Here is a 72,089-nt window from a genome sequence, read left to right as displayed (position 1 = left end):
GTGTGTGTGTGTAAATATGGTTATTAACTGGAGAAAAAAATAGAAAATGTGGAATTGGCAGATCACATTAATCAGAATATCACATCAGAATTTTTTTTGTCATGGTTAATTGGTTGCCTATTATGTAACCTTGAATCCTTGTGGACAAAATATAATATAGATTATAAAACATGGTTACTGAAAGGAACATATAGAGAGAGGGTTTATAACTATACATCATTGTTCATATCTATTTAGTACTTATCTGTAATTAAATACTTATTCAGATAGGGTAGTGCATGTTTATTCATCTAATGGGCATTAGTTTTATATAATTAGATAGATATAAAAAGATCATTTTTTTAATTTCCAAGAAAAGCTAAAATTTACCAGAACGATATAAAATTGACAAGAGTGAACTAATCTTTCAAATAATATTTTATACTAGTTCATCAAATCTAATAAATAATTCAGAGCCTACCTCATTCCTTTCTTTATTTTGTTCTTTTTTCTTTTTGCAATATAAATTAATGTATATCTCTATGTATTACAGTTTAACATTAGTGAGATTTGATTTAATAGTTACAAAATTGCTTGGTGATCTATTTTGCATAGAGACATAGGGTTACCAATAGTCATAGGTTTTAGATACATATATAAACTCAACCTTGTCCTACTTGTCAAGCTCATTGTGTTCAGTTTAATGGCTTCTAGACAGCATAGTATTACAGACCAATTAGTTCAGTTTTGTATCAAATTTAATATATTAGATAATATTTCTAATATACTCATTCAAACAATAAGAAAAACTAGGTGATTATATATTATATTACTACAGACAAAACATAAATTCCTACCAAGAAGTTGCATCAGAGACCATCATTATGTATTATATGATTTAGAGTGAAAGTATAACTAATTTATTTTTAATTACAATTTTGTAACTCTTTACCTGAGCCAGAAATGCTTTATTTCACATAAAATGATGTAAGCAAATGTAACCCCTATACAAATTATAAATATCCAACATTAAACAATATTTTTTTATAAATGACTTTCTAAACTCCACTTTAATAAAGAGATTCTCTCACCTTGAAGTTTATTTGCTGAAAAGATGACCCTTCCAATTGGTTTAAATATAGATGTTTCTGTAGATGTTTTTTTGCTATCTTGCTTACTATTCACTCCTTTGGGATCACCACATTTCCCATATCACTATACAAAGTTTATTGAAAGACTCACTATTAACTTATAATGTTTAGAAGATGGTGACCCTGTGGAATATTTTTATTTTTAATTCAGAACACATCCTGAGTTTGAGAAGCTGTTGAGATTACTTAAAGGAGAATCTTCAACTTTTATAAGATCCCTTAAAGAAGCTTACTATCAATTCTTCAAGAGAATTTTGGCAACGCTTCCCAATTTCATTATGAATATTATGAATAACATAAATGTCTTGTTATGAACAAGCAGAATTGCTTATTTTATTAGTTACATATAATGCACACACAGACACATATAAATATTCATTTATGCACATATGCATATATGCATAGGGACATTCTTAAAACAATAATTGCTCTTAGAAATGAATCTCTCAGTCCATCACTTTGTCTCTTAACAGTAGATCTTTCCAACAGCTAGAAAAGCTTCTTAAAAATGAAGAATGGTTGAAAAAGTGATACATATTGTCATCCCTTTAAAGCAGGTCACGCTAGGAACATGAAACTGCAGAAATTACTACAACTGTATGTTATTGTGTGTATAGTTATAAATGTTGAAACAGAATTTTGAAAACCTAATATAATCCATGTTTAAACTGGGATTATGCATTATTGTTTAGAATAAATAAAGCTCTTCTACATACTCCTCCCGAGAACCTAATCACCACCTGGAATAGAAAAGGTTTAAGAGAGAATTGTGCCTGAGTGACCTCTTTTGACCCATGAATCTCTTTGGGCCCCATGATATTTGGCATGATACAAAGTTATAACCAGAGGTGGAGTTGCACTATATGTAAAAGACCAATATGTTGCTACAGAAATGCATAAGACCAAAGATGAAAACCTCCTTGAATGCATATGGGTCAATATTAAAGAAAAAAAAGATTAACATTGCCATAGGGATATATTACAGGCTACCCAACCAAGCAGAAAAAATAGATGTACTTTTGGCTAACCAGTTAACAAATACATGTAGGAAACACACTTCATTAGTAAAAGGACACTTCAATTACCCTGACATAAACTGAAAGACTAATTCTGCACCAAGTGAGAAATCAAATAGATTCCTGAACAACCTAGCTGACAACTTTATTAACCAAAAGATAGAGGATGGAACTAGGAGCTGCACTGATTACTGATTTGCTTCTGGGTGCAATTAAGGTGCTGGTTATTACCTTACCTTACTACCCTACTTGGCTTGAAATAAGGTTATTTCTTCCCAAATACATCTACCTGGTCCACCAAAACAGGAAGGCAAGGCATTTTGCAGATCCTAACTATCATGAAAAAACTTCTGGTTGGATGCAGGAAAAGAGGTTTATCTTTGGTGACTCCTATCCTTTGAATATCATTCCTTCAAATATAAAATTGACCCGTATCTTGTTGCTTTTTTGCAAGGCCTTGAAGATATAGTTTTCGCGGTGGATTTGGGGACCCACTGAAAGCAGGACAAGAAGTAATGGATGGAAAGTAGTCAAGGAGAGAAGCAACCTAGAACTAAGCAGAAACTTCCTGACAGTTAGAACAATTAACCAGTGGAACAACCTGCCTCCAGAAGTGGTGAATGCTCCAACACTGGAAGTTTTTAAGAAGAGACTGGACAGCCATTTGTCTGAAATGGTATAGGGTTTCCTGCCTTAGCAGGGGGTTGGACTAGATGACCTCCAAGGTCCCTTCAAACTTCTTCTTCTTCTTCTTCTTCTTCTTCTTCTTCTTCTTCTTCTTCTTCTTCTTCTTCTTCTTCTTCTTCTTCTTCTTCTTATTATTATTATTATTATTATTATTATTATTATTATTATTATTATTATTATTATTCTTTTTCTTCTTCTTCTTCTTCTTCTTCTTCTTATTATTATTATTATTATTATTATTATTATTCTTATTCTTATTCTTATTCTTATTCTTATTCTTATTCTTATTCTTATTCTTATTCTTATTATTATTATTATTATTATTATTATTATTATTATTATTATTATTATTAAGTTTAATCCACTTGCACTGTTTTATGTTTACATGTTTGATGACAAACAGCCTTATGTTTATAAGTGACAGTTTTCCTACTAAGTACCTGCATGTCATAAGCATTTGAATTAAAATTACCATATTAAAATGAAATCTGATGTTTTTTAATTTTTATTTGGTGTGCGTTGGAAGAGGGGTAGTCTTATACGGTGAGTATAGCCCAAACCCTATAATTTAACAGGAAATGTAGTGGGTCGTCTTATACGCCCAGTCGTCTTATACGCCGGAAAATAAGGTAGACTTAAAATTGAACTTTGCATAAATAAACCAGTTTTCTTGTTGTTAATATGTTGGAAAAAAACTTTTTTATTATCCTTGATTTCTGTTGCAAGTCTTTGTTCGTTCTGAGCCTTTGCCTTCCTGACTTAATCTTCACATGTTCTGGCTGTCTGCTGATAATCAACCTTAGTTATGAGCCTCTCTTTCCATTTTTTGTATTTGTCCATTTTGTCTTTCAGTTTGTCAGAGAGATAACTACATTTTTTCTGTTTTGTAATTTAGACTTTCAAATTATCATGAAAATTGGACTTAATCTCCAATGAATTCTGTTAAAACACAATAGAAAACAAGAGTGATGTAATTAGTCTTCTTTTTCATTCTTCATAGTACATGAGAAGAGGCATCATATAGATAGGTTGTCTTCCGGGGGAAAAAAATAAGACACACACACCCTCAAAAAAAAAAAGTGTTAAATAAAGACAATCATGACTAAAGTACTCAGGATTTCAATTAGGAAATAATTGTGAAATTCTGTATATAAGAAGAACATAATGCAGAATGTGACAGAAATTTTGTTTTTGCTCTGTATCACTGATTTTTGGGTAAGAATATAATACTGTTTTTTTCAAGATTTAGTTATTAGCCTTAAGGTCTGAAATATGGCAATAGTAAACTGATGCTTCAGCCTGTTGAAAATATATGACTAGACATGTATGTGCTGGTTTTCAAATATTCATACAGACAAAATAACTGAACTTTATACCTATTGTATCTCATATAAACAGGAATCAAGTTTCATAAATCAAATTATCAGAAGAAATATGTCAGGTTATGTCAGTGCTTAATGATCCCACAATAACATGGAAATTTCCTAACAGAACAATTAAATCAGTGGAACAACTCTTTGTAAGCATTCAAATGTTTTTATGTATTTAGAACTTAATACAAAAGGAATCTAATTTTGCTTTGCACAGATAATAAATAATGATTTGATTATATTGTTTAATATTTGTTTAATTTAACACAGATCTAAAATGGATATGTAAAGTCATTATAGTTAAGTTACAATTGCATGCCCATTTACATAGCTGTGGGCTTGAATGAACTCTACACAACCATATATATGAAAGATGAGATTTTTATTGGAGTGCTTTATGAAATGTTGATATTTGCATATGAATGTGGAGCATTGGATGACAATTTTATATCCAGTTTAAATCAAAAGAAGTTATTGTTGAACAGGAATGTATAACATTGCAATGTTTCTCTCTGTCTCTCTGCCTCTATCTCTGCCTCCCCCCCACACACACATTTCCATCTCCATAACCACCTCATCTTACCCAACCCCAAGTATGGCTGTATATATATTGTGTAAGTCCAATAATTATTTTAGGAAAACTGAAAATATTAGGGAAAAATGCATTGCTACCTATATATTTGATTTCCTTCCAAGTTAATACCTTTTTCCCCAATTTCTCAGCACTATGGCCCCATTCTCCAAAATGTCTTTTTGCCAGTGGAATCCACTGTAATTTAAGTTGTCCAATATAATGTAGGAAGAAAAAAAACATTGTATATATGTGTTAAGTGTGTCAAGTGCCTTTTGCATTTTGAGAATGTGTAATATATTTTATATACTTCATAATCTAATATACAACTTAACAGAATATAACAGAATGACAGAGTTGAAAGGGACCTTGGAAGTCTTCTAGTCCACCTCCCTGCTCAGGCAGGTAACCCTATAACATTTCAGAAAAATGGTCAAGATCTTTCTGTATCTTGAGCCTATCTTCTGGAGTGTTGGCTATTCCCGCCAGCTTGGTATCATCTGAAAATATGATGAGTTGCCCATCTATCCACTCATCTAAATAGCTGATGAAGATATTGAAAAGTACTGGGTCTAAGACAGAGCCTTCACCTACTCCCCAAGATAACATTTTCTACTTACACTGCATTATTGGAACTATCCATATGTTGAATGTTATTTTATTTTATGGAAAGTATAATAATCTTATTTACAGAAAACGGGTTTACCATAAACTGGCATGTATTATGCAGAAGTAAAACAATATCATTTTTGTTTTATATTTTTAAATGAATGAAAACAGATAATAAAACAGATAATAAAATTTTTTATTTCAAACATGTAATAATTATAATAGATTAATTCACATATATTGTTATTACAATTAATAATTCTATACCTATATTTATTTCCTAGATTAATATCCTATGATACTCTCGTTCTGCCAGGAAGGAGTCAGATAAACTAAATGGCCAACCAGTCTGCTGTGACCTAGTTCCTTCTGATGAGATTTTCTGATGATCATGATTTGCAAATTCTGTATTTTATAATGTTTCTTGTCATTTACTTATTAGCCTTAATTGGAAATTTCCTTCTTGTTTTTGCTGTGATTTTAAACCAACACCTTCACGCTCCTATGTATTTCGTTTTGGTAAATTTGTCATTCTCTGATATTTGTTTTATTGTGTAGTGGGTTCAGGACTGCATGGAGACTCCAGACAGATGAGTACAGCAAACAGCTCTTTATTATGGTTAGCACTGTACTGGACAAAGGGGGTTACCTGTACCCCTTATATACTTTGCCAGGTACGCTCTTACCCAATTCATCTCAATCTCCCGCCGAAAGCTAACCAGCCAATCCAGTTATGGTACAGTGCCACCTGGTGGTATTTGCAGAGCTGCTGCTTAGACCCCATACATAACACCCCTTCCCCCTTAAAAGAACAAACAACATATTTTATACAAAACATCACACATAACATTTTCCTGCAGTTACAATTGTTAATGGCAAACCATGACTTGACTCTAGGCCCTGTCCCCCCTCAAGATTGTACATAGTCCACAAGATGGGCTGGTGGCCTGTGAGCCCTGGATGACCATCTCAGAGTTTGCCATTCATCCGGGACAGTCGAGTCAGTTGTTGCGTCCTGGCTCAGTGTTCCTAGTTGACCCTCCCCAGGGTCAGCCCTTGCAAACACACTGTTGTGATGCTCCTAGGCCTGTTGATGTACGGACCGACTCTCCTCCAGTCCTGTTGTTGTTGGTTGTTGGGGTTGGTCGATCTGTGACCTTTCAGGAACCTGCTTCCTGATTTGGTCTATGTGTCGTCTGATCTGATGGTCCCCCTTCACCCCTACAATGTAGGACAAGGGCCCAGTTCTGTCAACCACCACCCCCAGAATCCATGCATGTCCTGGCCCGTAGTTCCTTGCCCAAACCAGGTCATTGGTGTGAAGTTCTCTAGCGGGCTTGGGTTGCTCCATCTCCGCAGCCACTCGGTCGGGGTGTAGCCTGTCCAAGTTGGTGATGAGACACCTGCCCCAAGGAAGTTCCACAGGGCTCTTCTCCATGGCTGTGCAAGGTGTGGTGTGTTGTGCTAACAGGAATTGTGCCAACTTTTGATGCCAGTCACCACTGATGATGCACCTCAATGCGTCCTTGGTCGTTCGTACCATGCATTCTGCTAATCCATTGTGCCGACGGGTGGAAAGGTGCAGCTGTGACATACCTAATCAAGTTGGCCCTGGTGAATGCCTGGAATTCAGCAGAAGTGAATTGAGGCCCGTTGTCTGAGACCAATATGTCAGGGAGGCCCTGTGTAGCAAAGAGCCCCCTGAGCACTTGGATAGTTTTGGCCGTGGTCATGCTATTGACTGGTATCACCTCTAGTCATTTGGAATGGCTGTCTACCACCACTAGGAACAGCTGTCCTTGGAAAGGACAGCATAATCAATGTAGCCTCTGGACCAGGGGGTGTGTTGTCTCCCATTTGTGGACAGGTGCATGGGGCATCTCTGGCCTGGACCTTTGGCAGTCATAGCAACTATTTACCTGTTCCTCTATGGCCTTGTTGAGGCCTGGCCACCACAGGTAACTCCTAGCTAATGCCTTCATCCGGACTATTCCTGGGTGTCCTTCATGTAGTGACTTAATGGCTCTGTTCCTCAGAGTCTCAGGAATAATGACCCTACTTTCCCACAAGAGGCATCCCTTGTGAGCAGACAGTTCATACCTTCTATTGAAGAAAGCCTGGAATTCCGGGCCTGGACTCTTTTCTTGCCACTCCATGACTACCCACGACTGAACTCTGCTAAGGATTCTGTCTGCTGTTGTTTCAGCCGCTATGTCTTTTGCCTGTAGGGGGCACTTGGATAGGTCCTGTATGGTTAGTATTTTGGCTGCAGGCACTGGATCAGGTACTGAGTTTGCTAGGGGTAACCTGCTTAACCCATCTGCATGGCCCAAATCTTTACCTCATTTGTGAATCAGCTTGTAAGTGTATGCAGATAGGAGGAATATGGACCACCAGAGCATCCTAGCTGACAGAATTTGTGGGGTCTGTTTGTCTGTTGTGAACAGCCCCAATAGAGGCTTATGATCCATGAATATGGTGAATTCCCTGCCATAGAGGTAGTCATGGAATTTTTTGACCCCTGCCACTATGGCCAGCGCTTCCTTGTCAATCTGGGCATAATTCCTTTCTGCCCCTGACAATGTACGGGAGTAGTATGCAATTGGCACCTGTTCCCTGTTCTCTTCTAGGTGGCTCAGTATTGCACCCACTCCATAGGGAGATGCATCACACACAATGCAAATAGGCTTTGACTCTATGAAGTGGGTGACAGTAGAATCACTAGACAGTAATTCCTTTAGGTTTCTAAAACTCCTGTCGTGGACCTTGGTCCAGTTCCATGCAGCTTGCATGTCTAGGAGACTGTGCAGCAGCTCCACTATGGCTGCTTTCTGTGGAAGGAAAGAGTGGTAGAAATTTAGGAGCCCCAGGAATGCTTGCAGTTCCCCTTTGTTTTGGGGGATGGGGGCCAATTTGATTGCCCTTACCTTGGACTCTGCAGGGTGGATTCCGTTGGCATCAATCCTGAACCCCAGGAATTCTTTTTTGAGTTTGAGCCCTGCAGAGCGGAACCTGCTTAACACAGCCTGTAGTCTCTCAGCCAGTACCTCCTCAGAGCTTCCAGTGATGAGAACATCATCAAAGTAAGGGCAAACTCCCGGAATGTCCTTCAGTGTTTTTCCATCACCTCTTGGAAAATTCCTGGAGCTACAGAGACACCGAACTGCAAACAGTTAACTCTGAAAGCTCCTCTGTGCGTTACTATGGTTTAAGTGTCTGCCATCTCCCTGGTAACTGGGAGCTGCTGGTATGCCTGTGCGAGATCCAGCAAAAATGGCACCACCCTGGAGAGAGGCAAGAACGTGGCTGACCGTCGGGACCGGGTAAGCATGAGGATTAAGGGCCTGGTTCACCGAGCACTTATAGTTGGCACAGATTATCACCTCCCTGTTAGCCTTTAGCGAGGTAACTATAGGGGTCTCCCACTCTCCTCCTTCTACTGGCTCTAACACCCCTTGCTCCACTAGCCTATCTAATTCGTTCTCAATTTTGTGTTTGAGAGCAAAAGGGACTTGCTGGGGTTTAATTCTAAGAGGCATGATGTTAGGATTTAGTTTGAATTTAATGGGGGGGCTGTGTACCTTCCTAACTTGCCATCAAAGATGTCTGCAAATGTTTTGCAGACGGATTCAAGACTCTTGACCTGGGTGCTATGGATCCCTGAGATCCCTATGCCCAAAGCCTCAAACCAGTCCAGCCCCACTAGGCTAATCCTCCGGCCCTTGACTACTAGGACATCCAAGTGCCCACGGAACTCCCAGAACCTCACTGACAGGGTGGCTTCCCCCTTAATTTTAACAGGTGCATTTTGAAAATCAGTTAATTTTAGACTGGTAGGCCTTAATTGTGCCCACTGCTTGCTCCGGCTGCACACTTGTTTAAAGGTCTCATAAGAAATTATAGAGACAGCGGACCCGGAGTCAAGCTCCATCTTGCAAGGCACATCTTGCAAGTGAACATCTAACTTAATTTTTGGGGTGAGCAGCCAATTGACCCAGGTGTGGGGTATAGCTCTCAGACTCACAAATGAATTGGAGGTGGAGACTTGGGGTTTTTTGGTACCTTTCAGTGACGCATCCTCATTCCAGGAATGACTCCAACAGACCACTGCAATGTGGCCTGTTTTTTCACAGATCCGGCACTTTGCCGAGTGGAATCTGTAGGCCGCCCTCGCATGGTTTCCTCCACAACCGGCACACTTGGGAATAGTCGCTCCGCCTCCAGAGGTGGTTTTGGCGCCGGCCCCTCCGGTGTATCTTCGTGATCCTATTGGCTGCTGATGACCCCCCACTGGTCTGCGCACTGTTGTATTCGTCTTCATCTGCTCCGCCGTACGCAGCACTTTCATGGTGGACTGATCTTCCAGAGCTGCTGCTGGGTCGGTGAGTGGTCTGGCCTCAGCCGCTGGCCACCTCGTAGTCCAATACCTCATCCAGAACCACTTTCAGACTCATGGTAGGCTTCACAAGCAATTTCTGTCACTTAGACTGAAAACGATCCGGTCGGGCAGCCTGTCTTCTAAGTCGGGAAACTTACAGAGACAGGCAGCCTGTGGCATAGCTGCAATGAAATCAGCCGTCGACTCGCCCAGTAGCTGGATCTGCTGGACAAACTGGAACTGCCAGGACATTTCAGACCTTCGTGCCATGAAATAATAACAATAACAATAACAATAACAATAACAATAACAATAACAATAACAATAACAATAACAATAACAATAACAATAACAATAACAATAACAATAACAATAACAATAACAATAATTTAATGCCCATTTAGTTTGTCCTTGAGGTCACCATAGGAAACGGTTCCGATAGCTGTCGGTGAGCAAAACCCGACAGCTATATTATAAATGGCAGGCCCGCTGATACACAGCAGAGCTGCCACTTTCAAGCGGTCTTGGGTGATCCTCTTACCTGGCCCAAATGCAACTCCCAAACGTTCGGGACAGCTGACATCAAATTTGCGGATCTGACCAAGCTTAGCCATGCTGTGTCCAGTCCTGTGGATACTGCTTCGATGGAAAGGATTTTTTGGGAAAAGATACCTCTTTCCACTGTCCAAGTGACTTCAGCTAGTGATTCAGCTAGTGATTTCAGCTCTGAGTGAAGCAGCATCCCACCTTCGTTGCTACTATTTTGTAGTGGGTTCAGGACTGCATGGAGACTCCAGACAGATGAGTACAGCAAACAGCTCTTTATTGTGGTTAGCACTGTACTGGACAAAGGGGTTACCTGTACCCCTTATATACCTTGCCAGGTACGCTCTTACCCAATCCGTTCATCTTAATCTCTCGCTGAACGCTAACCAGCCAATCCGGTTACGGGACAGCACCACCTGGTAGTATTTGCAGAGCTGCTGCTTAGACCTCATACATAACATGTTTCATTTCAACTATGATTCCTAAGGCCATGGCTACTTATTTGACAAATAACAGAGTTCTCCTATGTTGGATGTGCTGCTCAGGTCTTCTCAGTTATCACCTTTGGAGGTTCTGAGCTTGTTTTGCTGACTGCCATGGCTTATGACCATTATGTGGCCATCTGCCATCCTCTGCAATATACCCTAATCATGAACTGGGATTAACTGGGGCTAAATTTCTGCAAATTAAATATAATTGAACAATTTTTCTTTGATATTCCTCATCTACTAATGATTCCTTGTACTGATACAAGAATTAATCAGTTTGTGATTTTGGTTATAGGGATTACTGTAGATTCATTTTGTAGTGGGCTCATTTTTATTTCTTATGGCTACATCTTCTCTGCTGTATTAAAAGTCCCTTCAGTTGAAGGCATATATAAAGCTTTTTCTACATGTGCTCCCCACCTGACTGTATTTTCTTTATTTTTGATCTCTGCTCTCTTTGCATATATGAGGCCCCAAAGTCTATCCTCCCTTACTTTGGATTTGGTCTCTACTGTTCTCTACACAGTTTTGCCCCCACTCCTCAATCCCTTCATTTATAATTTCAGGAACAAGGACATCCAAAAGGCCATATGGAAAATGCTTAAGAAGTAAAAAGCAGAAATAACATTTTGTTTTGTAAGGAGGAATTGGGCTTAAATATGCCAAATTTGTAAATAAAAACCTATCAACTTTTTCATGTACCAACCTGTGAGGAACTTTGTATTTTCTTACTTTAAAGGGTCTGCTCTACATTATTTTTAAACACCAATCCCTTGGAATGGAACAGCTTATGCCACTGGTCTACTGGAATGGAAGAGGAGGTAGAAAAGAGTTAGGAAAGTCAGTTTTACATACGCTATCTGAGACAAATGAAAATAACCCAACAGAAAACAGTTGATGTCAACTCCAAACATATTTTGACCTGAATCAGATTCTTGCATTTCTGAAGAGGTGAGAAAATCAGGATGGTTCTTGGGCAAAATAAATGTAGTAAAAAATACTGAAGACTACATATTTTATATTCTGTGTCATTTAGGGGAAAAAAAATTCCACTGGTAAGAACCTGCTTAATTTAATTTTGTGTTTGCATGATCCCAGGTGGAAAAGCAGCAGAGTCTTCTTTTGAACAGTTTACCAGGCATCCATATCTAAATGAAGCCAAAATTATTGAGTCAAAATTTGAAAAAGATTATGATTTATTCAAGTTATAATCATTTTTTTCAGTTTCTTGAACTTGTGGATGATGCAAAGTTTCTTATCAGACTGAGTTTTTTGTCTGGTTGTAGATTTTAAGAACAATCTTACACCATATATCCTTCTATAAGTCTGAAACATTATTGTATGTTATTTCTCACATCAGATAAGTGCATTCATTGTTCAAAATCTCTCTTTAGCAGAATACTATGCACTTTTTTTAAAAAAAATGTCCTTGGAATTTTCTGGGTTATCTAAATAACTGTTTAAACAACATGGCTTTATCTCCTGTGATAGATTCTTGTTACAGGGAGAATTAAAAAATAATTAAATTTTAAAATTGCAGAAATCCTAATCCAACTTTAAATGAACACAATTGAAAATTCACTTTTATGCTTATTCTGTCCAATAACAATGCTCATTCTCTTCTTCCCCCTCCACAAATTCTATCTAATTTTTCAGAATTCAGTCATGTGGTTGTTAAAATGTATTAATTCATCTTCAATTTACAATAAACTTGCACATGTGGCTGTTATAGAAACTAATGTATTTATCATAGAGTAGACTTGATAAACATACACTAGATAATCATTTGAACTTATGAAAGTGGTGGCTAAGATCTTAGAGAATTAAAATAAAACTAGATTCTTTTTATTTCAAAGATAATAAAGAGTTCTAGGAAAAAAATGTTCTGATTATTTTGACTTTTTCCAATTAATATTGAGGTCTTTATTAGGATCAAATACTGGAAAACAGATAATCCCAAAGATGCTCTTTTCATGAGGCAACTGGATGTTCTTCTTTTTCTTTGAAGATGTTTCACTTCTGACCAGATGGTGGGGAATGGAAGGATTTCTTGGATGAGAAGTGAAATGTCTTCAAAGAAAAACAAGAAACTCCAGTTGCCTTGTGAAAAAAAGGACTTTTGGGACAACCATGACCTGGATGAATCACCATCGACATTTGGAAAACAGATAGTGGAAATGGAACCCAAATAGTACTTTCAGATTTGCTATTGTAAGTCATATAATTTCTTGGTTTTGATACAAGCAACCTTGTATTCTGCAGTGGATTAGGATTATAGTTACTAATTTTTTTTAAATGGGTTGGTTAAGGCTGAAGGAATTTAAGGTCTAGTCATCTGAAAATCTAGATTCTGTTGCTCTTGTCTCTTTCTAGATTCTGCTTGCTCTTGTCTCTTTCTGGGTCACATGGTTTTGGGTGAGGGACTACTGCAAACAGGAAAAAATGTCAAACAATTGAATTCAACTATTCACACCATCTTAATATTCATTATTGTTTGAGGCAAAATATGGTGCTGTAGAACTGGACTGAAAATGAATAGATCCAGGTAGAAATTAATATTCATTCAAGAAATGCAATACTTCAAATTCCTCAACATCTAATAAAATTATTTTATTGCTAAAAAAGGCAGGGATATTGAAATACCTTTCAATAAGGTATTTCTATCCCCTCTGCTCCATAATAGCTCAAGATACTGTATTTCAATACTACTGCATTTTCTTTTCTTTTTTAGCAAGAAATAAACTCTCTTCAATTTGTTAGATATTGAGGAATTTGGAGTATTGCATTTCTCAAATGTATATTGATTTCTACCTGGACCTATTCATTTTCAGTCCAGTTCTACAGCACCATATTTTGCCTCAAACAATAAAGAAAATTAAGATAGTATGAATTGCTGAATCCAATTGTTTGCCATTTTTTCCCTATTTGCAGTAGTATGTGCATTATACAGATTATATTTAAATTTATTTTGTTTCAATAAAAATAAATTCAAATATAATCTGTATAATAGACATATTTGCATGTTATTTCAATAGTCTCTAGAATATTATTGTTTGAGCAAACAAATAGGCTGTATGATATGCAAATATTTCATAGTGTGAAAATATGAGGGAGAAATAAAGAAGGTGATGACATAATGAATCATTTTAAGATGCTAAAGGCATTAGGCAACAATTTTAATATCTGTGACTAGTAAGATTCTAAAGCACAAATAGTTCAAAGAGCTGGAAAACAAAAGTTATAGAAAGTGGTCAGTTCATAAAAATGAACACAAGCACCCATAAATGGTAATGTTCCTTATACAAGCCTGGAATATTACTGAAAATATTAGTGAGGACATGAATAGAAGTTGCAGTGGTATATATGAAATCATCCTAAATAAGCCACAAGAAGCACAAGGATTTTTCACAACTAGAGGTTATAAAGTTATTGATTTATTTATTTGTTAAATTTCTTGTCTTTCTCACCATAGGGCCACTCTGAGTAGCTTACAAGAATACAGTGGAAAAAATGGTAAAATGTAACCATAAAATAGTAAAGCAATGAAGCAATAAAAATAAACAATGCAGGTACAATAGTACAAATGAAAAGAATATTGGGATAAGCAGAAAGTGAACAGGAGAATTTGACAGTTAATTAGTCTAATAGTCACCTCCGATGTGGCATTCCCCCATTGGGTCAACAGGCCAACCAGCAGAGCCAGGTTTTCAGGTTCTTGCAAAGAACAGGAGGGTGGGGACCATCCTCATCCTGGGTGAGCAGAATATTCCAGACAGCTGGCATTACTGTAGAGAAAGCTTTTTTGCTAGATCTCCCCACCCTGAGTTCCTTGATTGAATGGATTCCTAGCAGGCCTCCTCTGCCAATAAATTATGTTTTTGAAATACAGCTTATGTAATCAATCATCTTATTTTTAAGGAAGGGAAAGAAACCCATTTTTTCCCTATATTCCACATGGCTTTCTGAATGTCCTTATTCCTGAAACTATAAATAATGGGATTCAGTAGTGGGGGCAAAATTGTATAAAAAACAGCAGAAATAAAATCTACAATATGTGAGGAAGGACTTTTTGGTCTCATATAAACAAATATTGTAGTGCTGATAAATAAAGTAAAGACAATCAGGTGGGGGATGCAGGTTGAAAAGACTTTGTATTTGCCTTTAATGGAGTGAATCTTTAACACAGCTGAGAAGATATAGCCATAAGAGATAAAAATTATCCCACAACAAATTGAGCTAATTGTACTTCCTATAACAAAAATCAGTATTTGGCTTGGTCTTGTATCACTGCAAGAAATCTCCTGTAAATGAGGAACTTCACAGAAAAATTGCTCAATCTTGTGTGACCTGCAGAATTTCCACTGAAATATTACTACAGTTTCCAGCAACGCATGGATCATACAGGTGAGCCAGGAAGCAGCTGCCATTTGCATACAAACATACCAGTTCAGGATGAGACTGTATTGCAGGGGATGGCAGATGGCCACATAACGATCATAAGCCATGATGGTCAGCAAGGCGAGCTCAGAACCTGCAAAGGTGAAAATCGAGAAGACTTGGGCAACACATTCAGTGAAAGTGATCACTTTGTTATCTGTTAAGGAAATGGCCATGGATTTGGGGATTGTCGTTGAGATGAAGCAAATATCTGAAAGTGACAGGTTAACTAAAAAAAAATACATTGGGGTGTGAAGGGGGCAGTTCATGGCCACAGTGATAATCAGGAGAACATTCCCTATTATGGAAATCAAGTAAATGAAGGAAAACATCAGAAAATGCATAATCTGCCCATCACGGTCATTGGAAAATCCCATCAGAAAGAATTCTGCCAGAGTGGATTGATTCATTTCATTCAGACTGTAGAGGAAAAAGAGATGAGAATACAGTTAGCAGAGATTTTAAAAAATAAAAATAAAAAAATCTAAGGTCTTGCTAAATCTCAGTATATTGTCTGTGCAAAAGAGATCAGTAAAGAAACTAGTAAATAAGGAATACAGACACAACCAAATAAATACAGTAATTAATTGGTTTGCAATTGTTTGTCACAGTCTCTTTCTCAAACTCACTAGGTTACAGATAATAATAATAATGATTGTTTTTTGTTTCTATACCTTGTACTTAGCTCTGGGAAGTCGGGGGGGAGGGGGAAATGGGGGGAGGGGTAGGGAGGGATAGGTAGGGGTGGGGGGAGGGGGGGTTTGTTAAAGACAAAATGTATTCTAAAACTTTTCAATAAATAATAATAATAATAATAACTCAGTGATAGTGGAAATATAATACTGAACTAAAATCACTTTGAAAATTATAGTGTGTGCTGATGGAGTTTCATGCTTTGAAGAACTGTTAACTATATATGATTGTAGAGTCACATTGTATCTATTTTAGTAATAACAAAAGGAGTGCTCTACAATAAGGCATTCTTGTAGTTGTTTTTTCTGTCATTGCAAGATATAATCTCTTGGCATAACAACAACAACAACAAGAATAATCTGAAGACATATACAATAGACTCAAAGAAACCTCTAAGACTGTCCTTCAGGACATTTCAACTCATCCTTTCTCACTTGTTCTCCCTTCCGTCTCTCACAAAGTATATGTGTAGATAGATAGACAGATAGATAGATAGATAGATAGATAGATAGATAGATAGATAGATAGATAGATAGATAGATAGATATCTTGCATATATCTAACCTATCTGAATTTAATTAATTTCTATCTAATTTATGTTAAATGGATATAAATTCTTCTTGTAATTTATTTTATAAATATATATTTAAAAAATCTTATTAATAATATTGGAATGTAGAATCAATACTTCCAGTGTTTTTCCCTTACTCTATCAAGCAGTTAAGATAAGGTCACCTTACTGATAATTCCATAATTTTGATATTATTTGCAACACTAGCAGTAAAAACAGGGAGATCTGAATATTTATGTCTGATTAAATTGTATAGTGGCCCTAAAATTGCAACACTGAAAACTGAGGAAAGTTTGGAGGTATTTTAGAAGCAAATATCCATATGCCTATTTGAAAAAGATATTTCAAATTGAATGTAAGTGGTGGTAATACAATTAAATCCATTAATATTTAAATTATTCATGTAGTATTATTCAATATATATTCCCACTTGGATACAGATGAAACTTGATGTCTTTCAATGAAAAACATAAATATTTATGGAAATATATCATGCACTATACTCCCAAAGCAGCAAAAACTGTTTGTATTTTTTTCAAGAAAAATGGTGGTTGTGGTTTGTTGCAACTGATGCAGACAATGGAGTGAAAAATCAGATGCTTCCTCAGCAAAGAGAGAAAGTTAACAAATGTTTACAATAAAAACATTGTGAATGTTACCAAATCCAAATAGCTTTGCAAACTGATCACTTAAAATGGTAGATGGAAAATGGATATGTTTGACATCTGAAAGAAACTGAAGGCAAGATAAAGAAGCAAAATTAGGCAATTGTTTTCAATTGGATCCATCAAGAAGGAAAGAAAAGGCTTAATATTTCCCAGACAAGAACAAACAATAGCAAAAAAATTCTATAAAAAATTAAGAAAAGGAAACAACTTCCAATATAGCTTATACAGAGAAAAATGAGACTATTCATTACCTAATTTGTGGCTCTAGTAAAGTTCCTATGATGATAGAAGTCAAACAGAGATATATGTATTCTTTGTATTAATTCTATTCCTGTACCACAATTTTTTATACTAAATAAAATCTTTAATCTTAAATTTTAGCTGTCAATGCTGTGGAAGTATATTGCTTACCTCTCATTTTGCTTAAAATATTTGATATGCTTGAATATGTATCATCTTTAATAGAATAAATATCTGGTATGGGGAGCTAGTAGAAGTGGAAATAATGTTATCTCTGTTTTCTATTGTACTTCTGGGAGTCAGTCCTTGGAGAAGATCATTGCATAATGATGTCCAAATAAGTGGAATGATTACCTATGTTTCTACAAAACTTTTCTATCTTGCTGGTCCTGATTGAGTCTTCATTTCAGTCTCAGAGTAGTATTCTGCTTAATCAGCACAACTCAAAATAATTAATTCCTGGAGCAAATATTTTTATTTCAGTTTTATAAATCATGATAAGAATCCTTTCTGTCCTTTCTGAATTTGCTTTCATTGTTTTTACTTTGACTTTTTATGGGAATACAAATTATTTTAGTTATGTTTTGTGTTTTAGTTACTTTCTTTGCAGGAAACCAAGAATGTATTAAGCAAGCACATGTCCAAAACAATCAATCTTTTTCCAGGAACTTGATTTTTTAACTGGAAAATGTTGGTATTTTGCTCATAATACAAGACCTTACCCAAATAATAGGCACAGAAACACTTACAAATGGACTGCTGATTTACATCTATCTGTGAACTCCTTGCTTGCTAAAAGCAGTAACCATGAGAGCATTCCAAACCAATTTTAGACTGCTTTTTAAAAATGTAGGTTAAGCAAACCATCATTCCCTGGTGGACTGGTGCAAGAAGAGATTTCAGGACTTTTGTTGAATTGATCCAAACTAGCACAAATAAGAACCCATAGTAGAAATTCCATTATAGTGATATGGGCAGCAAACTATTGAATTTGTTTTTCACCTTTATTGTGTAGCCACCTGGTAGTCCTGTTTAGTATAATCTGGTTCTTGCTTCAGAAGGAAGAACCACAGGATTTACTGGAGCATTTCTATCTAGCAGTTAAAGTTACTTGGATCCATTCAGAGATAAATTCTGACTGGAAGGATTCAGGGCCAATGCCTGGGCAAGATGTTGCATTATCTAAAGTGAGTTTAATTTTATCACTGCCTAATTGCCCAGTCAACTGCCTCTATTCCAGTTTCTAGTGATTTTTGAATCCAGTTAGGCTAACAACACTAGCAATTTTCTTCTTCTCCTCTACCTCTTTTCCTTAGTTTTGGAAGTATGGTTATAGATGGATTGCTAGACTGGGAGAGGTCTAAGTCATAGTACCTAGTACCACTCCCTTTGCAAACAAGAAATTGATTAGTAAAAGTTTCTCAATTTATTGCAGTTCTGATTTATATTTTCTTAGGAAACAAATGTGTTTGGATAACAAAGTGAAATGCTTTCAACTAAAAATGAGTACATCAATAGGCAATATAAATATATCCAAATATCATCTTTATAAGATTAATATCTTCAATGCAATGAGTCAACAACCAGAAAGTTTATTCAAAGTTTGTCATTCATGACCAAATATATTTGCCTATCCACTTATTAGAGAATATAGAGAACTGAAATCAGTAAGTTACATACAAACATCCATAACTATTGAGAATGTGAATGACAGTTATGTGATCAGAAGCAAGCTTTCCAAAAAGGGGGGAAAAACACTCCTGAAAACATATACACTCCAGAAATTTCTCTGCATAAAGAGCTCAAAGGACATTTTGAAATATTAGTGAGAAAGTAAGAACTTGCAATTGAGGAATGGAAATCACTGGAAACCTTTCACAAGACAGTTGCATAGGTAGTTATGACTGCAAATAAGTACATTATTTGTACTTTAAATAAGTACATTAATTTGTCTTTTTAAAAAAGTGAAAATACTTTCACTGCTGTTTTTAACATGGCTTCTTTCATGTTCTTATTCCTGAAGCTATAAATGATAGGATTCAATAGTGGTGGCAAAACCGTGTAAAAAACAGCAGAAAGCAATTCTACAGTATGAGATGAATGGCTTTTTGGTGTCATGTAAGAAAATAAAGCAGTAGTAAGAAACAGAAAGAAGACAATCAGATGGGGAGTGCAGGTAGAGAAGGCTTTGTGTCTGCCTTGTATTGACTGAATCTTTAGCACAGCTGAAAAGATGTAGCCATAAGAAACAAAAATAATACCACAACACACTAAGCTAACAATGATTGCTGTCACAAAAATTAGTGTTTGACTAGGTCTTGTATCAGTGCAAGAAATCTTCTGTAATTGAGGGATATCACAGAACAATTGTTCAATCTTACGTGACCTGCAATATTCCCACTGAAATACAATTACAGTTTCTAGCAAAGCATGGATCATACAGATGATCCAGGAAGAAGCTACTATTTGCATACAAGCATCCCAATTCAGGATAAGGCTATACTGCAGAGGATGGCAAATGGCCACATAACGATCATAAGCCATGATGGTGAGCAAAGCAATTTCAGAACCTGCAAAGGTGAAAATCAAGAAGACTTGGGCAGCACATCCAGTAAAGGTGATTACTCTGTTATCTGTCAGGAAAGTGAGCATGGATTTTGGAATGGTGGTTGAGATGAAACAAAGGTCTGAAAATGATAGGTTAACTAAAAAGAAATACATTGGGGTATGAAGGGAGCGGTTCAGGGCCACAGTAACAACTAGGAGGACATTCCCCATTATGGCTATTAAGTACATGAAGAGAAACATCACAAAATACATAATTTGGATATCATGGTTGTCAGAAAATCCCATCAGAAGGAATTCTACCAGAGTAGATTCATTGGCCATTACACGTTTGTCATTTATTGAAGACATTCTGAGAAAAAGAGAGGAAAATAGTTAGTATATATTAATATCAAATCTTCTAAATTACTGAATTTCAAATAGTCCCTATGAAACAGATACTAGGGAATTTAAATTAACATTGTTTTTGCAATGGTAGAAGTTAATTCTATTATTTCTTTTTGATTGCAGAAAGAGGAATAGATATATCTGACACACAGCACAGAATAAAGGAGAGGTTTTTTTGAATTCTACAATGGAAATGGCAATCTAATACTTTAGAACATAAGGGAATGAAAACGGAAGAGTGAAATAAAATAACTTTCAGAATAATAAGGATCTTTAATGGAATGGCAAACAGTTTAAAAAAATAAGTGCTATGATGTGGCATACTATATGGATTTTGATTTTTTAGAAAGTCCTCTATTAATATAATTGTTATTGTTCTTATTGCTTTGGAACTTCTCCTCCCTCTATTCAAATTAACAGTAACCAAAAAACCCTGAGGATGTACAGAATGGATTGAACAAAAAGAAACATCTCTTTCAGTCTCTTTCAGTCTTTTCTTTTTTTATTTCTCACTAACAGTACCAAAAATACCATTAATTATGCATTCATTCATGCATAATTTAAATGTATCTGCCTAAAGAAAAATGACAGCAATTAAGTTTTGTGCTTAATTCAAGTGAGTAGATATACATTTGAGTGAATGATATAATTTCTTCCTAGAGCTTATACCACAAACCCACATTTAAAAAAAAAACCAGGAAGAATTTAGTGCATATTCATTTGTAATATTGGGAGTAATTAATAAAGTATCCTTCATCTATATTTACTTACGGTAGATGAAACTGAATCGTGGAATGACAGTAAAATCAAAGCACTGAAAATGGACAAAAGTTCTTAGTGTTTGGGTATTTTAGAAATAAACAATATTTGTACAACCATGTGAAAGAGAATCAGTAAATATTTAACATGCATTTGATTTTTTTAAAAAAAATCTTAGGCAGTGGTTTATATAATGAAAGCCAACAATACTTAACTATTCTAATGCATTGCATGGCAGATATTGTTAACTGGACAAAAGTGGAACTAGATGCTTTAGAACAGAAGATCCAAAACTTATTACAATAGATAATGAATCACACTCCAAATATCTGAAAGGAAAACATTTTGAATGTTACAGAATCAAAAGGTGGCATGGAAAACTGGCTACAATGGGAAATTAAGCATTACACAGACAGATAAATTTCTACACAATTACTACCTGAAAAGAAATTAAAGGCAAGAGGAACAGGAAAATGACTTGGCAGTGGCTTCAAATTAGATACATCAAGAAGGAAACAGGAGGCTTAACATTTGCTCCACAAAGACATTTATCAACAAATGCTACAAAAATGTAAACTAAAAAAACACACTGAAAGTAACCCCAAATGAAAATTATTCAGAGAAAGATAAACTCTAGCTAATGAAGAAAAACAAATGCCATTTTAAATATAGCTATAGAAGCTAATACTAGAGTAGCTCAAAAGAAACTGGAAAAACTTATAAAGTATCAATATTTAAAAAGGGAAATAAGAGATTACAGAATAAAGAAGCATTTTTCTATACCTCTTGGAATTGTTGAGACTTATAACTACTAAATTACAAAAAAAAGATGACAAAATTTGAATTGTTTTATCTCACCACATTTCCTTGGAAATACATGTACAGTATATTATGACAGAATTTGGAAAATTCTTGAGCTTTTGAATGAAGCTTGAATTGACTCTAAAACACTAACATTTATCAAGGATTCTTCAAAAGAAAAAATAACAACCTGACAATATATTTTCTGTATTCATTCTTTTTCTGTACCATAGCCTTTTATATTAACTGAAACTGTAATCTTACATTTTATATATTGGTGCAATGGAAGGATATTATCTCTATTTTCCCCCCTCAAAAGATAATGCTAATATGCTTGATCATGTATCATCTTTGATATAATAAATTATGCTATGGGGAGCTAGTAGAAGTAGAAATAATCCTATTTTCCATTATACCTCTGGGACTCAGTGCTTTGAAAAGATCCCAGAGTCCTTTGAAAAAATCCCAGACTGCATGATGATATCTGGGTTGTAAATTAACAGAGAGCAACACTATTGTCTACGTTTTCTGCAGATTAGATCTTTTTTATCTAGTTTAATAGCCTTTTTGTAGGTTGTATACTATAGAAATTTTTTAAAAACCCACTAGAATTATTACATGCCATAACCAAAGTAGTTTTAGTTCAACTCTGGAAAAAAATATTTACTTACAAGATAGGCCAAAATAACCAAATGAAAGCTATGATTGCATGTCACATTATAACACAGTATCACCTCCTTGTTTTTCTGAAGTTTGAATCAGTTTCTAAAATACAAGTAGGAAAATATATATTTAAGATAAAAAGAACTCACCATTAACTTCAGGGATGGAAACTAAGATATCTTTTCATAACACTGCCAATCAGAAAAGATATTTGTAAAAATGGGAAGCCTATTTAATATATTTTTATTAAATTGAAAAAAAACCCAGTTGAAGAATCATCAAACACTTGATTTTATCAATTCACCAGATACCCATGTCTAAATGGGATTTCATCATTTCAGGTCAGAATTTTAGATGGATAGACTATTTGTTCCAGTTAAGATCTTTTCAGCTTCTTGCACTTGGAGACCAAGCTTCTGCAAGAATCAGTTCAACAACAGTTGCCTTTATTTGAAGAATTATCTACATGCTCTTTTTTTGACCATGCCACAACTTGCCCTTGAAAGTTTTTTTTTGTCCAGATAGGACTTTCTGGTCCTTATGTTGAATTTCAACTCATTTATACTACACATATTACTAAGAATCTTGGAGCTTAAGCCATATTCCAGCCATATAATCCTTGCCGTATGATATCTGCCATAATTCTTCAGTTTCTTTTCCAACCCTCACACTTGACCTTTTGACAAAGCAGCCTTTAAGTTAATCCAGGCCTTAGTCTGCAGGCACTTACAATCAGAAGCTGTGGCTTACATACTAGGAGGCAGGAGTATTTCTTCCTTCACCCCATGGTGTCACAAGATGGTGGGTTTGTTGCCACTGAGTTGTGATGGGGGGGCACGAAGGGAGGCTCAGCCAATGACTGTATACATGTTGTAGTTTGATAATAAAGTTTCATTCATTCATTCATTCATTCAGATTGATGCTTACTGTTTTTTTTTCTATAGTAACCACAAATTTAGTGGTTAAAAAAAGATTTTAGTTAATTAACAAAATCATGACAAGACTCCAAGATGGAAGTAGTGGGCAATTCAACTTCAATGAATCTGGAAAGTGTATAGGTTGGAGCTGGGAGGGCCAGGTGATACCCTCATTCATTAGTGGGAAGAGTGAGGCAGGAATTCTGCATATTTTTAGAAAGCTTGTTTAAATATCCAACTAGAATTAGATATTCATGTTCCATCTGTATGCAGCTGAAACCATTATTCCATACCTGAAATAACTCTAAGTGGGTTGCGGTAAAGTTCTCTTTTGAAAATTATAGAATTTAATTGTAGAATAATCACTTGTCTCCTCTTCTTAAGGCTAAAAAACATAATTTCCTTCAGTCTTTTCTTGCAGGACTTAAGTTCCCAGTCACTGATCATTACTGATGTTCTTTTAATTTGCTTTAGATTACTTGAATCTTACTTAAAGCCTACTAGCAGAACTGAACATCACACTGAAGACATGGGTTAACAAATGCAGAAGTATATAAATGTAGTCTTTATCAAGATTGAGCAGTGCTAAATTTGCCCCCCTCCCCATCCTTCCACAAGGCCCTGAAGACATGACTCTGCCAGTTGACCTGAAGACCCATTAGATCACTGCAGGTAACTGCTGCACTAGCTAGTTGATTCCACCTCCCCCTGTGGATCCTGCTCCCCCTTCTCTCATCCTTTTAATTTCATATTATTGTACTTCCATTGTTTTTTATTGTTTTATTCCTTTACTATTGTTATTTTATATTTTTAAATCATTTTTTCCTGTTTTATTGTTGTAAGCTGACTACAGAATCCCCACAGAGAGATGTGTGGAAAATACATAAATAAATAAATAAATAAATAAATAAATAAATAAATAAATAAATAAATAAATAAATAAATAAATAAATAAATAAATAAAATTTTATAGATGCATCTTAAAATTACATTTTCTTTTTTGATATTGATGCTTATTAATGCAAGTCAATTCATGAGTTGAAGGCCAAAAAAAAAATCAAAAAACCCCCAAAGAATATCATAATCCACCTTCTCTAACTATAGGCAGGAGCTTCTAGAGTACATGGGTGATAAAATATTGATTCAACCTAGGGAAAGTGCACAATATTTTCAAGATTGACAGGGGGTGACTTCTATTACAACAATTATCATTTTTTCTTCATTTTGTATACTATTGTAAATAGGTAAATGAGAAGGAATGCTATAAAGTATAAAAATTGTAGTTCTCAGACATCAGAAAATCCAAGTAAAAAATCTGTTATAGTTGTTTTCTTTTCCTGATCAAAAATTCTGAAAGGGAAGAAAAAAATATTAGAAAAAAAATAACATTTTAATTCTTTTTTTTTCCTCCAAACTTATAATCAGCTTTGCAAATCTTAAACTTAGATATAAAGACTATTGAGGTTTTACTCAGAAATAGCACTATGGATAACTAATAAATTTAATAGTATGAACTTTTTTTAAAAAAAACACAGCAAGCCATTGAATTGAAATCAGAGTATTTCAGTCTAAAATCAATCATCCTTGCATTTTTTTAAATTCAGCCTTAATTAATGAGATCTATTATAACCAGTGCTTTATTTGTAAAAGAAAAAGGTGCCAGAACTCACACATGTCATACAAACCACCTTGCCTACCCTACAAGGTTCCTTCTAAAAAAGATGCCGGAACTCCATTCTGAACATTCTATGACAAAAAAAGCCCTGATTATAACCTATTTTATTAAATTATTTGTATTTTAATATAATTGAATATTATATTTTTTGATAAAAGAATACTGGTTATTTACTAGAAGAAGCTTAAGTCTATCTTGCATTTTCGTAAGGCAGAATCCAGTATAATTTGATCTTTGAATCTCTGGAGAGATGCAAAAATATATCTCTAAATATAAAATCTGTATCATCCCATCATTAGTTTGTATGCATGTATATGAGTATGTGTATATGTGTGTATGCACATTTTTATACAAAAAATGTATATTTTTTTCTTTTTCATTTTTTCAAACTTGATTAATCATTTATTACCCTTATTCATTTTCATCGTGGTATCAGACAGAAATAATACTACAATGAAAATACACTGATTTTACTAATAAAATAATTAATTTAAATATTTTTTCCTCTTAGAGAGGGCTTACTCTAGTGTTACATGACAGAATGCATAGAGAGAGAGAAAAGTTAAAACAGTTATTTTTCTCTTGTATGAGTAATTTAAGATTTGTTACCCTAATAGCTAATAGCATTCATGCTCAGCATGATCCATCTATATCTATTGTCTGTCTATATAACTGACTGTCTGACATTTCTGTACCAATCTTCTCACCTAAGTGGCTTATTCAGATGTTCAGGATGGAATGGCAAGTATGTAAATATACAAAGAGATCCTCAAATAAAAAAAGGAAACATTGGAACATAAGAGGGGGCTTGTGGATCCCGCCTTCATCAGTTATGATGCTTCATCCAAATAAATATGCACTTTTCTCCTCAAACATTCCTTTAATAAAATAAAGACAACTGCACATCCCCAGACTTCATACTAACCGTATGCAGTAATTTTCAATTTACATTGCTTTATTGCTTTAATTTACATTGCTTTATTGCTTTATTATTTATTTATTTATTTATTTATTTATTTATTTATTTATTTATTTATTTATTTATTAATTAAATTTCTGTGCTTCCATCTCCCTTATAAAATGACTCTGGTGGCTTACAGCTTATAAAAAGACAAATAGATAATTAATTAAAATATTAAAACTATGCAATTTAAGATTGAAAATTGTAGAAAAACAGGACTAAGTAATGGACAGTATGTGAATGAGATCTTCTTATCAGATCAATCACCTTCAGCAGTGAATGCCTCCACCAAGTCCCCAAGCCAACCATCAAAATAAGTTTCTACCCTTCTGGTAGGCCAAATGAATGGGAACAGTTCTCATTTCTGGTGATACAGTATTCCATAGGGATGGGACCATAGTAGAAAAGGCTCTTCTTCTTGACCCTGCCTACTGGCACTACTTAGGACACAGATACATAGCAGGCCTCTTCTGCTGGCATGAGTGGGGTAGAATAGTCCCCTTGGGGTGAGATGGCTCCTCAGATAGTGTGGACTTATGCCATAAAAGGCTTTAAAGGTAACAACCAACACCTGGACCTGAAAGCAAACTCATAATACATGCAGCTCACATAATAGTGCTATTACATGCACCACCCTAGGGACTCACAGAACTGTGCATACTGCTGCATCTGTGGCTTCCAAATATTCTTCAAGGCTATTCCATGAAGAGTACATTGCAATAATCCATCTGACAGATGACTAGGGGATTAAGGACTATGTGCAGGGCCTCACAATACAAGTAAGGATGCAACTGGTGCACAACACAAAGTTGTGCAAAGCCCCTCTTAGCCAGGACTGCCACCTGCTCTTCAAGCTGGAGCTGTGAATCTAGGAGAAGTCTCAAATTGTGTCACTCTGTCTTGCCAGGATTTAGCTGAAGCCTGTTGTCCCCCATTCAGACCCTATAGCTTCCATACATTGATAAAGAACAATCACAGCATCACTTGGGTATCAGGGATGAGATGTAAAGCTGTGTGTCATCAGCATACTGATGATATCTCATTCCATGGTATGGGATGATCTCACCTAGCAGTTTAATATAGATGTTAAAAATAGAGGAGAGTACTAAGCCCTGTGGAACCCCACAAGGGAGTGGTTGTGGGCTGGACCTCTTGCTCCCTATTAACACTGATTGAGATTACTCTTGGAGAAAGGAACCAAACAAGCACTATACTACACCCCCACACCAAATCCCATAACTGATCCAAAAAAATACCATGGTTGAAGTTGTAAAAAGCCACTGAGAGGTCAAAGACAGCAAGGATAAATGCACTACCCCATCCCATTCTCACCAGGATCATCCACAAGCATGACCAATGCTGTTTTGTCCCATAACTCACCCTAAAATCCAACTAAAATGAGTGCCGATAATGCATTTATTCAGGACCTTCTGGGGCTGCAATGCAACCCCTTTTTCCATCACCTTCCCTAGAAAGAGAAGGTGGAATACTGGACAAGTAGTGTTCAATGATGATTTCTTAAGGAGGGAGGAGACCAAAGCCCCCTTAAATGGTACTGGACATACCCCTTCCTGTAGCAATGCATTAATCACAGCCTACAACAGGGTTATCAAACTGGCGGCCTGTTGGCTGGATGTGTCACAAGCAGGCCATGCCCACTCTGGCTCCGCAAAGGCAATACATTGCAATACATCATGGCATGACCGAGTTTGACAGCCATGGCCTAGAGGCTTTTATCAACCAGACAGGACAAGGATCTAATTGACAGGTGGTTGCCTTGATAGCTCCAAGGACCCTGTCTACTTTCTCAGATGCAATAAGATCAAATAATTCCCAGATAATCAGGCATTTTCAATGGACTTACTCCACACGGATCCAAATGATTTGTATCTGTCAGGTGTTCAACAAATTCCTTTGCATGGCTGTTTCAGTGATCATCCGAGCCCTCCTTCCCAACAAGGGCCTGGGTGACACTCTATGGATGCAGTAAGACTAAAGAGTTAGTGAAATTTTGCCAGTGTTATCACCACAAGGTAGACCTGCAGCTGTAACCTGGGTCCAGTCTTATTCATTCTTAGTGTCAAAGCAAGAACATCTGACATTAGCAGTTCTTTTGAAGAGTTTTGTCTGTCAGAACCATAACACTTAGCTTTCCTTCAATGGTAGTCTACATGTCTTTTGGCCCTTTTCATCACCCTTCAGTTGTTCCATAAACCAGGGGAAATTTGGGAGCAATGGGCCAAGATCCTAGGGCTTGGCCACTTTCTGATTCCAGGTTGTAGACAAGGCCTCCTCAGGGCTGTGTAAGAATATCACCCAGGTCTTCTGGAACCTGATAAAGTCCTTTAGTTGCCAAGGGCAGACCATTCCAGTCTTGCTGTAGAGGGGCTCAGCATTGAAAATCTCATAGCCACTAGGATATGGTCTGATCATGACAGAGGGAATTATGAAAGATCTCCACCAAATCATATTGCAACTGATCCAACAAGGTTATCTGGAATAATGTCCACTGTCTTGATTGACTGATCTGAGAGGTCCATGGCCATCATTGTGGCCATGCATACCTTGGGCATGTCTGAGGTCAAGCCCAGGGATGGAAGATTAAACTTTTCCAGGACCTGGGAAACTCTGGTACCAACCCTGATATGATCTCTAGCAGCTGAGGCAGGGAGGTTGCTATGCAGCATGGAGGCTGGTATAGCCGTGACACTCTTAACTAATCCCACAGGCCCAGATTGTAATCAGGTCTGGAAAATTGTGAAGCATGACCCCAGAAGAGATTCCTGGATAACAATAACTATGCCACAACCATAACCTGAACCCTTGGCTAGTGGCCGACTCTAACCTAACCAATTCTGACTCTTCAGAAAATAGTCTGCCTTCATCAAGATTGAATTCATCAGCATTGTACAAAATTAAACCTCACACTCATGCCTTTGATTTTACAACCATGAAAAGCACCAGTGTCTCAAACCTGTTATTAAAATTATTTCAGCAGAATAGAATGAAATTGTCAGAAACAGTTCATTGGTTGATTGATGAATCTATGCATCAAAGCATTCTAATAGCACTTTGGATGGGGGTGTCAGATTGGACAGTTGTGTGCCACTGTAATCCAAATAAATTGGAAAACCACATTCAAATAAATAATTAAATAAAAATTTATTTATTTAATTAACCCAGAAGATAAAACAATATTATGTGTAGGTGCCATGCTGGGTCAGAACATTCTTAGGATCACTGGAACATCAGTGTAGTAGTCCTTGAGACAGTTTGACTATTTTCCACAAATAAGTGGATATACGTCGCCCCTACACCTTTAGTTCTACGCGGGGGAAAACCCGAATAACCAAAGATCCACATACGAACACCCACGAAAACCTCAGAAAACATATATATATATATATATATATATATATATATATATATATATATATATATATATATATATATATATATATATATATATATATATATATATATATATATATATATATATATATATATATATATATATGTTTTGAGCACCTTTTGCCTGTATCAGCCCAAACTAGGGCCATCCACAGGCAGCAGTCACAACTGTGACAATTGTTTGTATACAATCCAAATTTATTTATTTTATATATCTCTATCTCTATCTCTATCTCTATCTCTATCTCTATCTCTATCTCTATCTCTATCTATCTATCTATCTATCTATCTATCATCTATCTATCTATTTATATCTCTATCTATCTATCTATGACATTTACCACCTGCAAGATTAGCAAAAATGTTTAAAAACATGTGTAGTAATTGTTGGAAATATAGGCAAAAGCTAGGTACGTACTATCACCTTTGGTGGACATGCCCTAAAGCAAACAAAATTTGGTCAAAAATGCACATGTGGTTGCAGAAAATCTTAAGAAAACATGTAGATTTTAAGCCAGAACTATTTATTCTAGGTATAATTACAGAGAACTATGACAAAAATGTATATATTTAATATTACATGTATTAACAAAGCAAGAATTTCATTTGCACAGTATTGGGAAAACTAAGAAACACCATCGGAAGAAGACCTAATTAGGAAAATTATGGATTGTCTGGAAAAGGATAGGCTTACATTGAAAATGAAAGGGAAAGAAGATACAGAGTATCTTCAAATATGGGATAATTTTTATAAATGGCTAGAAAAAAGGAATGGAAAATAGAAATGAAAGCTGTATTACAATTAATGTTAAATATGTGAACCCAGACAACACATTGTTTATTAAACACTAAAGATTGTAACTATAAAAACTTAATAAAATATCTATAAAAATATTTTGCTTTTATATTTTAGTCATTTTTGAATAAACTATTTTTTAAAAAAAATAAAATGATACAGGCTAGACGTGCAGCTTTTTTGCAACACAATAGTCTTCTAGAATTCTCAAGGTACTGGTCTGACAGCAAGAAATGGATGAAGTCTGCAGCTATTTTATCTTATATGTTAAATATGAAATATGTATTGCAATGTTGCTATACAATGTCACCATATTTGTATTTGTGTCACATAGAAAGACATAAGAATTTTATGAAGTTCAAATACTGCATTAGACATTTTGTCATTTTGTTGAAAATTCTAGTTTCTCCAAAAATCTGGGTATGAATATGTAAATTTATAAAGCAAATACTCTGTATATATTTGTAAATGGCCTAAATTTGTAATTTACCTGAAATATAATTTTCCAATAATGTAAAAATGGATAAATTTGTAATCATATAGTATAGCCATTGAAAACAATGAGCTTAGCAAAGACAACTCATAAAAAGTAATGCTATCATTTGAGGATTAAGAGAAGAAGAAGAAAAAAAAAACATGTTTTCCCATTCATATATATATTGAAGGAGTTTTTTATACCTACTCCAGGAATGATATTACTTTGTTCCCATGTACAAAGCATAATTGAGCCAGGAACATTGAACACCCTTCCCTCGCCATCTCTTTCTTTGGAAACATTCCCCTCTCCCTGATGTCAGAACTCTCATCTAGAGTCATCACAACCTGAGGGATGCCATGGGAGAGTGGGAAAGATTTGCAGCATCATTTTTTTCCCTCCAATCACCATTGTTAAAGGTAAAATATGAAAGCTAAACTTTACTCATGGACAGTGAAGATTTGCACAGGAATAGGCACTTCTGAATTCAATGGAGTCAGCTTCTGGATAAATTTTATACAATTGCAATCTTAAATGCATGAGGGCATTGTAGGTGATCTTTGAAAGCAACCCTCTTCTGTGGACACATAATTTCATTCGTTTTGTACTATTATTACACACAGTGCAAAGATCTATTCCCCTTTTTTAAAACTTTAAGATTAATCATTGGGGATATTTTCTTCCTCGTAAAGTGTGCCAAAGCTTCCTTAACTTGCTTGTTTCTCAGGCAATAAATGAAAGGATTCAGTAGTGGAGTTATCACTGTATTCAGAATGCTGGCCATTTTGTTGAGATCTAATGAGTGGGTTTTTTGTGGCTGAACATAAATGAAAATAGAACTTCCATAGAATAGAATCACTACAATTAGGTGTGAAGCACACGTTGAAAATGCCTTCTGGCGGCCTTTGGCTGAGGGGATGTGAATTACTGTTGCAATGATAAAAATATAGGAGATCCCTGTTACCAGCAATGATCCTAAAAGGAGCAAGGCTGAATTTACAAAATTAATGATCTCAATAGTTTTTGTATCAGAGCAGGCCAACTTTAGTAGAGGATCAACATCACAAAAGAAATGGTTGATGGTGTTAGAACCACAGAAGTGCAGCTGGCCTAACAAGGTGGTTGGTGTGATCACAACAAAATAGCCCCACATCCAAGAAGCAGCTAGAAGTTTGATGCAAAATGATGTGTTCATGATAGCTGTATACCTCAGTGGATTGCAAATGGCAATATAACGGTCAAATGACATGACTGCCAAAAGGAAGAACTCTGAGGAGCCTGCTGAGAAGTAGAAGTAAGCTTGCAAAATGCAATTTTGAGAGGAAATTGATTTTCTTTGATTCATGAAGTTGACTAGCATTTTGGGAATAACAGTGGTAGTGTAAAGAGTCTCTAAAAAAGATAAATTGGCAATAAAAATGTACATTGGGCTATGGAGGCTGTGATCATAGCATACCAATATAATAATAACAAGGTTGCCCAGCAAAGCAATAGTATATGTAATGCAAAAAGAAGCAAAAATCAGAGGTTCCAGTCTCTTGGTTGCAGAGAATCCAAGTAGAATGAATTCTGTCACAGTTGTTTGGTTCTTCATTATACTATCAGCTGATGGAGTCAACCATCAATGACTTCTTCAACTGTGAAACTCCTAGATATCATCAGAAAGACATATTCATTATGAGCAAAAGAACAATAGATGTATATAATAAAAAATCAAGAACTAATTTTTTCTAAGGAAACTATTTACAAGCATCTACTTTAGACTTCCTTAGATATATATTTTTTCCCATGTATTATGTCTTATTATACCATTTAACAATAAACAGAATATATTTATTATTCAATATATAATCATAATATTAATAGTAAAGTTGGAAGGGACATTGGAGGTCATCTAGTCCAACCCCCTGCTCAGGTAGGAAACCCTATACCATTTCAGACAAATGGCTGGCCAGTCTTTTCTTAAAAACTTCCAGTGTTGGAGCATTCACAGCTTCTGGAGCCAGGTTCTTCCACTGGTTAATTGTTCTAACTGTCAGGAAGTTTCTCCTTAGTTCTAGGTTGCTTCTCTCCTTGATCAGTTTCCATTCGTTGCTTCTTGTCCTGCCTTCGGGCATCACATTTCTGTTTTCACAAAGCCTAACATTCAACCCATCCAAAATCATAGCAACTTCTTTTTACCATAATTATATAGATATATAGACATACAAAGGGATGCGGTGGCTCAGTGGGTTAGGACGTTGAGCTTGTCGAGCAGAAGGTCAGCAGTTTGGCGGGTCAAATTCCGAGTGCCGCATAACAGAGTGAGCGCCTGTTACTTGTCCCAGCTTCTGCCAACCTAGCAATTCGAAAGCATGTAAAAATGCAAGTAGAAAAATAGGGACCACTACAGTGGGAAGGTAACAGTGTTCCATGCGCCTTTGGCGTCTGTCATGCCGGCCACATGACCACGGAGACATCCTTGGACAAGTGCTGGCTCTTTGGTTTTGAAACAGAGATGAGCACCAGCCCCTAGAGTTGGAAACGACTAGCACACATGTGCAGGGGAACCTTTACCTTTACCTATAGACATACATAATATTTCAGAGCCTGCATATTTTAAATATCATGCAGAATGAATTGTTTTGACACCTAGATAAGTGGGTCTTTGCTAACTATCATAACATATTGTGGGACAGAAAAGAAAAGTGAAAAAAAAAGTTTTATTATGGATTCCATACATTCAAAAACAAGTCATGCTCTCTTTTTTGTCTCCACCTGTTTCTGGTCCTTGTGACTACATTGATTATATTGTGATTAGGGATGCTGCATAGAAAAAAGAGAAGTTGAAATTCAGCTGAAATTCTGTTTTCAATGCAAATAATAAAGAACAGAAAACTTGTTTTTTACAACCTATTATGTTACATAAGAGGTGTTTCAGAAAAAATGGTTCTATTACTGTATTTATAGAAAAGAGAATTTTTGACACATTTGATAAGTCAGTTGATCTATATTTGCTATATAAATATGGAATATTTATTAAATATAAATATTCATATTTATTTGACAAATATAAATAAAGCTGGTAATTGTAATATTTAAGACATCAAGCTAGAACCTGGGAAACTGTGAGTTTTAGACCCTTAAGCCCAAAGTCAGCTTAGTGACCTTGGTCCAGTCACTCTCTTTCAGCCCTTGAAAGAAAGCAATGACAAGCCACTTCTGAAATCTTGATGGAAAAACTGGAGCAAGTAATCCAGGAAGTTGACTTGAACACACAAACAAACAAACAAATAATTCTGTTATGTTTCTCAAAACAAATACTTATAAAACTGGTAGACAAAAATCCGTATATAAGATAATGTGTGCAGAAAAACATAAGTATTAGTGACAAAAACTTCCTACAGCAGCCTGCTTTACAAAAAACAAAACTATTCTATGTTCCAAAATGATATAAAATTGTGCATAAAAATGTATACAAGTCCTTTATCTATGCTCTTAAAATCACAAAAACAGACAGAACAAATTTAAGATAGGAATGTAGATGGGGAGTAACTAAAGAATAGCAAATTGTTAATTTCATTTTCCTCTATATTTCACTTTGCTATGCATAAATTATATACAGTGCAATCCATACAAATTAACAGAAAAAAATAACATAAAGTATTGTATGTATTTCACACAATATATTTATCATATATGCATATGCATTCCACATTAATCTTATATTCAAATTCAAATCTGACATCTTTAATTAAACATTATAAAGTACTGAGTCTTTTGTGAGAAACCTAAAGGCTGTTCTCACTAAATAAACTTATCCATTGTTTAAACAATAATGGTTAATCAATAAATCCAATTTTCTCATTTATGTAATTTACTGAATTATAAAATAATCAATCATTGACTGGATTAATTTAATGTATCAGGCTAAAAATGGTTTTCTATTCTATGGCATAGTGATATTTTATGGAAAATTTAAAATTGGGGGGAAAAAACAGACACATTTTTTTTTGAAAATGTATACATCACCCAGTTTCTCCTTTTTTTCTTACACATGCATGCAGACAAATAGACATATGTTTATTGTCCTTTGCTAAATTTACATTTTCCAGTAGCCCAAATCCAGATCTTACAAATATCAACACAAATCAGCAAACATTCTGTTTTTCTGTAATAAACGTTAAATGGAACATAAATATATAATTCTTAGGTGTTCAGAAGTAGAATATTTTCAGTGTTTCCCAAAGAAGATATGATTCATATTGTTTCAATGAAAATTTATAGAGAAATTAATACTTCTTGAAATTGTGCTGTGTTAGATTTCTTATTTGTAAAATTTGAAGTTCAATATTTACCTGTGAGTTGATGAAAATTATTATTATTAATATAATAATATAATTATTATTATTAATATAATTATTAATCAATAGTGAAAATGCTAAACAATATCTAAAACCAAAACAAGAATAACTAAAAACTTAAAGAAGATCCATTAGGCATCAATAGATCAAACAGATAATGTAAAGGAAGAAAGAGAAAATATAACTTAAAAAAGAAAAGAAAAAGAAAAAAAATCCTCTTTTATCAAGTGATTGAAATAATATTTCACAAAAGCCTCATTTAAAAACAGTGTTAGATGAAATAACAACAAAAAAACCTTGCAATATCACTGATTTTAACATGATAATCTCCCATTCTGTATCTTTGTTGTCTCCTTTATGAGAATTGCAAGAATTGTAAGGGGAGATGTAAACATCTCTTTATCAGTTTAAAATAACTTTATTATATGTCATAAATTACTACTTTTAAAATTTCTTTCATTGTACTTGCCTGCATGTTTCCATTACTAATGGAATAGATAGAAATGTTCATCTATCCATGTGCATGTTTCTGTATAAGAGAGAATTTGGAATCTTGGAAGTTTTGAATTATTGATTAGAATGATTACAAAGCTGCTAACATAATGCAACTGTTCTCTCTTTTTTTAATGATAGACATTGAACTCATATTTACTAGTTAAAAATATTGGGAAAAGTTAACTGAATGATTCCCACAAGAATAAATTAATTACCTCTGCAATTACTCCTACCAAGTTGATTCAAGATCATGATGCACACAGTAACAAAGAAAATATGGTATCATTGGCTTAAAGAGTTGAGAATCGAGTTTCTGCCCAGTGCATTTTTTTTCAAGACATAGTAATACATTTAGAATTATCTTCCAATAAAATCCCAATCTTCTGACAGGTTCTGATGTTGCTACTCTAGATTTCATTTCACACCAGGTTATCTGGGGTTGTGCAAATGTTACATATACTATGAGGCTACAGCACCATTGAATGTTATTGCATGTGGATCTTTGTTTTTTTATGCATCATACTTACTTAAAAATCTGAAGAAAAGGATGGAAACCATTAAAACTGCAGCAAGTTGTAGCAAGAGCCACTAGTTAGATTGTTTTAAATTGTTAGTTTTATCTGATTTAAGACAAACAAAAAAGGAATGAAGCATTTGCATTAAAATACAATGTATTATTGAAGAATAATACATTCCAGGGATGAATAATAAAAAGTAAAGTTTTTTCTTAAACAATCAACTTTGTGGACATTTTTTTTCTGACAAATTTATTTGGTGTATGTAAAATTAGTCTTGATTTGTTTCATTACGTCTTGCCTTCTTCTGTTAATCTCTCTCTCTCTCATCACATTTGAAAAGAATCTCTCTTCTTTGTGAAAAAGTTTTGGTGGGTAGTTTAAAATTATAGCACAACACAGAACCCATTATCAGCAGTTTGTTTCAAGAAATATGGAAAACTAAATGAGCTATTATTATTATTATTCCTATTTTATATGGTTATATATTCTGGAACTTACTGTAAACTCCAACTTCCTGTTCTAATATTTAAGGCAACTTACAACATTGAAATAAAGTCATTAAAACCAGTAAAGGAAATAACTAACCATTGAATAATTGTCAAAAGAGATATGTATCTATTACCTTCACAAATACTGGGAGAATAAGAGACAAATAAGCCTTTTTAGGAATTACATTCCACAGTCTGAGATCCAATAGGAGATCATATCAGAAAGTCCTTTGTCTACTAGTACCTTCAGGAAGGCCTCTCTCATTTGTTCATATATAGAAAGGAGGTCCCATAAATAATAAGACTCTAGGCCTTAAAAATCACCCTTAACATCTACATTTTTAATAACTGATATCTTACCAACTGGTATTCTACTATGTAGTAGCCATGCAGCTCTTTAGGTAACGGCATTCTCTGATCTGTGTATTTTTAACCAGTCAGTAGCCTAGCCACTGCTTTTTATTCCAGTAGCAACAATAACTGAAGTTGTACCACAAAATATCTCTTTAGTTGTAGCCAGCTTGAAAAGTGTCACAGATGCAACACTTTTCATAATTGCACAAATAATTGCACAAATGCACTCTTACCACAAGCATCATATTTACATTGATTTGTGCTTAGATTGTAAGCTGCCCTGAGTCTTTGGAGAAGGGCGGGATATAAATGGGATTAAAAAAAAATATCCAGTTGCCCTCAACACACTCAAATCCTGATTTTTCTGAAGGAGTACAGCCCTATTCAGAATACCCTTCATCTGGTCCCAGAATCTAGTCATTCTTTACCAACAACAGCTCTGCATACTGAAATTAATGATTATTCCAATATCTCAAGTTTTAAGCTATTATATGGCTTAAAGCTATTATATGGCTTAAGCTATTATATGGCATCTTGTATCTGCTTAGACATGTTTTGTTGAGTATTGATAACTAACAGGGTTCTCTGGTGCCCTTCTCAGGTTGGAATGGAGTTTCCCTTTTCCACTTCAGTCTACCCTTAGAAAAAATATGTAAAACTTTTTTTAACAATTATAATGTATTACTTTGCTATCAACAGAAACTTTTTTTTACTGATGAAATTATAAGATTATTCTAGAGGGTTAAGTAGGAATGGGAAAGAATCTAGGTATCAAATTTAATGTTGGAGAAGAGCTAAAGATTGCATGATAAATGAAGACACACAGGGTTAGGCAAAATCGTAGAAATTTGCAGTGCTAAGGAAAGGAGAAATGGGGGGGGACTAACGATCTTTATTTCAATCTTGCACTATAGTTTCCAATATTAAAATTACAGGAGACTCAGAATGGATTTGTGGTTCTTATGCAATCATGGTAGTAGGTGATAATAAACTCACATGGATAAATTTGGACTGGAAAAATGAACTAGGTTTGACCTTCTATTACTCTCACAACAGTTCAAGAATAGCCATAGTACTTGGTACCAATCTTGTCTACAGTAATTTACTTTTCTTCAGTATGAACATAGAACAATAGATCAGAAGGGACCTCATAGGTCTTCTACACCAATCACTTGCCCATGGCAAATCTTATAACATTCTGGACAAACGGCTGTCCAGTTTCTTCTTAAAAATCTGCCGTGATGGAGCACCCACAACTTCCAGAGGCAAACCATTCCACTGATTAATTGTTCTCACTGACAGTGAAATTTCTCCTTAGTTCTAGATCTCTCTTTAATAATCTTCCACCTGTTACTTCTTGTCCTGCCTCAGGTGCTTTGGAGAATAAGTTGACCTCCTCTCCTCTGTGACAGGCCCTCAAGTACTGGAAAACTGCTATCATATCACCTCTAGTCTTGTTAGACTAGACAAACTACTTCTCTCAATTGTTCATCATATGGTTTAGCCTCCAGACCCCTTATCATCTTTATTGTTCTTCTCTGCACTCTTTCTAGGATCTCAATATCTTTTTGGGGGGGCAGAATTGGATGCACAATTCTAAATGTGGTCTCACCAGTGCAGGATAAAGTGGTAGTATCATTTCATGTTTGTTTCTACTTCTACTTCTGTTTCTGTTTCTGGTTTTCTTTTTGTTTGTTTGTTTTTCATTAAATAGATATATTTATGTATAAGTGCAATAGGTTTTCTTAGGACAATCTAGTTTTTTTGTTTGTTTTTTTGTTTTGTTTTTTTTCTCTTGTGACATATCATCAGTGTAGTCTTGTACCCAGTCTTTGGTCTTTGTTCAAATATCTTTGCTTGTGTTTAATTCCTTGTTTCTCTGTCCTCCATGACTCCCTCACTTATTTTACTTTTTGATAGTTCTTTTTTCCTTGCTTTATCTTACTGATTCATTTATCTGATATTCATTTAGTTTAGCTGAGAAAATGCTGTATATCCTGTATATTTTTTTCCAAATCCAGTTTGTCATTCAATAGAATAGAATAGAATAATAATTTTTATTGTCACTTTGAATGTACACTAATTGGCATACATTAAAATGAAATTTTGTTATGTACAGCTCTCAAAGGATCACCACCTCCAATATACACTACATAAGTATGACAAAAATAAACAAACAAACAATAAATAAATAAATAAATAAATAAATAATAAATATGCATATACCCACATATATTATATGACACAGCAAAACAACACATTTTAGTTTGTTTATGTATATGTATGCATGGCGAGAAAAATGAATCTTGAGAGTTTAGCAGATGAATGGCGTAGGGAACAAAGCTATTATAGAATCATGTAGTCTTAATAGAAATACTTTGAAATCCCTTCCCAAAGGGAAGTGACAGAAATGGACCATAAAGCGGGTGTGTTGGGTCACTAGCAATGCTTTGAGCTCTATGTGCATAACATTTATAAGCAGCTTCCTGAATACCAGGAAGTGAGCTTCCTATGATTTTCTTAGCTATCCTTACCATTCTCTGAATGGACTTTCTATCTGAGGAACTGCTGCCACCAAACCAGACAGTGATGCAGTTTGTTAAAATATTCTCAATCATTCCTCTGTGAAAAGTGGCCAGGACAGAAAAAGAAAGATGTGCTCTCCTCATCCGATGCAGGAAATGCAGATGTTGGTTTACATGCTTCACTAAGGATGACATGTGGAGAGACCAATTCAGATTGTTAGTTATATGCATCCCCAGATACTTAATATGTTGACCACCTCTACAGCTGCATCCTTGATACTGTGTAGAGTATGACTATGCTGGCTCTTTCTAAAATCTGCAGTGATCTCCTTTATTTTATCTACATTTAGAACCAGGTTACTATTATTGCACCAGTCCACCAGAGCCTTCACCTCTTCCCTATAAGCATCTTCATTAACATTTTGGATAAGACCCACCACTGTCATGTCATCTGCATACTTCATAATATGATTTGAAGCAGATTTGGCAAGCAATCATGGGTTATCAAGGTGAACAGTAAGTGGACTCAAGACCCAGTCCTGTGGGGAACCCGTACTCAAGGAAATAGAATTCGAAACTTTATTTTCAACTCACACAATCTGGGGCCTATTAATAAGGGAAATCAAGTATCCAATTACATAAAGGAATATTAAAACCTAATAGGCCCAGTTTGTTCACCAGATGCTGAGGGATGATTGTGTTGAATGCTGAACTAAAATCAACAAATGGCATTCACACATCAGTATTCTTCTCCTCCAGGTGCGCCAAGCTAAGATGAAACACAAAGGGAAGTGCATCTTCTACAGAGTAGTTCTTCTGATACACAAACTGTGTTGAGTCAAATGTAGGGGAAAGGCATGAAACCATATAATCTTTTACCAATCTCTCAAAGCACTTCATCATAAAATGAATGCAACTGGTCGGTGATCATTAAGGCATGTGATCATAGTTTTTTGAGCACTGGTACAATGATTTTAGCCTTAAAACATGATGGAACCATGGCCTGATGCAAAGAGAGACTGAAGATGTCTGTGAGAACAGTGGCCAGCTGGTCAGCACACTCCTTAAGTACTCACCCAGGGATATTATCAGTATCCACAGCTTTCCAAGTGTTGACTTTCTGCAGGACTTTCTGAACAGCAGTTGTATCAAACCTGAGCACCTGCTCATCAGGAAGGGGAACAATCTTCCTTACTGGAATATTGTTTGTGGCCTCAAACTATCCAAAAACATATTTAGCTTGTTTAGAGACTGCATGACACCTTACATGTCAGGGAAGCTGCCTTATAATCAGTAATTACCTTAGTACCTTGCCATATACATCTCGAGTCCATAGGATCTTGAAAGAAATTCTGCATTTTGTGACTATAGGCCCACTTTGCTGATTTTATAGCACACCTCAAATCAACTCTTGCTCTTCTAGGTACTACTATATCACCTGATTTGAAAGCTGTGTTTCTTACCTTCAACATTGCATAATATATGCTGTAGTTTCATTTGCCCTTTCTCAATGCTTTGGAGACTCACATCTTATTTGTGAGTTTAGGGTTCAGGCCTAAGGAAAATTGTGAGCTAGCAGAAAACTAAGAGTTACTCGAAATAATTATTTAAGCTCTAACTAAAATTACTGCTAATACATATTTTCCTTGCAACATAAATAGATGATTCTCCTTGAGTATTATATTGAGTATTATATATAAGTGGAATGTAGAGCATCTTGGATGAAGAAACGCTGGCTTTGGAAAATTCTACATAGATGTAGATTTATAAATGATATGAACATTCATTCTGATTGAAAACACTATTCACCAGTTGTGATTTAACTTTCTGGACCTATTGTCATGCTCTAAATGGCAACAAAGCAAAACTGAGCCAAGGAGGATGGGGGAGGAAGAAAGATTAAAAACTATTTCATGTTTGATTAGGTAGAATACTTTCATGGAGGGATATTTTTTAAAAAAAAAGATTATTCAATTTGATCATTCTCATCCAAAACTGTTATTCCGACTTCGCTACCATTGACACTTTGAATGTAAAAAGGTTAACCTATATGAACCAAGATGTTCTCCTTGAATCTAGAAATTTGAAGGATGTCATGGTATCATTAGTTAACCCAATTATAGGTAGATATCCTCCATGGTGTTGCAGTGGTTAGAATGCAATATTGCAGGCTAACTCTGCCAACTGCCAGGAATTCAATCCTGACCGGCTCAAACTTGACTCAGCCTTCCATCCTTCTGAGGTCAATAAATTGAGGACCCAAATTGTTGGGGGCAATATGATGACTCTGTAAACTAGCTAGAGAGTGCTGCAAAGCACTATGAAGTAGTATATATTGTAAGTTTAAGTGCTATTGCTATTACTATCCTTGATACAGTACTTGATTGTTTTATGCAGGGGACTGTATAACGGGTCACTAGTTTCTATTTGTAAAGAATTGCAAGGACATTTGAAAATCATGTGGAAATGGTCAGACCTAAGTTTCAGGACCAAAGAACAAAAACTGAACTCTGTAGGTAATCCCTTGGTTAAAACATACAAAAAGAAATGTCTTGCTTGTACAACTTTATGTTAGTCAGTATCCAATCTGTAGTCCTAAAACACATCAAAAAATTGCACAAATTTTGTCACAATGTTGATAAAAACATAAAGATTATTTAGGAAGAGCAATACATTTTATGAACAAAATTTTTAAATAGTCAGAAAACAAAGTAGAAAAAGTTTTACAGAAAACAAAATAACCTACAACAGGGGTGTGAAACTGCCAACCCACAGGCCAGTTGCATCAGGCATAGGCCATGCCCATCCCAGCTCCAGCAATGTGAAAAAAGTTGTAACATCTCATGTGATGCAGCGAGTTTGACACCTGTGACCTGGAACATTTGAATTGCTGAGGGTTACATCCTCTTAAAACAAAGCAAATATTATTCTGAGTTACTAATCTTCTAATGAGTAATAACATAGAATAACAGAGTTGGAAGGGACTTTGGAAATCTAACTCACAGCTCAAACAGGAGACCCTATACCATTTCAGACAAATGGCTGTCCAGTGATGGAGCAACCATAACTTCTGAAGGCAAGCCGTTCCACTATTTAATTATTCTCACCATTAGGAAATTTCTCCTTAGATCTAGGTTGTTTCTCTCCTTGATTAGTTTCCATTCATTGTTTCTTATCTTGTTTTCTGGTGCTTTGGAAAATAGGTTGACCCCTTTGCCTTTGTTGGCAGTCACATAAATATTGGAACACAGCTATCACATCTCCTCTAGCCCTTCTTTTCACCATACTACACAACCCAATTCTTGCAATCATTCTTCATCAGTTTTAGCCTCTATCCCCCTAATCATCATTGTTGTTCTTCTCTACACTCTTTACGGTGTCTCAACATCTTTTTATACTGTGGTGATGAAATTCGAATACAGTATTCCATATGTGGAATACTGCATACCATTCATTTGTCCAGGAGTATAGCAAAATGAGTCAGCATGCTTTCTCCTTTTCCTGCTTGTATGTTACCAATTTAAAGAGCTGTGCCACAGAGTGGGGGGCTGAGCTCAAGTACACTGTGTGCTTCTATCTATTTAGAAAGATAGCATTTTCTCATGAGCTTCTTAATGGTGACTTTCATCTCCTTATTCCGAAGAGTGAAGATCATGGAATTAAGCATTGGGGTCAAAAGAGTGTAGAGGACTGAAACAATCTTGTCTGCTGGAAATAACGAGAAAGGACGGTCATAAATGAACATTCCTGGAACAAAAATTAAACACATAACTATGATCTGGGCAGCACAAGTGGAAAGGGCCTTGTGTTTGCCTTCTGTTATATGCCTCCTAATCTTTATTAAGATGGCTGCATATGACACAAGCAAAGTGAAGAAAATTAATGTTAGGAGAAGTCCACTATTGCAGACCATCAGAAGCTCAGGTGTGTATGTATCAGCACATGCCAGCTTGATAAGTTGAGGAATGTCACAGTAGAAATTGTCCAAAATGTTGGATTTGCAGAAATGGAGCTGAAGGAGAATTCCAACCTGGATAATGGAGTGAGCAAAGCCACCTAACCATGCCCCTGCTACCAGTCCTATGCAAATTTCTTTCTTCATGATAATTAAATATTGCAGGGGCTTGTAAATAGCAACATATCTGTCAACAGCCATTGCAATTAGTAAGAAGACTACAGTGCCCCCTGTTAAGTGGAAGAAGAAAATCTGTATAATACACAAATTGTAGGAGATGGTATGAGTGTGGTAGAAGAGATTCCACAACATTTTGAGTGATGTGACAGAAGATTCACTGATGTCTACAACAGCCAAGTTAGCAAGGAAGAAATACATGGGTGTATGCAGAACTGGTGTGAGGGATACTGTGATTATAATGGTGAGATTTCCGAGCCAGGTTGTGGTATAAATGGCAAGGAAAAGGAAGAATAGAAGTGACTGCACCCTAGGGTCCTGGGAGAAGCCTAGGAGAATAAACTCCACTACAGCTGTTTGGTTGTTCTCCATTTAAAATCCTCTTAATGGGTTGAAAAACATTGTGAATTATGTCAATTCTTCCTGAAACAAATCACCAACAATACATATTATATGTTAGGAAGTTTTTCTTCTGATATCAGGTCAAAAGCTATCAAATTTTATTACTGTGCATATTTCAAGGGCATAGAAATCTCTTTACTTTAAAGTCATATAAAACCAAAATAAATCTTTTTGCCAGAGAAAATACAAACAAGACATATTATTTTAGCTTCTAAAAGTTAATGATCTATCTTTAATATAATTTACATTATGCATTTATTTGGCTTCATTTTTTTGCTTTCTTTTCATAATTAGGTCATGACAGTGTAATATGTCCTGTATTGTTGTTCATCTGAGGTCATATTTACCTACTTTTAAGAACAGCTGAAGACCAGATTATTTTACTATGTCTTTACATATAAAACAATAGAACTCAAAGAGGGTTTAATTACTTTTTCACATGACTGTATATTTATTGGGGTTTTTTTTTAAAAAAAAATGAATAAAAAATGTAATTTACAGGACTTACAGGCCATTCCAATCTGTTTATGTTTACTATACCACATTCCAAACTTATAAATTCCCTGAAAAATATGAGAAATATGTGAGCAATATTATACCCTAACCAACAATAAAATACAAGTTAAATCAAAAACCATAAATTGCATATGTTATACTACCTAATAGGACATCAATTTTGAACAGTAAAATTCTTGAAAGTCATTTCATACTTACAGGTGATGATTGAAGTAGTTATAATTTTAATATGATGTTCATTTTATTTTGTATTTCAAGTTTTGTTAAAATAAAAAAGACACAACTTCATCCTGAAACTCTTCTATTCATCTAAAAGGAGAAGATGAAACTTCATTTCTCAGGCAACTATTTATATGAAGAATGAAGCAAAAACCTTTCCACCAAATTTCATTCAGCATCTCTTACCTTCACAAATAGGTAAAAATAAATATTGAAAATTAGCAAAAAAAGAAAAAGAAAAAAACCCAACCCCTCCACAATTCTCATTCTTTCAACTTTAAAAAGCAGATCTATTGCTAAAGTTCTGAATGTGCAATTCTGGAATTTACCAATCCTTGATTTTCTTTTAATACACAGACATTTAATAATACTTCCTCTCCAACCTTAGATAAGTTAACAGACAAAATGTACAATCTTTGGTATGAGTAGTAGTTGTATCATAACATTTTTAAAAAGTGGCAAAGGATTCATATTCAGAGGGACTCTGGAATCATCCTCAAGTTAATTTGTATTGGTAGATGTATTCCTACATCTACCAATCTTCATGAGGTTAGGAGCAAACTATGAACATGCTAACTCCAGGGACTCAAAACTCAAGAGAGGTTATTAAAATGCTGTGGAAGTAGATAGATAGAAATAAGCTTGCTATTCTTATATGAACCCATTAGAGAAATAGTCTATAGGTAATCCTAGCCCTAAGACCACATTTGGACACAAAAAGGCTGTCACTAAGTGAGGCAGTTGTTAAGTGAGTCAAACCCAATTTTAAAACCTTTTTTGCTGTGGCTGTTAAGCAAATCAGCACAGTCATTAAAAGTAAATCATGCAGTGGTTAAGCAAAATCAGTTTTCGCCCTTTGACTTTACTTGTCAAAGCTATGAAGGTTGCAAATGGTGATCACATGACTGAAGAATACTACAGCTGTCATAAAGACATACCAGTTGCCAAGTGCCTAAATTCTGATCACCTGACCATAGGGTTGCTGAAACAGTTATGTCACTTTTTTCAATACTGACAAAAATTTGAAAAGTTGCTAAATGAATGCTTGTAAGTCAAGGACCACCTGTATTCACAAGATTCAATGTTGATATATGAAAATCCACATACAATTATGTGTCATAACTATTTATAAAAGAGACATTAACCACATTAGTTGGTGGATTCAAGAGGTTATGTTCCACAATTTTGGTGTGATGCAAACCTGACGACCATTCTTCTGGCAGCAGGGAGCTCTTTAGAAAGGCTGTAGGTGAGAATTTAATGTGTAAATGAATTCATGATAGGAAAGGAATTCCCTCAGATACAATGTGGTAAACACCTTAAATATGGCCAATAAAAGAATTTGTAACTAGTAAAGATACTTGAATAATCTGATTTCAATATTGTACACAGGTTAGAAATGAATTGGATTTTCTAACTGAATTTTCTTGAATTATTATAATTTGATCACATTAAATGGCATGCCGTCAACGCTTATCCAAAGGACCCAAGTAGTCTATAAGGAAGAGCAAATGAAAAACAAAATAAACAAACTCATGGCTAGGCAAAGAATTACAGGCCCAATACATTAAAACAAAAACAAAACAAAACAAAACCCTACAGGCAAAGCAGATAACAAGATCTGGCAATGGCTTAGAGCAGGAAAGTTAAAGAAATAGACAGATGAAGCTAATTATGGCTGAAAAAAATCAAGCCTTAGGAATAAATATATTGAAAGACAGAATCAAAAACACAGTTATGGATAGCAAATGCTGCCTCTGCAAGGAAGCTGAAAAAATAGTGGACCACTTAGTTAACTGCTGCAAGAGGATCATACAGACTGACTTGAAACAACAGTATGACAAATAGCAACAACAATGTTATGTATGGGGTAGGAGCAGCAGCTCTGCAGGTACCACCAGGTGGCATTGTGCTGTGTCTTGATTGGCTGAAGGATTTTGGCAGGAGATACGGATGGATGGATTGGCCAGAGTGATACCTGGCTAGTTATATAAGGGGTCCAGTAACCCCCTTTGTCCAGTACATGCCTATTACCAATAAAGAGCTGACATGCAGTACTCATCTGTTTCTTCCTTGCCATGTGGTCCAGAACCCACTACACAATAGTGGCGATGAAGGTGGGATGCTGTTTCATTCAGAGCTGAGTCACTAGCTGAAGTCACTAGCTGAAATCACTGATCGGAGGGAAAGAGTTCTTCCCTGATCCCTTGCCAAAGCAGCATCTTTGGACCAGTCAGACCATGGCAAAAATCACTCAGATTCGTGAGTTCGACATTCACCGGCCCGAGCAATGGAAATCGCACCTGGGCCAGGTTGAAGGGTACCTCCTCATCAACCGAATTACTGAGAATCACATGAAAGTGGCGGCGCTACTGTATATCAGTGGGTCTGCCGTTTATGATGTGGCCATCGGGTTGTTCGCCCTGACGCCTATCACAACTGTTCCCTACCATGACCTCATAAAACAACTTTCGTCCAGTCTCCAACCTTTGCTTTCTTGCGAAGGTTGTTGAGAGTGTGGTGGCGCAGCAGCTCCGTCTGTTCCTGGAGGAAGCTGATTATCTAGACCCGAACCAATCGGGCTTCAGGCCCGGGTACAGCACGGAGACGGCATTGGTTGTGCTGGTGAATGATCTCTGGCGGGCTCGAGACAGAGGTTGCTCCTCTGTCCGAGTCCTATTAGACCTCTCAGTGGCTTTTGATACCATTGACCATGGTATCTTACTGCGGCATCTTTGGGGGTTGGGAGTGGGAGGCACCGTTTTACGGTGGTTCTCCTCCTACCTCCTGGGACGTTTACAGTTGGTGTTGGCAGGAGGGCAGAGGTCGGCCTCGAGGCCTCTTGTTTGTGGAGTGCCTCAGGGGTCGGTCCTCTCGCCTCTCCTGTTCAACATCTATATGAAGCCACTGGGTGAGATCATTCGTGGTTTTGGGGTTGGGTATCATCAATATGCTGATGATACCCAGCTTTTTATTTCTACCCCAAACCACCCCAATGATGCCCTCTCCGTGATGTCCCATTGCCTGGAGGCGGTCCGGGTCTGGATGGGGAGGAACAGGCTTCGGCTCAACCCTGACAAGACTGAGTGGCTGTGTGTGCCAGCGTCTCGGGAAATTCAGAATATTCCATCGTTAAATATGGGGGGTGAGATATTACCACCCGTAGATAGGGCTCGTAACTTGGGTGTCCTCCTAGATTCACAGCTCTCCTTGGATGATCATATAGGAGCTGTGACTAGGGGGGCCTTCGCCCAAGTTCACCTGGTGCAACAGTTGTGGCCCTTTCTAGACTGGGATGCCTTGCGCACAGTCACTCATGCACTCGTGACCTCCCGTTTGGACTACTGCAATGCTCTCTACATGGGGCTGCCCTTGAGAACTCCTCGGAGGCTCCAGCTGGTGCAGAATGCAGCCACGCGAGTGGTGGTGGGGGCTTCCCGATACTCCCATGTAACACCTCTACTCCGTGAGCTGCATTGTCTTCTGGTTGTCCTCCGGGTAAGATTCAAGGTGCTGGTTACGACCTATAAAGCCCTAAATAGCATGGGTCCGGGTCACTTACGGGAGCACCTGCTGCCGGGATCAACTTCCCTTTGTCCAGTGCACTCCCACAGAGAGGGCCTCCTTAGGGTGATATCGGTCAAAGAGTGTCAACTGGCGGCCCCCAGGGGGAGGGCGTTCTCTGTGGGTGCGCCAGACCTTTGGAACCGTTTACCGGTGGAGCTCCAGACGGCTCCTGACCTTCGCTCCTTCCGACGTGACCTAAAAACATATTTATTTGAACAAGCCAGCCTGCTCTGATGGGTTTAGGGTATTTTAACGCTTTGTATTAATTTATTGAATTGGGCTGTTGTATTTAATATTTCTTTTAATTTATATATATTGTATTTTATTGTATTGCCCTGTACACTGCCCTGAGTCCTTCGGGAGAAGGGCAGTATAAAAATTAAATTAATTAATTAATTAATTAATTAATTAAATAAATAAATAAATAAATAAATAAATAAATAAATAAGCAAGCTGAATGGGCATTTTATGCCTAAGAGGTCCGAGAAGTCCTGTAGGTTCCAGTTTGTCCAGCGGATCCAGAGGCCAGGCGAGTCAACAACTGTCTTCATTGCAGACGTGCAACAAGCCCCTCATCTTTGCAAGTTTCCTGACTTAGAAGACCGCCTGCGAGATCGTATCACTTTCGGGCTGAGTGTCAAGCAGCTGCAGCAGAAGCTGCTTGTGAAGCCAAAAATTAGCCTGCAAGAGGTTTTGAATGAGGTCCAGGCATATGAGGTGGCCAGCAGCGATGGAAAAACAACCCACCGACCCAGCAGCAGCTCCGGAGGATCAGTGCACCAGGAGAGTGCTGCGTACAGCGGAGTGGACGATGACGAGATGGCAGAGATCGATGTGGTAGACCAGAGGCTGGCACAACAACAACTAACGCGACCGCAGGTAGACCAGGGGGCTCAGCGGAGACCGATGGTGTCGCAGAGAGCTGCTGGTGGGGCTAGTGCTGATGTTATTCTGGGAGCCGAAGCAACCAGTCCTAAGTGTGCCGGCTGCGGGGGGAGCCATGCAAGAGTGACCTGCAGATTTCTCTTGGCTAAGTGCCAAATCTGCGGGAAAACAGACCACATCGCTGCGGTCTGCTGGAGCCATCAGAGGAATGAGGACGTGTTGCCAAAAGGTACTGGGACACCCTGAAATGCGACCTCCAATGCCGTAGTGGACCTTAAGGCTGTTTCCCACTTGGGGGTCCATCGGCTGCTCATCCCCCAAATTATGCTAGTGGTCCACTTGCAGGGCATACCCTGTAAGATGGAGCTAGACTCCGGAGCTGCTGTTTCAAAAATCTCTGAGGAGACAAGTGTGCGGCTGGAGCAAACGATGGGCTGTTTTAACACCAACTAACCTAAAACTAACTGACATCCAGCATGCTCCCATGAAAATTAAGGGGGAGGCCACACTGTCGGTGGGGTTCAGAGGGTTCCGTGGGAACTTGGATGTGTTGGTAGTTGATGGCTGAAGGACGAGCCTAGTGGGGCTGGAGTGGTTTGGGGCTCTGGGCATAGGAATCTCAGGGATCCATAGAGTCCAGGCCACGAGCCTCGAATCCATCTGCAAAACATTTGCAGATGTATTCAAGGACAAGCTTGGCACATACACGGGGCCACCCATCAAGTTTAAGCTAAATCCCAATGTTATGCCCATTAGAATCAAACTCTGAAGGGTTCCTTTTGCCCTTAATTGTAAAATAGAGAGGGAGTTAGGTAGGCTAGTGGACCAGGGGGTGTTAGAGCCCATGGAAGGGGGTGAATGGGAGACCCCTATAGTTACCCCATTAAAAGCTAATGGGGAGGTAAGGATCTGTGCTGACTACAAATGCAATGTGAACCGGGCCCTCAATTTGTATGCTTACCCGTTTCCGACGGTCAGCCACATCCTTGCCTCTCTTCAGGGCAGTGCCATTTTTGCAAAGCTAGTTTTGTCACAAGCATAATAGCAGCTCCTGGTTACCCCAGAGACAGCTGACATGCAAACCATAGTAACACACAGAGGAGCTTTCAGAGTTAACTGTTTACAGTTTGGTATCTCTGTAGTGCCAGGGATCTTTCAAGAAGTGATGGAGAAAACTCTGAAGGGCATTCCAGGAGTATGCCCTTACTTTGATGATGTCCTCATCGCTGGAAGCTCTGAGGAGGTATTGGCTGAAAGACTGCAGGCTGTCTTAAACAGATTTCGCTCTGCAGGGCTCAAACTTAAAAAAGACAAGTTCAGCATAGGGGTGACATCTACTCAGTTCCTAGGTTTCAGAATAGATGCCAAGGGGGTTCATCCTGCTGAATCCAAGATGAGGGCAATAAAAATGGCTCCCACTCTAAAAAACAAGGGCTACAAGCTTTCCTGGGGCTCCTAAATTTTTATCATTCATTTCTTCCACACAAAGCTGCGATAGCTTAGCCTCTGCACAGGCTCCTAGACAAACAAGCTGTTTGGAATTGGACAAAGAGTCATGAAAAAAGTTTTAGAAAACTTAAAGAGCTACTGTCCAGTAACTCCACTGTCACACACTTCATAGAGTCAAAACCTATATGCATCACATGTGATGCATCCCCATATGGAGTGGGTGCTGTACTGAGCCATCTTGAAGACAATGGGGACCAAGTGCCCATTGCCTACTACTCACGCACATTGTCTAGGGCAGAAAGGAACTATGCTCAAATTGACAAGGAAGCCCTGGCCATAGTGGCTGGGGTCAAGAAATTCCATGATTACCTCTATGGCAGGGAATTTACCATATTCACAGATCATAAGCCTCTATTGGGCTTGTTCACAACAGACAAACAGATACCTCAAATATTATCACCCAGGTGGTCCATATTGCTATCTGCATACTCTTGCAAGTTAGTTCACAAACCTGGGAAAGAGATGGGCCATGCAGATGGATTAAGCAGTTTGCCTTTAGACAAGGCTGAACCTGATCCAGCACCGGCAGCCCAGATACTGTCCATTCAGGATCTACCAGAGTACCCCTGCAGGCAAAAGACATAGCTGCTGAAACAGCAGCAGACAGAGTCCTAAGCAGAGTTCAGTCTTAGGTAGTCACAGGGTGGCAAGAAAAGTCTCCAGGAACCGAATTCCAGTCTTACTTCAATAGGAGGCACGAGTTGTCGGCACACAAGGGCTGCCTCTTATGGGGAAGCAGGGTCATCATTCCCAAAACACTGAGAAACACGGTCATTAAATCATTACATGAAGGACATCCAGGAATAGTCAGAATGAAAGCATTAGCAAGAAGTTATCTGTGGTGGTCTGGTCTCGATAAGGCTATTGAGGAACAGGTTAGCAGTTGTTATGACTGCCAAATGTCCAGACCTGAGATGCCCCATGAACTCAAATGGGAAGAGACACACACTCCATGGTCCAGAGTACACATTGATTACACAGGCCCTTTCCAGGGACAGTTGTTCTTGGTGGTGGTAGATAGCCACTCTAAGTGGCTAGAAGTGATACGAGTCACTAGCATGACCTCAGCCAAAACCATCCAAGTGCTCAGGGGGCTCTTTGCCACACACGGCCTGCCAGAAGTATTAGTCTCAGATAATGGGGCCTCAATTCACCTCTGCTGAATTCCAGGCATTCACCAGGGCCAACTTGGTTAGGCATGTTTCAACGCCACCCTTCCACCCGACTAATGGATTAGCAGAATGCATGGTAAGAACAACCAAAGACGCATTGCGGTGCATCATCAATGGCGACTGGCATCAACGGTTGGCACAGTTCCTGTTAGCTCAACACACCACACCCTGCACTGCCACAGAAGAGTCCAGCGGAACTTCATTGGGGCCAGAGGCTCATCACCAAATTGTCAGGCTGCACCCTGACAGAGTGGCTGCTGAGTCTGAGCATCCCAGAGTCTCTAGAGAATTTCTCAATAACAACTTGGTTTGGGCAAGAAACTATGGGCCAGGTCATTTTTGGATTCCGGGGATGGTAGTTGACAGAACTGGGCCATTGTCCTACATTGTTGGGGTGGAGGGGAATCATCAGATCAGGCATCATGTAGATCAAATCAGGAAGCGGGTTCCTGAAGGGTCTCAGGGTGACCAATCACAACAAAAAACATTTGAACAAAACAAAGAAGCCCAGGGACTGGGTCAAACAGAACATTGGGACCAGGGCTCAACCATGACCGATGATGATTTGGAAGACCAGCAAGGACTGAGACGGTCTATCAGAACTCACAGACCACCAACATATCTTGCAGATTATGTGCAATCTTGAACAGGCCCAGAGGTATTCACAGTATATGATTGATTTCTGTTGTAATGTATTATGCATGCCAATTGTATTCTATATGTTTTTTTTTTTCTTTTAAGGGGGAAGGGGTGTTATGTATGGGGTAGGAGCAACAGCTCTGCAGGTACAACCAGGTGGCGCTGTGCTGTGGCTGGATTGGCTGAAGGATTTTCTGTGAGAGATAAGGATGGATGGATTGGCCAGAGTGATACCTGGCTAGGTATACAAGGGGTCCAGGTAACCCACTTTGTCCAGTACGCGCCTATTACCAATATTTATTTTTTTTATTTATCAGATGTATATACCGCCTTTCTCCTGAGGCACTCAGGGCGGTGACAATAAAGAGCTGACATGCGGTACTCATCTGTTTCTTCCTTGCCATGCAGTCCAGAACCCACTACACAATAAACGGTGCATTGGAATACCGGCACAAAATACTCTTTGCCTGCAAGGAAGAATTGGTAACACCACAAAATTGAAAAAGTATTCAATTGAAAATGATGAAGCTAAATTGCTTTGGGACTTTGGAATTCAAACAGACAAACATCTGTCACATTTCCCAGACTTAATTTTTAATAAGAAAAATTGAAAAGTCTAAATAATGAATATTACAATAGCAGAATATTCCAATAGCAGAAAAGGATTGGAGAGTTATACCACTCCTGCTTCTCTTCTCATTTTCTAGTAAGATAGATCAACTTCAAGCAGAATTAGCAGAGGTCAACTATATGGTAGAAGCAGAGATCTTGTCGTTATGTAAGTTCCCCAACAAATATTACTGGTCACTTCTTCGCTTGAGCACTCATCATGCTTGGGTAAGTATCATAATAGAGATGAATTAGTCATGTGACTTTACTTTTTTTTCTTCTTCTCCTGCTTGGCTTTAAGTATTGCAGTCTAAGGTGTCTGAACATCTGATCTCTCTTCAATATTTTTATGAGACTTGACCATATACCTCCATCTTGTACTTGACCAGAAATATTATACCATTTAAGCCTTGATTTGGTGTCTGGAGATTGTAAGGCATCAAATAGGAAGAAACAAGCTGAAATTCAGTCCCTGCAACTTGGAATTGCTGTTATCTAGACACCATATACCTTTTTGTTAGCTCTGGTAGAGATAAGATTGTATCTCTAGAAGTCACATACCTCCTTCTACACAACAAGTAGACAAAGTGTCTAGGACAGTCTTTGCTTACTTTTGGTTGATGCTTCACTGGAGTAGAGAACTCTGGCAACAATAACTGATGTGTTAATCACTTCTTTGATAAATTATTTCAGTGTGCTTTTTCATCAGGTTATTGATTAGTAGCCACAATGGTTCTGAAGAATTTGGGCTCTTCTGTGTAGAGTAGATTTGCATATTTGGAATCTTACATGTCACCGTACATTAGTTATAATGTTCAAATGCATTCTTATTCACAACCAACACCTTGAAATCCAATTACAAATGAAGGTCGAAAGAACTCACAATCAATACTTCCTGGGCTATACAAGCCCATTCAGAACTTATTCCACTATTTAGTGTGTGTGTGTGTGTGTGTGTGTAAAAATAACAGCACTTTTACTGATTAAGATTAAGACTTGTTTCCCTTATATAGTCCACTACAGAGATAAAATTCTCTCATGCAGAAAGAACCGTGTTACTCACATTCTGGTGTGTATTGTTGTCACATAGAAATTTGGATGTAAGTGAACACATTGGACAAATAATGACTTTTTAAAACTTCTGTTTACTAGCATTTATGACCACCATGCTTGCAAACAATCACTAATTGAGATAGTTGCTAATTGAGAAGTGGCCGTAATCAGGTATCTGCAGGAATTGTTTCTTTAAATGAGAATGAAAGAATTTTATCTAAATTAGATGGCAGTAAACACCAAACTTCACTTCTCCCCTTTCCCCCTGTGAATGAGAGACACACAGAGGGAGTAGTTCACTTAGTGATCATTTCAGTTAGGAACCATTTCACTGAATGGAAAGATTTATACTTTTATTCCCCACCATCCACTCAGAGCTGAAGAACCTTTTTGGATGAGAAGTGAAATATCTTCAAGGAAAAACAAGAAAGTCCAGTTGCCTCGTGAAAAAGCATCTTTAGAATAACTATGACCTGGATGACTGAGAATTTCTATAGACATTTCACTGAATGCCTTGTGGTCACTATAGGAGGAGAGATTGTATTTAATTCAACATTGTGCAATTAGTTAATATAATAATTAATGTACAACAATACCCTGCAAGCATGTTAAATAAAACCCAGAGTGTACTGGATTGGCAACATAAGCAACACATGGAAAATTTATGCCAGAATGGTGACAAACTAATAAAAAAAATTCTGAAGAACAATACTCTATATGAATAAAATTTAAATATAAATAGAAAATACAGAGCAATAATATCTTACAGAGAAAAGAAAACACAGAGCCTATAAATTCAACTTCTTCAGGGTTGCTTCATATTGAAGTAAAGCAAATGTGTGCTCCGAGTTGTGAAACATGCCTATAAAAATAATCATTTGTCCACTGAGCACAACAAATTTTCACGTTGCATATTTACTAATTCAAGAGCAATGACATGGAGTGGGGGACTGAACTTTAAATTAATCTGCATGTTTCCCTCAGGGTAGAATGTGGTGCTTTTGTCTATTTTGAAAGATAGCATTTTCTCATGAGCTTCTTAATGGTGACTTTCATCTCCTTATTCCGAAGAGTGAAGATCATGGAATTCAGCATTGGGGTCAAAAGAGTGTAGAGGACTGAAACAATCTTGTCTGATGGAAATACCTTGAAAGGACGGTCATAAATGAACATCCCTGGAACAAAATGTAAACTCATAACTATGATCTGGGCAGCACAAGTGGAAAGGGCCTTGTGTTTGCCTTCTGTTATATGCCTCCTAATCTTTACTAAGATGACTGCATATGACACAAGCAAAGTGAAGAAAATTAATGTCAGGAGAAGTCCACTATTGCAGACCATCAGAAGCTCAGGTGTGTATGTATCAGCACATGCCAGCTTGATAAGTTGAGGAATGTCACAGTAGAAATTGTCCAAAATGTTGGATTTGCAGAAAGGGAGCTGAAGGAGAATTCCAACCTGGATAATGGAGTGAGCAAAGCCACCTAACCATGCCCCTGCTACCAGTCCTATGCAAATTTCTTTCTTCATGATAATTAAATATTGCAGGGGCTTGTAAATAGCAACATATCTGTCAACAGCCATTGCAATTAGTAAGAAGACTACGGTTCCCCCTGTTAAGTGGAAGAAGAAAATCTGTATAATACACAAATTGTAGGAGATGGTATGAGTGTGGTAGAAGAGATTCCACAACATTTTGAGTGATGTGACAGAAGATTCACTGATGTCTACAACAGCCAAGTTAGCAAGCAAGAAATACATGGGTGTATGCAGAACTGGTGTGAGGGATACTGTGATTATAATGGTGGAATTTCCAAGCCAAGTTATGGTATAAATGGCAAGGAAAAGGAAGAATAGAACTGACTGCACCCTAGGGTCCTGGGAGAAGCCTAGGAGAATAAACTCCACTACAGCTGTTTGGTTGTTCTCCATTTAAAATCCTCTTAATGGGTTTAAGTATTTTCCCCCTGAAATAATTGAAAAAAACGTTGTGAATCATGTCAATTCCTCCTGAAACAAATCACCGACAATACATATTATACAGTATGTTAGGATGTTTTTCTTCTGATATCAGGTCACATGCTATCAATTTTTTTTACTGTGCATATTTCAAGGGCATAGAAATCTCTTTACTTTAAAGTCATGTAAAACCAAAATAAATCTTTTTGCCAGAGAAAATACAAAAAAGACAATATTATTTTAGCTTCTAAAAGTTAATGATCTATCTTTAATATAATTTACATTATGCATTTATTTGGCTACATTTTTTTGCTTTCTTTTCATAAAATAGGTCATGACAGTGTAATATGTGGGGTATTCTTGTTCATCTGAGGTCATATTTACCTACCTTTAAGAACAGCTGAAGACCAGATGATTTTACTATGCCTTTACATATAAAACAATAGAACTCAAAGAGGGTTTAATTAGTTTTCACATGACTGTATATTTATTGAGTTTTTAAAAATAAAAATAAAAAAGAATTAAAAATGTAGTCATTTACAGGATTTACAGATCATTCAAATCTGTTTATGCTTACTAATAACCACATTCGAAACTTATAAATTCACTGAAAAATATGAGAAATATGTGAGCAATATTATACACTAACCAACAATAAAATACAAGTTAAATCAAAAACCATAAATTGCATATATGTTATACTACCTAATAGGAAATCAATTTTGAACAATAAAATTCTTGAAAGTCATTTCATACTTACAGGTGATGATTGAAGTAGTTATAATTTTAATATGATGTTCATTTTATTTTGTATTTCAAGTTTTGTTAAAATAAAAAAGACACAACTTCATCCTGAAACTCTTCTATTCATCTAAAAGGAGAAGATGAAACTTCATTTCTCAGGCAACTATTTATATGAAGAATGAAGCAAAAACCTTTCCACCAAATTTCATTCAGCATCTCTTACCTTCACAAATAGGTAAAAATAAATATTGAAAATTAGCAAAAAAAGAAAAAGAAAAAAACCCAACCCCTCCACAATTCTCATTCTTTCAACTTTAAAAAGAAGATCTATTGCTAATGTTCTGAAAGTGCAATTCTGGGATTTACCAATCCTTGATTTTCTTTTAATACACAGACATTTAATAATACTTCCTCTCCAACCTTAGATAAGTTAACAGACAAAATGTACAATCTTTGGTATGAGTAGTAGTTGTATCATAACATTTTTAAAAAGTGGCAAAGGACTCATATTCAGAGGGACTCTGGAATCATCCTCAGATTAATTTGTATTGGTAGATGTATTCCTACATCTACCAATCTTCATGAGGTTAGGAGCAAACTATGAACATGCTAACTCCAGGGACTCAAAACTCAAGAGAGGTTATTAAAATGCTGTGGAAGTAGATAGATAGAAATAAGCTTGCTATTCTTATATGAACCCATTAGAGAAATAGTCTATAGGTAATCCTAGCCCTAAGACCACATTTGGACACAAAAAGGCTGTCACTAAGTGAGGCAGTTGTTAAGTGAGTCAAACCCAATTTTAAAACCTTTTTTGCTGTGGCTGTTAAGCAAATCAGCACAGTCATTAAGAGTAAATCATGCAGTGGTTAAGCAAAATCAGTTTTCGCCCTTTGACTTTACTTGTCAAAGCTATGAAGGTTGCAAATGGTGATCACATGACTGAAGAATACTACAGCTGTCATAAAGACATACCAGTTGCCAAGTGCCTAAATTCTGATCACCTGACCATAGGGTTGCTGAATCAGTTATAAGTCACTTTTTTCAATACTGACAAAAATTTGAACAGTTGCTAAATGAATGCTTGTAAGTCAAGGACCACCTGTATTCACAAGATTCAATGTTGATATATGAAAATCCACATACAATTATGTGTCATAACTATTTATAAAAGAGACATAAACCGCATTAGTTTGTGGATTCAAGAGATTGTGTTCCACAATTTTGGTGTGATGCAAACCTGACGACCATTCTTCTGGCAGCAGGGAGCTCTTTAGAAAGGCTGTAGGTGAGAATTTAATGTGTAAATGAATTCATGATAGGAAAGGAATTCCCTCAGATACAATGTGGTAAACACCTTAAATATGGCCAATAAAAGAATAAGTAACTAGTAAAGATAATTGAATAGTCTGATTTCAATATTGTACACAGGTTAGAAATGAATTGGATTTTCTAACTGAATTTTCTTGAATTATTATAATTTGATCACATTAAATGGCATGCCGTCAACACTTATCCAAAGGACCCAAGTAGTCTATAAGGAAGAGCAAATGAAAAACAAAATAAACAAACTCATGGCTAGGCAAAGAATTACAGGGCCAATACATTAAAACAAAAACAAAACAAAACAAAACCCTACAGGCAAAGCAGATAAAAAGATCTGGCAATGGCTTAGAGCAGGAAAGTTAAAGAAATAGACAGATGAAGCTAATTATGGCTGAAGAAGATCAAGCCTTAGGAACAAATATATTGAAAGACAGAATCAAAAACACAGTTATGGATAGCAAATGCTGCCTCTGCAAGGAAGCTGAAAAAATAGTGGACCACTTAGTTAACTGCTGCAAGAGGATCATACAGACTGACTAGAAACAACAGTATGACAAATAGCAACAACGGTGCATTGGAATACCTGCACAAAATACTCTTTGCCTGCAAGGAAGAATTGGTAACACCACAAAATTGACCAAGTATTCAACTGAAAATGATGAAGCTAAATTGCTTTGGGACTTTGGAATTCAAACAGACAAACATCTGTCACATTTCCCAGACTTAATTTTTAATAAGAAAAATTGAAAAGTCTAAATAATTAATATTACAATAGTAGAATATTCCAATAGCAGAGCAGGATTGGAGAGTTATACCACTCCTGCTTCTCTTCTCTTCATTTTCTAGTAAGATGGATAAACTTCAAGCAGAATTAGCAGAGGTCAACTATGTGGTAGAAGCAGAGCCCTTGTAGTTATGTAAGTTCCCCAACACTACTGGTCACTACTTCTCTTGAGCACTCATCATGATTGCATAAGTAGCACAGTAGAGATGAATTAGTCATGTGACTTGTCTTTTTTTTTCTTCTCCTGCTTGGCTTTAAATATTGCAGTCTGTTGTGTCTGAACATCTGATCTCTCTTCAATATTTTTATGAGACTCGACCATATACCTCCATCTTGTACTTGACCAGAAATGATATACTTTTTAAGCCTTGATTTTGTATATGGAGATTGTAAGGCATTGAATAGAAACAAACAAGCTGAAATTCAGTCCCTGCAACTTGGAATTGCTGTTATCTAGAAACCATATACCTTTTTGTTAGCTCTGGTAGAGATAAGATTGTATCTCTTGAAGTCACATACCTCCTTCTACACAGCAAGTAGACAAAGTGTCTAGGACAGTCTTTGCTTACTTTTGGTTAATGCTTCACTGGAGTAGAGAACTCTGGCAACAATAACTGATGTGTTAATCACTTCTTTGATAAATTATTTCAATGTGCTTTTTCATCAGGTTATTGATTAGTAGCCACAATGGTTCTGAAGTATTAGGGCTCTTCTGTGTAGAGTAGATTTGCATATTTGGAGTCTTACATGTCACCGTACATTAATTATAATGTTCAAATGCACTGTTAATCACAACCAACACCTTGAAATCCAATTACAAATGAAGGTCGAAAGAACTCACAATCAATACTTCCTGGGCTATACAAGCCCATTCAGAACTTATTCGACTATCTAGTATGTGTGTGTGTGTGTGTGTGTAAAAATAACAGCACTTTTATTGTGTGTAGATTAAATTAAGTCTTGTTTTCCCTTATATAGTCCACTACAGAGATAAAATTCTCTCATGCAGAAAGAACTGTGTTACTCACATTCTGGTATTTTCACATAGAAATTTGGATGTAAGTGAACACATTGGACAAATAATGACTTTTTAAAACTTCTGTTTACTAACATTTATGACCATCATGCTTGCAAACAATCACTAATTGAGATAGTTGCTAATTGAGAAGTGGCCGTAATCAGGTATCTGCAGGAATTGTTTCTTTCATTTGTTCTTTAAATGAGAATGAAAGAATTTTATCTAAATGAGATGGCAGTAAACACCAAACTTCACTTCTCCCCCCTCCCCCTGTGAATGAGAGACACACAGAGGGAGTAGTTCACTTAGTGACCATTTAGTTAGGAACCATTTATTTATTTAATTTATTTATTTAATTTAATTTTTATACCACCCTTCTCCCGAAGGACTCAGGGCAGTGTACAGGGCAATACAATAAAATACAATATATAAAAATTAAAAGAAATATTAAATACAACAGCCCAATTCAATAAATTAATACAAAGCATTAAAATACCCCTAAACCCATCAGACCAGGCCGGCTTGTTCAAATAAATATGTTTTTAGGTCACGTCGGAAGGAGCGAAGGTCGGGAGCCGTCTGGAGCTCCACCGGTAAATGGTTCCAAAGGTCTGGTGCACCCACAGAGAACGCCCTCCCCCTGGGGGCCGCCAGTCAACACTCTTTGACCGATGGCACTCTAAGGAGGCCCTCTCTGTGGGAGTGCACTGGATGAAGGGAAGTTGATGCCGGCAGCAGGTGCTCCCGTAAGTAACCCGGACCCATGCCATTTAGGGCTTTATAGGTCGTAACCAGCACCTTGAATCTTACCCGGAGGACAACCGGAAGCCAATGCAGCTCACGGAGTAGAGGTGTTACATGGGAGTATCAGGAAGCCCCCACCACCACTTGCGCGGCTGCATTCTGCACCAGCTGGAGCCTCCGAGTAGTCGTCAAGGGCAGCCCCATGTAGAGAGCATTGCAGTAGTCCAAATGGGAGGTCACGAGTGCATGAGTGACTGTGCGCAAGGCATCCCAGTCTAGATAGGGCCACAACTGATGCACCAGGCAAACTTGGGCAAAGGCCCCCCTAGTCACAGCTCCTATATCATCATCCAAGGAGAGCTGTGAATCTAGGAGGACACCCAAGTTGCAAGCCCTATCTATGGGGGGTAATATCTCACCCCCCCATAATTAACGATGGAATATTCTGAATTTCCTGAGATGCCGGCACACACAGCCACTCAGTCTTGTCAGGGTTGAGCCGAAGCCTGTTCCTCCCCATCCAGACCCGGACCGCCTCCAGGCAATGGGACATCATGGAGAGGGTATCATTGGGGTGGTTTGGGGTAGAAATAAAAAGCTGGGTATCATCAGCATATTGATGATACCCAACCCCAAAACCACGAATGATCTCACCCACCGGCTTCATATAGATGTTGAACAGGAGAGGCGAGAGGACTGACCCTTGAGCCACTCCACAAACAAGAGGCCTCGAGGCCGACCTCTGCCCTCCTGCCAACACCGACTGTGAATGTCCCAGGAGGTAGGAGGAGAACCACTGTAAAACAGTGCCTCCCACTCCCAACCCCCGAAGACACCACAGTAAGATACCATGGTCGATGGTATCAAAAGCCACTGAGAGGTCTAATAGGACTCGGACAGAGGAGCAACCTCTGTCCCGAGCCTGCCAGAGATCATTCACCAATGTGACCAATGCCGTCTCCGTGCTGTACCCGGGCCTGAAGCCCGATTGGTTCGGGTCTAGATAATCAGCTTCCTCCAGGAAAAGAGGGAGCTGCTGCGCCACCACACTCTCAACAACCTTCGCAAGAAAGCAAAGGTTGGAGACTGGACGAAAGTTGTTTAAAACAGCTGGGTCCAGGGCAGGCTTCTTGAGGAGGGGTCTCACCACTGCCTCCTTCAAGGCAGCGGGAAAACTACCCTCATTCAGAGAAGCAGTTATCACTGCCTGGAGCCAGCCTTGTGTCCCCTCCCGAGCTGAATAAACCAGCCAGGAGGGGCACGGGTCCAATAAACATGTGGTGGAGCTCAGCCTCCCCATAATCCTGTCCACCTCTTCTGGAGTCACAGGGTCGAACTCCTCCCAGATGACATCGACAAGATCACCCATGTTCTCACCGTCAGACTGCCCAGTCAGAGGCCAGACCGGTCCGGATCCGAGCGATTTTGTCTGACAGATGCTGGCTAAACTCCTCGGCATGATTCAGGAGGGAGCGAGTCACCCTAAACAGGGCGGCCGGGCGATTATATGCAGACACGATGAGGGCAGCAGTTTGACCTTACTGTCCTCATCGCCGCGATGTAAGACCTAGTGAAGGACCTTAGTCACAATTGGTTGGATTCAGACCGGCTGGAACTCCAACAGCTCTCTAGGCCCCGTTTCCGATGCTTCATCTCCCGGAACTCCGTGGAGAACCACAGAGCCCACTGAGATCAGGGGCCGCATGGGTACAACTTGGTCAAGTGTCTCAGTGGCTGCCTTTTCCCAGGCTTCCACTAGGGCCTCGGCCGAGCTGTGAACTAAGGCGGCAGGTGGGGACCCAAGGGCCACCTGGAACTGCTCAGGGTCCATTAGGCGCCTGGGGCGGAACCATCTAGTTGGTTCAACAGCCCCACGATAGGGATTGGCAAAATAGAAGACCAGCTGCAGGAGATGATGATCGGTCCATGACAGGGGCATAACAATTGGAGAGCCCCCATCCAGATCATCCAACCACTGTCCAGATAGAAAAACCAAATCGAGTGTGTGACACACCCCCATGAGTCAGGCCCTGAATTACTTGCGTCAGGTCCATGGCCGTCATGGAAGCCATGAACTCCCGAGCTAACTCTGATGATCCCCCCAGGGATGGCAGATTGAAGTCACCCAAAATTATAAATCTGGGGAACTCAATCACCATCCCTGAGAGGATATCGAGAAGCTCAGGCAGGGCTGCTGCTATGCGACTAGGCGAAAGGTACACAAGCAACATGCCCAACTGAGCCCTAGGGCCACATCTCATGAGGAGAGACTCACACCTGGCTATTTGGACAACAGTGGCCTCCCGCGGACATAAGGTCTCCCTCATGACTACTGCCACACCCCCGCCCCTACCCTGAGCCCAAGGCCGGTGCAGCACCCAGAAACCTGGTGGGCAAATATCAACCAGGGGGACACCTCCCTCTGGGCCCAACCAGGTCTCCGTGATGCAAGCCAGATCCGCACGCTCCTCCTCAACCAGATCACGGATGAGTGGGGCCTTATTAACTACGGACCTGGCATTGAAATACACAAGCCTGAGCTCAGGTGGCTGCTCATCCCTGTTCCCGGGACCACAGGACGAAACCAGAGGGTTGGAGTGCATCACCGCTTGAAGACAGCGGGGATGCACTCCCGGGTACTGATACGGCCCTCTGTTCAAGCATCTGCTGCCATTCCCTAATGTCGTGGGAATAGGTACTCCCATACCCCGCTCCAGTGTCCCGGAGGCAACCCGCCCAAGCCCCATCTGACTGTGATCTATTCCAAGCCTGGCCTGAACAGTGAATGGTGGACACCCCCCAAAATCCAACCAAGAACGCAAACCCTCCCCCTCCCTAACCCTATAAAATATTTAGATAAGAAACAAATCAGGAGCCTCTTCTTAAATTTATACAAGGGGTTCCTGTCCCTACCCAACCATCTCTCAGGGTCCCAATAATTGGGCCCGTCATCAAGAGGAGAAATAGAAAAACAGGCGGGTACCCCTCAGAGTGAGTAAATCTGGGCTGGAGTAATGTAAACAAACCATAATTGTCCATGAGGGTCCAGCAGAGGCAAACCCATAATTAAAAGGAGGATCTTAAATCAGAGGATAAATAAATGTCCAGACCGCCTAACCAACTCCACTGCCACTCGAGTTGGATAACCTCTGAACAGGTCAGCCACAATCTTCTCACGATGGTCGAAGGCCTGCACCAGGAAGCAGAATGGAAAATACATCCAGGGTAAGGCCTGCCCCCATAGAGCTCTCACCTCTAGGGGGCATAGCAGATGGTACCTCCAAGCCACTCTCTCACAGTGGCTCAGCACCTGGGTCCTTCTGAGTCTTACAGGGGATGGAAGTCAGAGGAAATTAGACAGTTACTCGTCAAAATGTAAAAGCCTGCTGGATGGCAAAGTCAGTAGATGTCCTAGCTATGAAGGTTCTAGGCCATATCGAGGGAAATTGGATGATAGGTGGGTGAAACACTGGCTAACGGAGTACCAGGAGTTGTAAGCCCTCCCCGCCAGTCACAATCTCACCATTCCGCCATTCTGCAGGATGCTCTATGCGCCAGATTTACACACACTATTTTGTAGTGGGTCCGATGCAAGAGAGATGCCAGCCGGTGTGTGAGTTCAGCTCTTTATTGGAAGGGGAAGTGAACTGAGGAATGAGGGCTACCTGGCCTCCTTATATACCTGGCCAGGTAAGCTAACAGCCAATGGGGTTGGCCCTAGGTTTCCCGCCGAAACTGTCCAGGCCAACGCCCCCTGAGGGCTGTTGCTATGCAGATGCCTGCATACATAACACCCCTCCCCCCTTAGAGAAGACCCACATAACAACAACAACATGCAACTACTATAACTATGAGTATATATATAAAAAACAGTGGTGTCCTTGTGTGAGGATCACTTGCACACATAGTCCGACAGGTAGGCTGGTGTCCTGTGTGGATGGGTGGATCGCCTGGGTGTGCTTGGCCCCTGGGCTTGGACTGTGGGTTCCTGAGGCCTTTGTGCAGGGCTGCAAGGAGCCGGCATCAGGAAGTCCTCCTCCTCTGGTCCCTGCCCTGTGACGTCCTCAGCTGTGTTGACCCCTCCTGGAGTGTGGTCCTCCTGTTGATCGTGTGCGTTGAGTTCAGGGACGTGTGTGACGTGCTCAGGGGCGTGTGTGACGTGCTCAGGGACTCTTCCTCTGAGCTGATCGATGTGTCGCCTTATGTGTCTGTCCCCCTCCACCCCTACAATGTACGAAAGGGGTCCTGTTTTCCCGACCACTGTCCCCGGAACCCAAGGATGTCCAGCCCTATAGTTCCTTGCCCAGACCAGGTCCCCCAGGTTGAGGACCCTGTGTGTGGGTGATGATGGCAATGGTGATGGTAGTGATGCTGGTGGTGATGGTGATGATGGTGATGATGGTGATGTTGCCCTACCGGTTTCGGCTGCTACCCGGTCTGGGTGTAGGCGGTCCAGCTTGGTGATGAGGCGCTGTCCCCATCGCAGTTCTGCTGGGCTCTTGCCGGTAGCCACGCATGGTGTTGTGTGTTGGGCTAGTAAAAATTCGGCCAGTCTGTGGTGCCAGTCCCCGCTGATGATGCGCCGGAGTGCGTCTTTGGTCGTCCTTACCATCCGTTCGGCCTTCCCGTTGGTAGATGGATGGAAAGGTGCAGAGGTGGCGTGCCTAATCCAGTTCGCCTTCAAGAACGCCTGGAAATCAGCAGCAGTAAACTGAGGCCCATTATCAGACACAATTACGTCGGGGAGGCCGTGTGTGGCAAAGAGAGCTCTGAGCACCTGGATTGTCCTCCCTGAGGTCATGTTGGGGACAGGGACTACCTCTAACCACTTGGAGTGACTGTCCACCAGTACTAAAAATAGTTGACCCTGGAATGGCCCCGCATAGTCAATGTGAATGCGGGACCATGGCGTGTATGTGGCCTCCCACCGGTGTACTGGTGCATGTGGCACTTCTGGCCTGGATCTCTGACACGTATAACAGGCCTTGACCTGATCCTCAACCTCCTTGTCCAACCCGGGCCACCAGAGGTAGCTCCTAGCCAGTGCCTTCATCCTGACCACCCCTGGGTGCCCTTCATGTAAGGAGTCCAATACCCTGGCGCATAGTGTGGGTGGAATGATCACCCTGCTACCCCAAAGGAGGCACCCTTTGTGTGTGGAGATTTCATCGCGTCTAATGAAATAGGCCTGAAACTCTGGTCCCGGGGATTTGTCCAGCCACCCTGTGCAAACCCATGAGTGCACCCTGCCCATGATGTTGTCTGTGGCTGTGTGGCTGGCAATGTCCTTGGCAAGAACTGGGCACTCGGGTAGTTCCTGCAGGGCTAGGATCTGTGTGGCTGGTTCTGGGTCTGGGTCGTGTGTGTCTAGGGGGAGCCTACTTAGACCGTCTGCGTGGCCCATCTCCTTCCCTGGCTTGTGTACCAGCTTGCAATTGTATGCTGCAAGGAAGATAGACCACCGGAGCATCCTGGGGGACAGAATCTGGGGGGTTTGACTGTCTGTGGTGAACAGGCCCAGGAGTGGTTTGTGGTCCGTGAAGACAGTGAACTCCCTGCCATATAAGTAATCGTGGAATTTCTTGATTCCTGCCACGATTGCCAGGGCTTCTTTGTCTATTTGGGCGTAGTTTCTTTCTGCTCCAGACAGTGTCCTAGAAGAGTATGCTATGGGGACTTGTGGCCCGTTGGGCTCAAGGTGGCTTAGGACAGCACCCACACCATAAGGGGATGCATCACAGGCGATACAAATGGGCTTGGACTCGATGAAATGGGTTACTGTGGACTTGTCCGACAGCAATGCCTTCAGGGCCTTGAAGCTCTGATCATGGGTGGCCGTCCAGGCCCATGTTGCCTGTTTGTCTAGCAGCCTGTGGAGCGGTTCAGCGATGGCTGCCTTGTGTGGGAGGAATGTATGGTAGAAATTCAGCAGACCCAGGAATGCCTGAAGCTCTGCTTTGTTCTTGGGTGTGGGTGCTAGTTTGATGGCCCTCACCTTGGATTCTGTGGGGTGGATTCCCCTGGCATCTACTCTGAACCCCAAAAATTCTGTGGAAGGAACGCCTATGCTGCATTTTTCCTTTTTGAGTTTGAGGCCAGCTATGTGCAGCCTTGCCAGCACTTCCCTAAGCCTCCCTGCCAGTTCCTCTGCTGATGCTCCTGCGATCAGGATGTCATCAAAATAGGGGCAGACTCCTGGAATACCCTTGAGTGTCTTTTCCATAACCTCCTGGAAAATGCCGGGAGCAACGCTGACTCCAAACTGCAGCCTGTTCACCTGGAACGCCCCCCTATGGGTTACTATGGTTTGGATGTCAGCTGTTTCCCTAGTGACCGTGAGTTGCTGGTACGCCTGTGCAAGATCGGGCCTTGCAAAAATGGCGCCGCCTTGGAGGGAAGCGAGAACATGGCTGACCGCGGGAACCAGGTAAGCGTGCGGGTTTAGGGCGCGGTTCACCGAGCACTTAGAGTCGGCGCAGATCCTTATTTCCCCGTTGGATTTGAGGGGGGTCACAATGGGGGTTTCCCACTCCCCTCCATCTACAGGCTCTAAGATTCCCTGGGCCACCAACTTGTCTAGTTCGCGCTCGATTTTGTGTTTGAGCGCAAACGGGACTCGCCGCGGCCGGACCCTAACGGGGGAGACGTTCGAGTTAAGCTTGAAGGATATGGGGGCCCCAGTGTACTTGCCTAATGACCCGTCGAAGACGTCGGTGAAATCCTGGCAAACGGCCTCAACGGAGTCCCCCTGGATCCGATGGATCCCGGATACTGAGATTCCCAGGGCCTCAAACCAGTCCAGCCCGACCAGGCTGGTTCTGCGGCCCTCTACCACTACAACATCCAGGTGCCCTTCGCGACCCTTAAACCCCACTGAAATGGTGGCCTCCCCCTTCACCTTGACCGGCGAATTCTGAAAATCGGTCAGGGTTAATTTAGTAGGCCGTAATTTAATCCGTTGCTTGCTCCAGCTAATTATGTGGTTAAGGGTCTCGTCTGAAATAATTGAGACCGCTGATCCGGAGTCAAGCTCCATGCTGCAAGGGACGCCTTGCAAACGGATTGTTAATCTAATTTTGGGTTTGAGCAGCCGGCGGCTACCCGTATGGTTAATGGCCAGCCGGCTCTCGACATAGCCAATTTTTGTTTTGGTGGGGGCCCCAGTACCTTCGAACGGCGGTTCCTCCGGCTGCAGCTCGTGGATGTCCTCTCGGGGGCGGCGGCTACGGCAGACGGCGGCTATGTGGCCTGTTTTCTTGCAGGCCCGGCACGTGGCGGACCGGAACTTGCAGAGGCTGCGCACGTGGTTCCCACCACACCCTGCACACCTCTGGGGAACGGCGGTGTTGCTGGGAGGCCTGGGCCTGTCTGGACGTCTGGCTCACTGGTCGGGGGTCGACTTCCACTGGAGGAGGTCGATGCTCAGGTCGTCCTCCTCTGTGGCCCCTTGCCAGTGGACGCTGGTTGCTTGGTTGCCAGGCCGGGTTCCCTGGCAGGCTTGGACGGCCCCGCAGGCCGCTTTGTGGGCTAGGATGGCGTCCTTGGCTTCCTGGAGAGAGACCTCCTCTCTTTCGAACAGGCGCTCCTGCAACTGCCTGTCGCGTAGGCCGCAAATCAGCCGGTCCCGTAGTCGCTCCTCCAAATTTGTAAACCTGCAAGCGATGGCAGCTTCCCGTAGGGCGGCGAGGAAGTCGGCGCCGGTCTCGTCTGGGCACTGGTCCCTTTTCTCGAATTGTGACCGTGTGGCCACCTTGGAGCGCCGGGGCCTGAAATGTGCGTTGAGCCTGGCCACGAGGTCTCGGTACGCGACGGTGTTGATGGCCTCCTGGGGGAACAGGTTCGCGGCGACTTCCAGCAGCGCTGGTCCCCCAAGGCAGAGCAGGGCGGCCGCCTTTGCACCGTCCTCCGATATCTGATTGAACCGCATGTACAGTTCAACGTGAGCCAGGTAACGGGTCCAGGTTTCGGGGTGGCGGGTCTCGAATTCGCGGGGTTGTCCGGCTCTAGCCATGGCGGCAGTTGGTCGTGGATGTGGCACTTGGCGTTGCCGGTTCGGCTGGCGGTCGTGGGGGAAAGAAGGAAAAATGCCTTTCCCTTCAGCTCGCGGAGCGTTTCCCCAGTGACTTCAGCTCTTGGTCGGCAGCTATCCCACCTTCGTCGCCACTATTGTGTAGTGGGTCCGACGCAAGAGAGATGCCAGCCGGTGTGTGAGTTCAGCTCTTTATTGGAAGGGGAAGTGAACTGAGGAATGAGGGCTACCTGGCCTCCTTATATACCTGGCCAGGTAAGCTAACAGCCAATGGGGTTGGCCCTAGGTTTCCCGCCGAAACTGTCCAGGCCAACGCCCCCTGAGGGCTGTTGCTATGCAGATGCCTGCATACATAACACACACCGTACCAAGCCGCAGTTCCACCGGCTCCGAAAATCAGCTGGTCAAAGCCATTACACACCCAAAACTAGCTGGTTGGGGCAGATTACAGGCCGCGGCTCTTCCAGGATCTTCCGGGCCCAACCAGGCCCCTCCGAAGGTCAGCGGAGCTCATGGAAGCAACTGCAGGCCCCTCCGCCACTCTGGTGTTCCAGCCACTCCAACACGCCATTCTTCCGTGTGCCGCTCCGAGCCGCGGCTCCACCAACTCCGAAAAACCGCTTGTCGGAGCCATTACAGGCCCAAAACCAGCTAGCCAGAGCCGTTAAAGCCATGGCTCTCCCGGGATCTTCTGGGCCCAACCAAGGCCCCCTCCAAAAACCACTGGAACTCACAGGGATGAACCTCAGGAACCTCTGCCGCTCCTCAGCTTTAAACGCTCCGAAAATGTCCCTTCTCGCGCCATTCCTCCAGAGCATCCTCCTCACACTGTTCTAAGCCGTGGCTCCCTGGCTCCGAAAATAAGCTGGCCGTTGCAAGCTGAAAACCAGCTGCTTGGAGCCGACCCAAGCTGCGGCTCTTCTGGGGTCCTCCGGGCCAGACCGACAATCTCGCAGTGCCAGTTTCAGGTCTAAAAAGTCAGCTGTCCAATTGTATCGCTCTGGCCCCCAGTATAGAGGGCAAAACCCCTCTGCTAACTCCCAGGGTCGCTGAAAAAGCTGGAACCCATCGCGGAGCTCAATCCAGCACGTCCGCCATCTTGGGCATGCGCATGTATAAATCTTTCCATTTCACTGAATGGAAAGATTTATACTTTCATTCCCCACCAGAGCTGAAGAACCTTTTTGGATGAGAAGTGAAACATCTTCAAAGAAAAACAAGAAAGTCCAGTTGCCTCGTGAAAAAGCATCTATGACCTGGATGACTGAGAATCTCCATAGACATTTCACTGAATGCCTTGTGGTCACTATAGGAGGAGAGATTGTATTTAATTCAACATTGTGCAATTAGTTAATATAATAATTAATGTACAACAATACCCTACAAGCATGTTAATTAAAACCCAGTGTGTACTGGATAGGCAACATATGCAACACATGCAAAATTTATGCCAGAATGGTGACAAACTAATAAAAAAAAATCTGAAGAACAATACTCTATATGAATAAAATTTAAATATAAATAGAAAATACAGAGCAATAATGTCTTACAGGGAAAAGAAAACACAGAGCCTATAAATTCAACTTCGTCAGGGTTGCTTCATATTAAAATAAACCAAATGTGTGCTCCGAGTTGTGAAACATGCCTAAAAAAATAGTCATTTGTCCACTTAGCACAACAAATTTTCACGTTGCATATTTACTAATTCAAGAGCAATGCCATGGAGTGGGGGACTGAACTTTAAATTATTCTGCATGTTTCCCACAGGGTAGAATGTGGTGCTTTTGTCTATTTTGAAAGATAGCATTTTCTCATGAGCTTCTTAATGGTTACTTTCATCTCCTTATTCCGAAGAGTGAAGATCATGGAATTCAGCATTGGGGTCAAAACAGTGTAGAGGACTGAAACAATCTTGTCTGATGGAAATACCTTGAAAGGACGGTCATAAATGAACATCCCTGGAACAAAATTTAAACTCATAACTATGATCTGGGCAGCACAAGTGGAAAGGGCCTTGTGTTTGCCTTCTGTTATATGCCTCCTAATCTTTACTAAGATGACTGTATAAGACACAAGCAAAGTGAAGAAAATTAATGTCAGGAGAAGTCCACTATTGCAGACCATCAGAAGCTCAGGTGTGTATGTATCAGCACATGCCAGCTTGATAAGTTGAGGAATGTCACAGTAGAAATTGTCCAAAATGTTGGATTTGCAGAAAGGGAGCTGAAGGAGAATTCCAACCTGGATAATGGAGTGAGCAAAGCCACCTAACCATGCCCCTGCTACCAGTCCTATGCAAATTTCTTTCTTCATGATAATTAAATATTGCAGGGGCTTGTAAATAGCAATATATCTGTCAACAGCCATTGCAATTAGTAAGAAGACTACAGTGCCCCCTGTTAAATGAATAAAAAAAATCTGTGCAATGCACCAATTATAAGAAATGGTATGAGTGTGGTAGAAGAGATTCCACAACATTTTGAGTGATGTGACAGAAGATTCACTGATGTCTACAACAGCCAAGTTAGCAAGCAGGAAATACATGGGTGTATGCAGAAGAGGGGTGAGAAATACTGTGATTATAATGGTGAGATTTCCGAGCCAAGTTGTGGTATAAATGGCAAGAAAAAGGAGGAAGAGAAATGACTGCACTCTATGGTTCTTGGAGAAGCCCAGCAGAATAAACTCTACCACACTTGTCAGGTTGTTCTCCATTTAAAATTCTGTTAATGGTTGTATTTTCTTCCTGGAATAATTGAGAAACATTGTGAGTTTTATCATTGAATTTTTCCTAGAACAATTTACTAACAATGTCAATTACAATTGATATTAATGTTAAAGGTGGTGGTGGCTTTTTGCAATCAAATCAAATACTATCAAATGTATTTCCTTTGTATTTTTAAGGGTGTAGCTATTCAATAACAAAAATAAAAAAAGAATTCATAAATTGTAGCAGAATTATTCCCAAATTGGGAATAATAATATTAGTAATAAAACCTAATTGTGCAGAACAGTCACAACAGCCCTATTTGTAGAGCTCAATGAAACAAACAAATCTTTTAGGATATCAGGAGGAGAAAACCATGTGACTATGAGAGATACTGTATTATTACATTTTCAAAATGTTTTCTAAATTCTGTATCCATGACTTTTGTTGCTATGATAATCATTCTTCTAAATTACCGTTAACAGTTTTGGGTAGGTGATAAAGCAGAATAGAAATCCCCTCCCCCTTTTGAAATATG

At 39.0% G+C, this 72,089-nt stretch overlaps 6 protein-coding genes and 1 pseudogene across 7 annotated transcripts in view; 1 reads left to right on the top strand and 6 right to left on the bottom strand.

Annotated features, from left to right (window-relative positions):
• LOC310650103 (olfactory receptor 14A16-like) overlaps window positions 1-20,293 on the bottom strand; it is a gene marked incomplete at both ends in the record, with an annotated part of 31,184 nt that extends 10,891 nt beyond the window's left edge. The window contains one exon of the mRNA XM_083378937.1: window positions 19,975-20,293. Within this exon, the coding sequence (XP_083235063.1) occupies window positions 19,975-20,293 (319 nt within the window). The remainder of the gene's footprint in view (window positions 1-19,974) is intronic.
• Window positions 7,595-11,407, top strand: LOC310649230 (olfactory receptor 14A2-like; annotated as a pseudogene). Its single transcript has 2 exons — window positions 7,595-7,667; window positions 10,824-11,407. The product of its transcript is annotated as an olfactory receptor 14A2-like (transcript).
• LOC310649229 (olfactory receptor 14A16-like) lies at window positions 14,698-15,869 on the bottom strand (the record flags this gene model as incomplete). The annotated part of the gene is made up of 1 exon (XM_083377533.1): window positions 14,698-15,869. Exon 1 carries the CDS (start codon window positions 15,640-15,642, stop codon window positions 14,698-14,700), a length of 945 nt encoding a protein of 314 aa, XP_083233659.1. The 5' UTR covers window positions 15,643-15,869.
• Window positions 20,294-31,427: 11,134 nt separating the features above from the next.
• On the bottom strand, window positions 31,428-32,174 carry LOC310650101 (olfactory receptor 6E1-like; the record flags this gene model as incomplete). The annotated part of the gene is made up of 1 exon (XM_083378935.1): window positions 31,428-32,174. The coding sequence occupies one exon, from the start codon at window positions 32,172-32,174 to the stop codon at window positions 31,428-31,430; it is 747 nt and encodes a 248-aa protein (XP_083235061.1).
• Window positions 32,175-43,114: 10,940 nt separating this feature from the next.
• Window positions 43,115-44,041, bottom strand: LOC310650100 (olfactory receptor 4D1-like; the record flags this gene model as incomplete). The annotated part of the gene is made up of 1 exon (XM_083378934.1): window positions 43,115-44,041. One exon carries the CDS (start codon window positions 44,039-44,041, stop codon window positions 43,115-43,117), a length of 927 nt encoding a protein of 308 aa, XP_083235060.1.
• An 11,204-nt stretch (window positions 44,042-55,245) lies between these two features.
• On the bottom strand, window positions 55,246-56,172 carry LOC310650099 (olfactory receptor 4D1-like; the record flags this gene model as incomplete). Its single annotated transcript, XM_083378933.1, has 1 exon — window positions 55,246-56,172. One exon carries the CDS (start codon window positions 56,170-56,172, stop codon window positions 55,246-55,248), a length of 927 nt encoding a protein of 308 aa, XP_083235059.1.
• A 14,460-nt stretch (window positions 56,173-70,632) lies between these two features.
• LOC310650098 (olfactory receptor 4D1-like) lies at window positions 70,633-71,559 on the bottom strand (the record flags this gene model as incomplete). Its single annotated transcript, XM_083378932.1, has 1 exon — window positions 70,633-71,559. The coding sequence occupies one exon, from the start codon at window positions 71,557-71,559 to the stop codon at window positions 70,633-70,635; it is 927 nt and encodes a 308-aa protein (XP_083235058.1).
• Between the last annotated feature and the right edge of the window lie 530 nt (window positions 71,560-72,089).

The sequence above is a fragment of the Vipera ursinii genome, assembly GCF_947247035.1.
Source record: "Vipera ursinii genome assembly, chromosome: Z".
Classification (NCBI taxonomy): Eukaryota; Metazoa; Chordata; class Lepidosauria; order Squamata; family Viperidae; genus Vipera; species Vipera ursinii.
This window is presented reverse-complemented; position numbering and strand designations above follow the sequence as displayed.